The following is a 60,948-nucleotide window of genomic DNA, read 5'->3' on the forward strand; positions in this document are numbered from 1 at the left end:
TCCCCCCTGCTGCCAACGCAATGCATGTTCCTGCAGCAGCACTGTTTGGATTAGGCCCATGCCCACCCTGCTTAGGTTTCAAATCAAGAAAAAATAGATGGAATTCAGTTCCCAGCTGCCACTTTTCAGAAATATTAGCCTTCTGCATAGAGAAGGGTTGTTTTTTTTTAAATAGTGTTCACATGAGAGTAGCAATTTGTATTGAGAGTGTGTTCATAAATGGGGTACCAGATATTAATAAATGATGAGTGTTTAGTCTGTGGGCATATTACAGATGTATAAAATGTGCTATAGGTGGTTAGAAACAGAGCTCCACACAACAGCACAGATTACCCTGACTGCCTTTTTCCTGCTTTTAACTCCTAACATGCAGCAGGGTTCAGTCCAGGACCGGGGCTCTGAAGTACTTCCACACTTTAAATAACAAATATTAATCTACTTGAAGACATAAATAGTGAGTCTGAAGCACAGAGATGAAGTGGGCTTGCACAGAGAAGCCATGCCTTGGAGTTGGCCTGTACACCTGTGTGTATGTGCACAGCCCCAGGTACCCCCTTAAGGATGGGGTGGGATGTGGCTGCATCCCTCTAAGGGCTGAGCTGCAGAGCAGGAGGCTGAAGCACTGGGTAGGAGCCATCCAGCAGAATGTCTGTAATATTGCAGGGTCTAACCCCAGCACCAGGGGCACAGCCACCTCCTCAGGCTGTGTACACTGTGGGGAGGAACCCAGGTGTGGGGATTTCTGGGCTTACCCTGGGGAATGTGGCTGGATGCTCACTCTTCATATTAATTTCTTTTGTCCTCCAGCTACTTAGAGCATTTAGGATTCTGATTTGTGGATATTTCAAAGCCTTTGTTTCTTTATCCTTCATGCTGAACCATGACATTGAACGTGCTTCAAATGAATGAAAAGCCTCCTTTAAAGCTACTCACAGTTCAAAGACTCACAGTGTCTTTCTCTGGGACCACACTTGGGCTTTTTAACAGATTAATGGCCAGAAGGTCACAACAGAGAGCAATGCATATGACTGAATTTTAACTTTTAATAGAGTGTATTGAGCTCAGGAGCTGATTAGAGCTTTCATGAAGCAAGAGCAACTCTAATCCTGGAAGGACTCCTAAAATCTTTTGTAAGCTGCATTTAATTAAAAGAAAATGAAATACGCAAGAGTTGATGCACGAGTTGTACATTTGTGCATCCCACTCAATGAATGAATCATTTCCCTGTCTTCTTTTCTGACACAGAAATACCTTGCAATTCATTAAAAATACTAAAATATTTTTAATTTCCAATGGACCACATGTCACCACAAGCCACCCAGGACACTACCACTGCAGACCAGAGATACTTTGGCATAACTATAGTGTTTCTGCAATGGTGTGAGCAGATGATGACAACCAGACCACAGGCTGCCTACAAGAGGACATAATTGCTTGTGTCACTGATCAGGCAAACATCACCCAAAATACTGCTAAATTCAAAAACTATCCATGGGGCAAATCTCAGCTGACACAACTCTACCAATGGTACCACTTCATCCTGGGAACAGCATGTACCCTCCTCACTCAGGCCCGGGACCAGTTGGTACCAATTTCCCCAGTCCTGTTACTGGTAGAGAACCACAGGAACCCAAGAAGCTCTGACTGGAATGATGAACAAGGTGGATGAGTGTGAACTGATTGAATGCCAACCAGATCTGGTGTCAGGGCAGGATGGGGTATGGGACCAACCAGCCCCCTGCCCCAGCCCCTTCCCAGGGCAGGATCCTGCTGCAGACCCACAAAGCAGAGCAGCCTGAAGGCACAGGCACGTCGTGCTCCAGTGTGCTGGGGACCTGTCAGCCTCACTCATGTCCCTTCCAAGAGCTGGGGACCGTGGTTAGATCAGCAGTCTTCGTGCTGGATTAACACAGAGCTTTGCAGCTCCACCAGCACCGTGCCCCTGCCTGTCAGGATCCATCAGACAGCCAAGCCTCAGCAGCTAATAGAATAATGGCATGAAAAGAATAAAATTGCCCCTTTCTGAAAGAGCCAGAAACATGCTTAGCTAACCCAGAACATGGCTGGTGCTTTGTAAGGAAAGAGGCTACTTGAATTTTGGGCACTGAATGCTAGAAGTGCCCAGGCTGCTGTAGTGGATGCTGCAGCTGGGTGGGCAGAGCTGTTCCCATCCTGGCCGCCAAGCATCAAATGGGGGCTGGGGACACCAAAATAACTGGGATGGACTGGGGTGCCAAAGGGTGGAAAGAGGGCTGTGCAGAAAGTGAGAGTGCTGGGGCTGTTGTCTTCTCTGCTGCAAAACGTCATTGTCAGCTGAAGGGCTTATGAATCAGCCAGCAAAGAAATTACTCAGGTTTTGTGCCCTCAGGGAATTTTTCTTTGAATATATATTTTTAACGTGTGCTGAGCCAGGATCAAGGTAGCTCAGGATGAATGATTTCCATCACCTTCACATGAGGACCAGCACATTGGACTCAGACAGACCCTGCAAGTTGGTTGGATCCTAAACTTATCCTCTCATCTGTGTCTTTACATGGCATGAGCAGCCCCTCTGGTGACTGTGTGTCCACCCACACCCATAACATGTGTGCAGCAACGTGACCCCCTCCAAGCATCACAAGTCACCTGGGTCCATCACCTGTTGGATGGGACAGTCAATACCTGCCAGACCACAGGCACATCGGGCAGCATCTTCCTGGCTCTGCTTGTCCTCATTGGTTCTGGGCCACCACGTCCATGTCCTCCTTATAAATCATGCAGAATGAAAAGGCAAATTCATAGTATGTAAATCAAGCTTAAAAAAGATGCAGGTCTGTTCCCTCTTGAACACAGGCAGGTGATGAAAAAACAAATAAAACCCATAGAGCCAAAAGCTGGTGTTTAACAATTTATTCCATGGTCAATGAATGGGAAGGGGGGTGATGCCTAGTCTCAGCAGGCCATAGCTGGTAGGATGAAAGCTCAGTTAGAAGTAGTTGATGACTCTTCTGATGGACTGGACACTGGCACTGCGTGCCTGCCAGGCACTGAAGCTGCTGAACTCCCCCCTCTCCACCAGGTACATGCGGCCTCGGTAGTTGGGCTCCTCATACAGCACCCACCTGAGCAGAAAGGGTCCAAACACTGTGGTCAGGTGAGGTCACCTCATGCCCATCTTGAGTGGCTGCATTTAGGGACTTCAGTACTAATGGGGCTGCAGACTAACGGGGCTTGGTGGTCCTTCCTCAGCCCCAATCCTACTCTGCAGACAGAAATGTGGAGGCCACTGCTAGTGCTTCCCCCGGTTTCCAGCCTGACTGGACATGGACTTCAGAAGTTCTTTTGGGTTACACCAGCCATGAAACGTGGGACCAGAGGGTCCCTCTTTCACATTGCTGTAGAAATGGATCTCTCTGAGCTTCACCACATGCAACAGAAACAGTTTAACATCATTTAACAGTGTTAAAGAAGGAGGTGAGGTCCCTCAGCCCCTGGATAAACCTATTTTGCATACTCAGGAGAAATGTGAAGTGCTTGAAGGATGTTTTACCTTTTTCAGCTGACTCATTAGCTATGATGAGAACCATATTCAATGATTTCTCTCTTTGCTAGTAATTCCCAATGGCCTCTGATGCTTTCCTGAGAGCAGGAGTTGGCTTGGTTATCTTCACTTTATCACTACATCCAGAGTTAACTACAGCTTTCCTTTGGAATACACTCAAATAGCAACACCCAACGATGCTGGTGGCTTCAGCATCCCTGACTTTTTCACCTAGCTCAGCTGCATTTATTTATCATGTCTTCCTACATTTGAAGATCTTCAAGTCTGGAGCAATTCTGATGATACGGAGGGACAAACTTTGCTGCTCTTCATCACTTCAATACACACTGTTCTAAACTTATGGTGGCCACAAGTGTCACATCTTGGGTCTATTTAAAGCTCCCATGACTTTAAACCAAGGTTTGCCATTGCTTTGATAGTTTTACAGTCAGATTTCTACCCCATTGGTGCTGAATGTCTCATCTCTGCCTCATTCTTCTCTTCCCAGCTTTTTAAATGAATATTATAAGGATCTCTGCTGCTTATCCCACCTCTTGGCTTAGCAGTGACAACACAGCAAAAATGCAATATTCCAGATACTCCACAGTTTCTGTGATCTGTCTCTTGTCAGGAATTCAGCTCTGGATTAGGACCTACTGTATGTGAGATGTCCAGGGAATCCAGTACTCCTTTGAGTACTGGATAGGTCAAAGCCCTCCAGGCCTAGAGATTGGTGAACTCAGATCAGTCTGACCCAGAGCAAAAAGATGGAGTCCCAGGAAAAAAAGTGGTTTATGAAACCACTTTATCAACAGGCATTATTTTTTTTTTAAATAGTTAAAGTTTAGGGTGTTTAGTTGGCCCATCTTACAGATTCCTTGACAGAACTGGATTTATTTTGTATTTCTGAGAAGACATAAGGTGGGACTGTTGTGGGTTCTCTTTCCCATCTACCACTGATATGACTGACACATCAACCACAAACCTGCCCCACCATGCTTGCACAACCTTTGCTGCAAGGTGCTCAGCCAAGACATTTGGATCCTGAGCCTTTCCTGCAAACAAACAAGTTCATTCTTTGGCACTTTTTGCAGCCAGTTTATAACTGAACCAGAATTACCTGAGCATATTTTCTTCACCTTTCAATCATTCCCTTCTGCTGAGAACACCTCACATTACTGAAAATACTGTATGGTAGTGGGACAGGAATGTTCACAGGACACACCAGGACATGGTGGTTCTTCCAGCTCTTGTCTGTTCTAGGGCATCCTTCATCAACTAGTGAACCCCAGGGAACAGGGCAGGAGTAGAGCTGTCCCTCATAGTCACTGCCTTTCCCAGGACCCCTCTGTTTCTTTTCCAAGACGCAGCTGAGATCTGTGCAGAGCTGCATGGAGGGAATGGGACAGGCTTTGCTTGGGGTAGAGGGAAGCAGAACCTACTGGCTTGTCCATCTGCTTAGTGAAAGACTAGAAAAAAGAAGAATAAAAGGAATAGCAGAAAGATGGGAGTGAAGTGTATTGGTAGAGCAAGGTGATGTGTGAAGACATGTATGGCTTATTTAGCTATTCCTTTATTGCCTAAAACTTACATTCTCTGAGTCCATCAGCAAGAGAGGAGATCAAGTCAGTCAGGAGCCCAGAAAAAAAAAAAAAGTGTAAAAATGATCCTGTCCTCAAACCCAGCATGGGAGAGCTGATCCAGGCACATAGCACAGAGCCCTCAGACATCTCAGTGCTGTGTTTCTTAGCACATGAACCCAGAGGACATGGAAATAAACCAGGCATGGAACCAGAACAAGCCCAGAGAGCCAACACAGGCAGCATGCACTGAAAAAACAATGGGGGAACAAGAAGCTTCAGCCTGTACCAAGCAGGATGCCCTCAGCAGGACTCAGTTCCACATGGGGCTCAAGCAGTGGCATGGGCAGCTATTGCCTCTGCCAGAGGGACTTTACATAAGTGTCCAGAGATAGGACAATGGGAAATGGTTTTAAACTGACAGAGAATAGGTTTAGAATGGATACTGGGGAAAAGTTCTTTAGTACAGGGATGGTGAGACTCTGGAACGGGTTGCCCAGAGAGGTTGTGGATGTTCCCTCCCTGGAGGTGTTCAAGAGCAGGTTGGATAAAGCCTTGAGCAACCTTGTCTAGATGAGAGGTGTCCCTGCCCATGGCAGGGAGCTTGGAGTAGATGATCTCCAAGGTCCCTTCCAACCTAAGCCATTCTATGATTTATTGGGCAGTGATGTTTGGGAACCTCTTCTGGGTGGTATTTCACAGTCTGGCTGCAGAACATCTACCAAGTGCTCATAAATGCTTCAGCAGAACAAATGGTTGGCTTGGTTCCTTCAAGTTATATCACTATAGCTTAGAAAAGCCCTTTTTGGGGTATTCTCTCCTGGACTGTAAAAAAAAAAAAAAATCAGCTTTTTAAAGTTGTTATTTCTAAGCTTTCTAAGGGTAGGAAACACACATCTTTTTCTAAACCCAGATGACACAATATGTGATACCAGAACTGACTCGGCCCATGGGACAGGCAAAGCCACTCATCATGTGAACCACAACAGCTTCAGAGGAGACAGCAGCTCCTCAAAACTTCACCAAAATAGCAAGCTCATGTCCAGCATACCTCTACAAGCTTTATCATCAGCCTTTCTGGCTCTGTGGGGTAGCAGTTGCCAAAAAGAGCACTGGGGAAGGTGCCTGACACCTTCAGCCCCAAGGAGAAATGAGATGGATACTGCATTGGGAGAACTGTGAGGATAAATGGCAGGGGGAGACTTCTGGGAGCAGGCAGGGAACACAGTGGGACCCTGCTTTACCTCTGCTTTCTGCAGGCACAGGGTAAACCAGATCCAGTTGCAGCCTGAGGATGTGCTGGAGAGAGCCTGTGGCTGAAACTCCCCTCATCTCCAGGGACCCCATCTCCTCTGCTTCTCAGATGGTTGAGGACAGGCCCTTGGAGGACTTTGCCAGGTTTAGTCCAACACCAGCTATAGATGGGGTTACCTGGGGTCACCTGGGCTTGTAGGGTCAATCCCATAGAGAAAAGCAGTGCCACAGGGTCCCTTTCCCCTCCCTGGTTTCATGTTTCCCCCTGCAGCTCGTGGCCACCAGGATGCTCTGCACATTCCTGCCTTTCCATGGCCTTTACAGACCCTTCCCCATCCTTTCAGTGACCATTTTTGCTGGGTTTGGATAGAACCCTACAAAACTTCAGTGTGTTTCCCTCACCACTGTCCTCACAGTATTGTTATTCCCCTATTTTTTTATTGTTACTCAAAGCCTTTAAGAAGTCATTTAATGTTAATACAGGCAGTTTAGGCTCCCAAGCTTTCTGTCCCTTCCATGTTTTGCAGGGGAGGGGTAAAATCAATCTGAAAAATTTAAGTGCTTGAGAGTTTCTGGGCAGCTTCCCAATTTCTCAAGCTCCAGGCTTCCACACAGGAACATGTGTGGTAAATAATTGTCCCTAAAGCTCTTGCCAGAGAACTTGCAGGCTCTCTCTTGGCTTTATAATGTTGGTACTCAAATGCCTTTAGCTTCAAATGCTCAATGTTACCAGAGTCTTCAGTGGGCTCCAAACATTTCTTCCCATCACTAGTTCTGGTAAGTTCTGCTCCTTAGTTTTATTGAACTACCACTACCTGATCTTAAATCTGGGTTTTCTGGGAGAGGAGAAGTCTGTTGAATCAGAAAAGTTCCAACAGGACACTCACTGTCAGGATGTTACAAGCTTGGGTGGCAACAACCTTTTCACTTCTCTAGGAACAAAATGGCTGTGGACAAAAGATGTCCAACATCCCATGCTGGAAACAGGTGAGATGCACAATATCTAGTCCAGGACACATAGAGAAAATCCATTTTGTGCTCCCTCTTCTGAAGGGGATTCCCTCTGCACCATGTCTCACTCCAGCCACACTTTCCATGGCTCCAGGAGGATTTTATGGCATTTCCTCACTCCCAGCACACTTGCAGAGAAAATGCAATTGTTGGACAGAGAAAAAGGGAGACAAAGAGCAATCCACCTCCCAACTAGGGAAAAAATAAACAAAATACAAACCAAAAACGAAGACCCACCCCTGTTTTTCAGAGACATGACTTAATTTTAAGCTCAGACACTGCTGCCTCAGTTTTGCTGTCCAAGGAGGAGGTTTCTGCTGTTGCAGCAAGCCTTGGTGAAGCCACTTGCAAAGCAAAAACCCTGACCTGCATCACCTGGAGTTACCAATCCATCCCCTCCCAAAGCCTTTGTGTGGATTTTAAAGAGGTGTTTAGAAATATGCAGAAAAATTGTAAAGAGAGAAGGAAGAAAGGAAAGGAAAAAGGAAGGGGGAAAGGGGAAAAAGGAAAAGGGGGGAAAGGGGGGAAAAAGGAAAAGGGGGAAAGGGGGAGAAGGGGAGAAGGGGGAGAAGGGGAGAAGGGGGAGAAGGGGGAGAAGGGGGAGAAGGGGGAGAAGGGGGAGAAGGGGGAGAAGGGGGAGAAGGGGGAGAAGAGGGAAAAGGGGGAGAAGAGGGAAAAGGGGGAGAAGGGGGAGAAGGGGGAGAAGGGGGAGAAGGGGGAGAAGGGGGAGAAGGGGAGAAGGGGGAGAAGGGGGAGAAGGGGGAGAAGGGGGAGAAGGGGGAAAAGGGGGAAAAGGGGGAAAAGGGGGAAAAGGGGGAAAAGGGGGAAAAGGGGTCTTGTAGGTTGTGCTTAGCTGCTGCCCCCCAAAAATCCTGCCCCTGTCTAGTGGCTTACACTGGGCAGGCACCAAAATTCAACCATAGGCTGAACTGACATTTTTAGGCTTTTTCCAAGCTCCCTTGGCATCGACAGACTTTTCCATGCTGGGGGGGAGTCTCTGCAGCTACCTCGCCCTATGCGTTGCCAGGTTCAAACAGCACCAAGCAGGGAGCCCAGCAGAACCAGTGTTGTTACTTACGCGCCGTCACCGTACACTTTGAGGGCATTGATGGAGGTCTTGTCCCAGCCTTGTCCCTGCAGGAAGGAGCAATCTTCTGTCAGCTCCAGGCTGGGGCCACTAAACTGGCTTCCCTCAAATATTTCAATCCTGTAATGCTCGCCATGCTGGGGAAAAAGGGATTTGAGTCAACAAAATCAAACAAACCAACCAAACAAAAGAGCAGCAAATTATGTTCCCTGACTTTTATAAGACAAAGAGGAAGGTGGGATGGTGCTTTGGAAAGGGAATGTGGAAAGCTGTCCAACACCACCAGCATGCACAGAGCACACACAGACTCCCATTACACTGCACCAGCCAGAAAAGCAGCCAGAACATCCTCATCCTTGCACCTGGCTGCATCTTCCTACAGCTGCCATCCATGGGCAGATACATTGCTCCTGGGCTGTGTTGTGCCCAGGCACACATAACCCCTTGCACAGCTGCAGATCCCCCCCACAGACCCCCAAACACAGCAGCCTGTGCACTCACACAGCCACACCAGGTACACAGAATCACAGAATCATCCGGGTTGGAAAGGACCTCTGGGATCAGCAAGTCCAACCCTTGATCCACAACTACCGTGGTTACCAGTCCCTGGCACTGAGTCTCCTCTTAAAAGACTCCAGGGATGAAGAATCCACCCCCTCCCTGGGCAGCCCATTCCAATGCCTGATCACCCTCTCTGTGAAGGGTTTTTTCCTAATATCCAACCTAAAACACCCCTGGAAGAGTTTAAGACCATGGCCTCTTGTCTGACTGAGAGCTGCCTGGGAGAAGAGACGGACCCCCAGCTGGCAGGGTGCTCAGAGATGTCAGACTATTCTCCTAAACTAAGTTTGACATTGCCTTGAGAGATGTTGTGCCTTTCCTTGAGCAGAATAAAAATTAAAAAAAAAAAAAAAAAAAAAAACAAAAAAAAAAACAGGATGAAAAGCAAGCTAAGGAAACTTTCCCAGCATCGTCATTGCTGCCGGAGCCTTCGAGGGTGACATGACATCGATTCCCCTGGGAAGATTTCTGCAGCCTGTGGCCCACATATGTGGGACAGAACGAGCTGAAAGGACACGTTTAATCCAAATTCAAAGGATACCTAAACGCGTTTTTCGAACCAAGAACGTCAGCGCAGGAGCCGGCCGGGGCTGCCCTGCCAAACCCCCAGCAGGCGGCTGCCGGCAGCAGCCCAGCGGATACCGGGGCTGAGGAAACAAAACATTCCTCCGGGAATCTGCTGCGAAAATGCCTCGAAGCACTTGCTGGCGACTCCACAGGGAAAAAAAATCATGGGCCAGGGAAGGAGGAGGAAGGAGGAGCACGTCCTTACATTCCAGAGCGTGGGGCAGAGAATCCTTCCATGTAGGGACTGCAGAGGTGCTTTGGGAAGGACAGCACCGACCTGAACAAACCCAGTGCCGTGGCTAAAAAGGGGATTTCGGGGCCAGAGAGAAACCTCAGCAGCTCCAAGTGAGTTCATCATTGCCCCAGGCAGTCAGGAGAGTTGAATGGAAAGTCCTAACACAGATTAGTTTTTCTTTGGTACTTTTTAATCTTCCTGACTAAACCTTCCTTCCGGATGGTGCTTTGAAAAGCCTCGTAAGGGGAGGGCTGTCTAATGTGGGGGAAAATATAGTTTTATTTTAGGATTACTGGGGTGGGAGTTGAACATGATGACTGAAAGGTTTTTGCAACAGCAGAGGGTTCAGATAGAATTTGCTAGGAGCCACCCAGCTGACCTGTGGTTCGGTTCGGGAAGCTCTCAGACCTCTCTCTCCCCCTCTGGGTGCATAGGGGGCTCTGGGCTACATGCTGCAGCTCAGACTTGCCTTGGGCACCAACCCCTCTCCTTACTTCTGAGAGTATTTCATAGCAACTCACATTAAAAAGGAAAAGCACATGATGCCAGCAGGACTGTGCCACCTCATGTGAAAAACCGTGGGAAAATCCCATCCCAGTCAATCTGCTGTGGGAGGATGGGGGTGGTGTCTTCCCCCAGCTGGAGAAGCCCAGGACACCAGGACACAGGCTGGTCCAAGAAGGGACAAACCTTCCCCGGGAGATTGCTTCCTTCCCAATGGGATGCATTATTTCTGAAGAGTGTAGATTTTGGTTACACTTATTCACAGGGCTCCCACTACCAGGAGAAATAAATCCCAATGGCAGCTCCAACCCACTGATGCTCCACTTGGGAGAGCAGCACCCACTCACCATCCCCACGGGCCGGCAGGAGCCCAGGTGGTCGCTGCGGCTGTTCCAGCGATAGAAATCGGGATACTCTCCATGCTCCAGGATGTACTGCTGCCCTCGGAAGTCAGGGTGATCAAAGCAGACCCAAGCCCCACTCTGGACACAGATGGAGTTGACACGGTTGAGGAAACCTCGATCCTGGAAGCTGCCACAGCTGCCACAGACCTCCAGCTTCCTGCCTGTGAAGCATTTGCCTTCATAGAGAGTGATCTGGGGGAAAGGAGAAGAATGGGCCCATGATGAGGAGGAGCAGGGACATGGCTACACCCCCATTTTGAGTAGATGGGAATGTCTTGCAGGCTTATCATATTGGGATGGTTTGGGGTTTTTTTGGCTTTTTTTTCCCCCCACTGTTTTTCTGGAAGCACAATGCATCCCATCCTGCATTTGCAACACTTCTCACCACCTGGTGCTCGCTTCCAAGTATTTCCAGCAGGAACGTTTAAACAGGAAACTCAGCTCCCCAAACGTTGCTCCTTCTGCCACACCCTCCCTCTCCCTGCTACCAAATCTGCTCCTGGTGTCATCGATAACCTCACATTCCCCCCCCAGCCCCCCAGGATGATATCACCCTAAGTTACTCCTTCAACCCAGAGGATGTTTGTGCTCTCCAGCTGGAAGGGAAGGGGCTTGGGTCATTACTTACTTTTCCTGAGTACTGAGACATTTTCTGCTGGCTGCTATCCAAGACCAAATGCAGGAGCCAAACTAAAACTGATGCACAGGAAGGTTGGACACCCCATTATATAGCAACCAAGATGAGGTGGGGGGAGCAGACAGGGCCAGTGTCACCAGGGCTTGTCACAAAGCAGGGGGATGGGGGGCTTTACACTTTCCTGCTTTGTAGGCAGAACCACTGGTGATGGGGGTGCTGAGTCCAGGGTTTTGATTTCAGGCAGATGATCTGACAAAAGATTTGCTTGGCAGGGCTTTGGCTGATTAGCAGTGCACTGCTCCTTTTTTTTAGACTGCTCCTTTTTGATGGACTTTCTTTCCCTCTTTAAAAAAAGAAAAATATTTACCCCTTTATTCCTCCCTTTTCCCTTCCCTTCTTTGGCTTTTCCTTTCTTTAACTTTTTTTTTTTAATTTGTTTTTTTTTTTTTTTTACTTTTTTCTTTTTTTGAACAGACAAGAAGTAAGGAACCAGCAGCAGCTCTAACCATGGCACATAGTTTCATGGTTTTCTCCTTTTTTACTGTTTTTTTTCCCCAGCTTCTTCTCACCTATTTCATTGTGGCTGCCAAAAGTGAGAGTCCATGGAAGGCTCCTCCCCAGTAACACATGGCACTCCATTTCCCAAAACAATGGTTTCTTGTTCAACCCTTTAACCTCTTTAAATGGCATGTCTGAAGGCCAAGGACCCCTCCAAAGCACAAAGGTTGGACTTGCAGACCCACTGACATTATTCATAAGCATAATTTTTACCAATGTTTAAAATTTTCATCTCTGAAGCACTGAGACACAAATAAAAATCAGGATTAGAGTGATTTTTACGCCATACCCTTGATAATAAATTGATACTACCCCTGTAGCTGTAATTTGGCTTTGGAATTTATCATCTCAGATGCCAGGACAAGGAAAAGCTGCTTTACACTCCACTCTTCCGTGTTGTAAGAGAACCCAGAGGCTTTGACTGCCTTACTCTCAGGATAAATCATAGAATCATAGAGTCATAGAATCATAGACTTGGCTGGATTGGAAGGGACCTCAGAGATCATCAAGTCCAACCCTTGCAACCCTAGCAAGGTAAGGTCCAGCTCCTAAGCCCTGTCAGTTTATATTAATGAGCCAGGCTAGGAAGAGGTGAAGGCGAATTCAGGGTGGTAGCCCATGGACCAGCACACTGAGATGTACCAGGGCACCATTGTAGTGAGACAGGACCAGGTGCCCTGAGTTATTGATGAGTGGGTGTGGGTTCACCTGTGTCTGGCCTCCCTCCTGAGCATGTGCAGGAGCAGGGGGCCAATAAGAGAGCAGCTGACACCCACAGAGAGAGCTCTCACTCTTCAGTGACGATGGAGAAGCCCACAGCTCGAGGAGCCCCAGGAGCAGGCAAGAAGGGGTAGATCCCGAGGCCACAGGAACAGCCCTAGGACATCGTCCAGGAATGGGCTAAACCCCGAGGCCTCAGGATCAGCCCTAGGAGCAAGAATGGCTCCTCCCGCTTCATCTGGTGGAGAATGCGGGCAGCCTGCAGAAAACCTAGCTGGCACAGAAACTGCAAGAACGTTCTCCCTGTAAGGTATGATCAACAAGCTCTCTGGACAGGAAACCCCAGAGCAGAGGGGAAAATCCCATGAGGAAGGGTTAAATCCCGAGGCCCATGAGGAAAGAAACCCTGGAACAGAGGGAAACCAAGCCAGAAGAGCAGATACAGGAGGGAGAATAATAACTAGAAGAACAACTTGCAGAGACTTTGTGAAATATGCCTAGGCTAAGCCCTTGAGCAGAGGGAAATCCCATGAGGAAGGGTTAAATCCCGAGGCCCATGAGGAAAGAAACCCCGGAATAGAGGGCAAGTGCCTGGGACAATTTGCAGAGACTTTGTGAAGAGTGCTCAGACAGCTTGCAGAGACTTTGCCAGAAAGGGGCTGACATCGAGCGAATATGTGGGTATGCTTAATTCCCCTTAAAGAAAGAAGGTTGAAAGAAAGAAGGTTGAGAATTCTCCCCAAAATATGTGTAAGGGTTGAGAATTCTCCCTAAAAATATATGTAAATTGTGTGATGTTTAATTCCCCTTAAAGATGTATATGTAAAAAGATGTAAATATGTAAATGTCTATGTAAATGTCTGTGAAAAAAAGAAAAAAAAAAAAAAAAAAAAGGGGGGGAAATGTAGTGAGACAGGACCAGGTGCCCTGAGTTATTGATGAGTGGGTGTGGGTTCACCTGTGTCTGGCCTCCCTCCTGAGCATGTGCAGGAGCAGGGGGCCAATAAGAGAGCAGCTGACACCCACAGAGAGAGCTCTCACTCTTCAGTGACGATGGAGAAGCCCACAGCTCGAGGAACTCCAGGAGCAGGCAAGAAGGGGTAGATCCCGAGGCCACAGGAACAGCCCTAGGACATCGTCCAGGAATGGGCTAAATCCCGAGGCCTCAGGATCAGCCCTAGGAGCAAGAATGGCTCCTCCCGCTTCACACCATGACAGGAAGAGATTTGTGTTCTCTACTATTTATTATCTGTGGAAGAAACCTCCCACCAGCTCCTATTCATCCAGTCATCCTCTTATCACCCATGGGGCATTCATTGTCCCCCCTCTGCCACTGGGGTTCTGTTCCCTGGACCACCAGGGTACCCACTTCTTCATCTGCACCCTAAAAGCTCATTTCTGGGCAGGTTGTTCCCATCCACACAAGCGCCAGCAGCCTCGCATAGCAACCCCACTCTGCTGCCTTTGCTCACTGCTTCACTTCCAGATTAAAGACTGTAAGGGAAGCAAGGATGTCATTATTACAGCTTAAACGTGCACCACCCTTTCAATTAAGATATAAAAGTTAATGAGTGCATGGGTGCACACACGTAGGCTGAGCTGGAAGGTGTTGCATTGGCTGGAGGAGGAAAGAGGGAGGTGGCACATTGTGTTTGGGGAAGAACCACATCCTTTAGCTGACACAGGTAAACCTGCCCTGGCATCACAGAAACACTGGTTACATTTACATGCTCTGATGGGAGGCAGGAAATGATGAAGAAAAGTCTCATTTAATTAAAAAAAAAACAAACCACAACAAACCAACAACTACACAAACCCTCATTGAAATGCTGGTGTTATTTTCTAGGAGCCAAATTAGTCACCAGATGGTGTGAGAAAGGTAACACTGCATGGGAAGTCCTGCTTGGAGGAGTGGCAGCCAGGGTGGGAGGCATTAGGAGCATCACCCAAACCAGCCCTTCCCCATCCCCATCCCCTTGCCTTGCATTTGGCACCCTGGGAGGGAAGGAGGAGAGGTGTCCCTCCTCTGCGTCCTGGCTGGGAGCACCAAGGTGACAAGGTGGCCCTGTTGGTGGCATTGGGACCCAGCACTCTGAACCATGGGGGGTGTAATGGTTCCACAGTTTTTGGGTTGGTGCCTGGGACACACAACAGACTGACCCCAAAGTACCTGGTAAGGCAAACATTACTGCTGGAGGTGGGGATTATGGAACCACAAAAGCTGGGTTTACTCTGGCTGTCTGATGATGAGATTTTCCTGTTCCTCCTAAGGTGTGAGCTTTAAATTAAATCTGCAGGAACTTGAAGTATCTGAGACTCGTGCCCAGTTGTTGGATTTGTTAGAAGTTGTCCAGCAGGTTCAAAAGCTACCTTAGGAGAGATGGAAAGAGAGCATGGCAACTTTATCCTCATTTCTTTGAGAAACCATGTTAAAGATATGAAATGACTAAGGACTCATCTCTAGGGGAAAAAAAAAAGGGGGGGGGGGAAATTATGGAGGAAAGTAATACTGAAGAACAGCAAATCATAATTCCTTGACAAACCCCCTTAATTCCTTGCCAAGGATGGAAAGACAGCAAATGGAGATAAAAAAGCACCTTGAGAAGACTGTGGCCACCATCAAACTTTTGGGCTTGCCTCCTGCTTGTGTCCAGGGGCAGGATCACACCAGCCCATGGAGCCCACACTGACAGGATCTGGGCAGCCCCCCTCTGCTGCAGCTGATTAAAGGCTGAAGCACTAGGGAATAGACTTACATGTTTGTGCTTTAGGATTTAATGGGCAAAACCCACAACTCTGAGATATTTTGCATGTCTTGGTTAAGAGGGAGTGAGAAATCAGGCTTCACCTCCACAGAGGTGGCTCCAGGCTATGCTGTCCCTGCCTGAGGACAGGAGGCAAGTGGTTGGAGCCATTTTGCTCCAAATCCAGACCAGAACAAGAGGTCAGAAACCCAAACATCTCAACACCACAAGCTGGCCAAGGTTGGTTTCAGGTCCATTGCAACCCTGTGGTGACATCCCCAACAAAACTGAGGTGGGAAGGACTCAGGGCCACAGGACACTTGGTGCCAACACCAGCCACAGAGATAGTCCCAGCCACGCTAGAAACCAGAACATAACCACTCAGGACCAAAACACTCTGCCTGGAAAAATGTGGCAGCTTCAGCCACTGCTCTGCTCTCCACATCTCACCTGCACACAGAATCTGGGAACTGATCTTGCCCTCTCACAAAGTGGTTTCCATCACAAGCAAGGTTTTGTTGGCATGAGTGGTCTTCAAACAGGTGGTGAGATGGCATCACCCCTTGCCAGAGGGTTTTATGTAGAATTTATGGGTGTGATTTTTCAGCACAGCTCAGCAGACACCTGCCTGACACCAATCTGCAGTGCTGGGTGGTGCTGGCAGAATGATGCTGCTGAGATACCTGAGTTATGGTAGGGAGATGTCAAACTCCCTCCTTCTCTGCTGCAGAGTTCCTTAAATGAGAGGGGTGTAACTCCTGGAGGTGAACCTTTGGGAGTGACCTCACTCATCCTAACAGGAATATTTTTTAGCAGAGGCTGAGGTGGATTCACACTCTGCTCAGGTACCTACTAGGACCAGTACAACCCTATGCAAATAGTAATTAAGTGAGCAACAGCCAAGAAATTGCACCCTGTCCTCTGAAAGGGGTATATTCCAGCTTCTGAAGGAACTTCCAGTGTTTGCAAAGCAGTGTTAACTTGGCATAGAAAAAAAAATAAATCTATTTCAGAGCTTTCAAAAGGCCATTTTGCTTCAAACAAATCTGATTTATTCACACACATTAGTATGAGATACTTGTAGATCATTTGACATGGAATAACCTTTGGGTCTATCTAGCTCCATCCCATGGTGAATTTTTTTGGCTGGCTGCTGAAAAAGATGATCACACCTAGTGGACCACTTCAGAGCAACAACAGACCTCAGAGAGAGAAACCATCCTGATGACTGGAGGGAGAGTTTCTCTTAAATCTATGTTGTTCCCTTTGTTGTTCCCAGCCCACCTCACACCAGATGCCCAAGCACTGGTTTCCACTGGTGATTATTTACCCAGTGCCTGGCTGTGCCACATGCTGCCTCCCAGAGCTGCTGGGGAGGCTGTGGGACCCCTCTGCAAACCATCCAAGCAGGAAAATGACTTTCCAGGATGCATCACCTGCAGCTGGAGATGGGAATCAGCTGCCAGGCAATGGTTTTGGAGCTCAACAGGTTGTCCTCATGGTGGATTCACCAAAGCATAAGAGTCTCTGCAGTACCTCTGCCGAAGGTGGCATCTCTTATGCCCTCACTCAACATCCCATGCCATGCAACACCTTGTGTTACCTCATGTGGAGTAGACTCCAAAAAAACTCCTCATGCTTGAGCAAACCTTGTCACAGAATGATGGTTCAGACCTGGCCAGGTTCCTGCTAAGAAAAATAGCTCCTCACCTTGGAGTTGGGACCTGCTGGTCAGGTTTAGTCAAATATTTATTAACATTACAGAGATGCATACTGAAAAAGCCCTGCAAACACTTGTTTTCAGTAACATTCTGCCTAGGGATCAGTAGTAGTGCAGTTCATCACATAGCAAGCAGCTGACTGAGATGGGCTTGGATTTCATTTTGGGGAATATCAGAAACCCAGGGAATCCTTTCCTTTCAATTTGCAATTTCAAAAAAGGAAAGGTTCCAGTAGGGAAACTTAAGAATACCCACAAAAAATCTGGATGCTGAGGACACCCATCACCCAGACCTAGTTTAGCCACCATTCCACAATGCCCATAACAAATTGGAGGCATCTGTGCAAGGGTTCTCCCTCCCCAGCTGTCAAAGGGGAGTAATTTTCATCCCATTAGATCAAATTGTGAAGATTAACCAGTATTAGCCAACTGCTCTGCAGACAAACAGGACTGATTACCTAAGGCCTAATTAGAACGTGGTGATTTCACCTTCTCCAGCAATGCTCATTAGCAGGATTGAGCCCAGCTAGCCCTGGGCACCTCATCACCACCTGCACAGCAACCCCTGACACCTGCATGGAACAGCAGCACAAATTTGTTAGCAGCAAAGGTAGAAGAGGGCACATTTCTTTAAAGTAAGGTGGAAAACCCAAAGGTGCACAGAAGACACGTAGGCCACCTGTCTCACTCTGGGCTGCAGCCCATCCTGCACTTCTAAGGAAACTGCTGCAAGCTGGGACAGACCCTGCTGGGTGTTCTGTGCTCACTCATGCCAGAACCAAAAGTAACTGCAAAAGTTGTCCCTGTTCACTTCCAGGGTGCAATTTCAGGCATAGAAACTTCTCTGTTGAAAGGCACTAGAAAATGGAGAGCCTGAGGTCTTCACCATTGCCTTCAGTGATAGCAGAGCTTCCTCAGCAAAGTCCAGTTTCAGCCCATTCAGCTCTGCCCTTGGTTGAGGAACAAGATAAGGCTGCCTGGCCCAGGTACAACAGATACAAGGGAGCAGTGGAAACAATTCTCCAGCTTTTTTCTTCTCCAATGTGCATTCAGCAACACTTTAAAAGAATTTGGGAAGAAACATGAGGTGGAAGACTTCACAGACCCAAAGGAGATTGCCTCCAGAGTCTTCCCCACTGCAGGGTTGATCAGGCAGGGATAAACTCTGATGTGCATAGGAACAAGAACAATAGGAAGAAGAAAGATTACCTCTACTTCCTACCTGCAATCCTCCACTTGCTGAGCTGCACCTGCCCCATCACCTTCCTCATCCTTGGCATCTCCATGCATGGCAGACTGGGAGCCAGGCAGCTCCAACCCTTGGGCTCAGGATATCAAGAGGTTTCTCAGTATTTATGCAGCAAAATGCAAGAATTGGATGGGAGAACAACCAAGGCAGGAAACATTTGCAGAAAAGCACCTTTCAAACCCACACAAGTCAATGGGAATTTAACTTCAGTTATAGTAGTTAAATATTGGTTATTTCCTCAAAGGAAAGGGATCTTCACACTTTCATTCCTACAGAAGAAAGCTGGGCACAATTAAGCCTAGATCAAACATTTTTTTTTTAGCTTTGGACAGGGAACCTGCTTCATTCATTACTTACCTTTTAATCCACTCACCATTTATCACAATCCTCCAGACAACTCTAAAGATCAGGGGAGCTGCCAGACAAGGTCATCAATTCAAGGCAAGCAGCAGTTTGCTAGATACCCATTTCTTCCTTCTTTACATAGCACAGGGCTCCCAAGATTGCCCACCACCCCATTTTAGGGCTTTTACAGTGAAGAACTAAATCTGTAGCAGCCTCAAATCAGCATCATGAAGGAGACTGCCCCAACCTTGATCAGATTACAGCTGCTAGAAGGTGCCACCTCGAGAAGCCAACTGCAATCTCTGTGCAGCAAAGGACAACTACTTCACTGCCCATCTTACTACAGATTTCATTACAACAGCAAGACCATTGCACATGGCTGGTCTTTCATCTTATTAGCAGAGAAAAGGTTGGATAAGTGAAATCATTATTTCTTACTGATGAGCCAGAAATAGGACACATGAAGCCACACACATTGGTGAGCCCAGTTCTTCAGCTATCAGAGAAAATGCAAGAGCAATACATGTTTCTCAGGGCTGAGCACAGAAGTGTTGAAGGTCCCATTACAAATCATCCAGATGACCTGCACTGGCCCTCAAGCCCTTCTGAAAAGCCTCACCCTTGGAAGGCAGGGACTCGATTATCCCAGGACTATCAAATTGCACATTTCCTCATCCATCCCCTTGCAGGCATCAGCAGCTGGTACAGGGCAAGCACCAACTCTTTACACTGATCACCAGTACACATGCAGCTCTTGCTTCAAAGAAGAACACAGTAAATGTGGTGTTTGAGGTTTCTGATATTCTGTAACTTCTGCCTTTTGATGCAGGCCACATGACATTGTGTCTGTGATGCAACACCACAGGCTGGTCATGCAACAAACCACCTCGTGAGCAGGCAAGGAAGGTTACTATCAAACAGATGGGTATTGTTTCTGTGTTCCACAGATGATTTTCTGGATCCTCAGCAACTTCATCATCAGCCCAACTATCCTTGTTCCAGAACTGCAGGAAGGAACTTTCTTGGGAAGGAAACCTACTGCACAGCCCAGGTGAGTCTGGTTCTGAAATCAAGCAGGTAGTGCCTTCCCTCAGTGGGCTCTGACTCTGCTCACCACAGCCACATCCAGCACCTGTGACCATCATCCAGCTCCACAAGCTGTGTTTAGCACAAGGTATCAAACTGCAGGTAACAAAGAACCTTTCAAAAACTCTGGAAAATATCCTAAAGAGAGAGAAGTATGGGGTTTTTTTTGGCCAGGAAGCCAGTGAACCTCAGTGACCCAAGCTTTTTAAAATAAACTCTTAATTCAGGGTTTAGATAATTTTCTATATGAGGGAACCACTCTATAAGAAAGGATGAGATGCTGAATTTCCATCTTTTTAGCACAAACCAAAATGCAAAAGCTAAAGAAACAAACAAACAAATGCAAAAACATTGCAAAATCCCATTTTCCTCTTGCTGGAAATAAAATCTTCAAATGGACACAAAAACACAAGAAACACTTCATTTAATTAACTGTACTCCAAACCAGTATCTGTCGTTTCTGTTGTTGGTTTGGGTTTTGTTTAAAATACAAGAGTAGGTCAACTACATATCTAAAAAATACATACTTGAAGCAGTTTGTTTCTAGACTTAAGAGATTAAAGCTTGTTAGGCCTCTAGTCCAAAATACAAGCAAAAATTTGCAGCTTGCTAAGGGAAGCTGCCCAGAGACCCCTCACCTCTACCAGTGCTCTCCAGATGCCAAAGTAGAGAAATGCATGATAAGCAACCCATGTGAACTTGTTCAGGCCATGTAACTTATTTTAATGACATTTCTGTTTTCTTAGCAAGCCTATGCTTGTGAACTGGATAAACCCACTCCTGACTCCTAGCTTCAAGAACAGTGTGTGTTGCAGGTATCTGCTGGCTCTCTACTTGGAGACACATGAGCACCCTTTACTCCAGGACTCTTAGCAGTTAAAGAGCAAAAGCTCTGACTGAAAGCCCAAGCCTTCCCTTCCAAACCTGAGGTGTCACTTGTGTCCCCTTCCCAGGAATTAGAATGGTTGGGACCACCTGCAAACAACTTCCCAAGAAACAGTCAATCCACTGGCTCCAAGGATCTTGGTACCTCCTCTTCAGGTCAGCAGATGAGTTTTTCACAAAAACAAGTTGACATGAAGTTATTAACAAAAAAAAAATTTATAACCAAGGCATTAAGGTTTGCAGCTATTTTATTTACAAGTATACATTTAACACAAAGAAACACTGATATCCAAGCCTAGTTAATAGTAGTGTAACAATATGCATCATTTTGATGATTATTCTAACCAACAAACTACACTGAAAAATTAATGCCAGTAAAATTCTTGGTCATAATATTAAGAAATACAATATATAAATTGAAAATATGATTGCTTAAAATTTGAAAATGGAAGTGAAGCCATTTGCACAGGAGTCAGAGTTTAACATAATCTGAAGGGAAAGGCTCCAAACCAACTGTTTATCTTTCAGGTTAACAGAAGAAAAAAATAAAAATAAAAGAAGCATAGTTTATCCTTAAAGATAATGGGCAGTTTTGCTTCTTCAGGTAGAATGTATTCCCAGTGTTTTCAGGTTTTGCAGTGGAAATTACATTACTGAGCATGAAGACTTCCCTTGTGAAGCTGCCCCATCGATTTTTTCTGCCTCCAAAATTATCCTCTTAAAAACATCAACGGCAGTCTGCAAAGAGTGATCACAAGATTAGTAGGTAAGAAGAAACTGCTCACCCACTGAAAAAGTGTTAGAAGCTTTACTGTCTACACCAACAGATAAATGCACATCCAACACTTACTCCAAAAATCAGAGGGAAAATATGATGATTCCAGTTTTGAAAACAACCATTTGGAAGTATAAACCTCTTCTCCACAGCAGTCCTCAACTATTTTTTCTATCATTACGTGGTGGGCAGGTATAAACTGAGCCATCCAACAGAGCTAATAACTGCAGTCAGCTTTATTTTAAATAGTAAGCTTGCACTGAGTGACTATCAGCATTAAAAGATTTTGCTGGGCATAAACCAATTCATTCCTTCTAATCATCTTTAAGATTCCAATTACAAAAATAATTACAGTAGATTTTTCAGCTCTACACACTGACTTTGCACTGCCCAGTATGAGGGTAACATTAATATTCTTTGTCATCATGCCTGTGTAAGGACAGGATTGCACACAGTGCAAGAACAAGAAGGAGAACATGAGCCAAACCAGCCACTCTCTAATATTAAACAATATCCTTCAGCAACTCCTTCTGGGAGAAAGGGGTTCATAATTTAAACAGCCTGAACCACAGGACAGACATCATTCTCACACACATCCCAGCTTCATGTATGGAACCTACAGGATTGTAACAGAGTCCAGTGCAAAACTGTGTGCCACATATGTACCAGGGAGCCCCTCACTCCTTCAGAGGGAAGGCAGAGTAACCTCACAGCAGGAATCACTTGTTCTGCTATCAGCTCTGCTTGGTGTATGTCAAGATTCCACACTGAGCATAAAAAAGTCTGGTGAGAAAGCCTCTCCCCCACTGAAGGGCCAGGAGATGGAGCAGAGCACATGGGGATCTCAGACAAGTGATCCAGAAGAGCCCAGACACACACTAGTGAGGACAAGTTAAAGATCTTGGGATGAAAACACACAATTTCCCATGAAAAAAAGTTCAATTGAAGCAGAGACATTGAGAAAGGATGTTGGACCACTCAAGTGATTCAGGAAATTTTATGGCAGAATATAATTAAGTGCAGTTGCCTAGAAGAATAAAATTATACTAAAATCAATGACAATTTTAAAGCACTTTTCTTATCTACAGTACTTTCAAGATTCACCATATGATCAGTACAGTAGCATGTGAATCAACCTGGAAATTGTCTCCTGCTCATCTCAGACATGCCATTTTAAGTTTATCTAACCTCTAGCCATCTGTTCCATGAATTCCAAGCATACACTCCTTAAGAAGGAAAGTATATTCATTACATAAAAGAAGTCACATTATGAAAGAAGGGGGGGTTGTTGGTTTTAATCAGCAGGCTAAAGAGCAGCCTGTGATTTATGACTATATGTTCTGACCTGACAGATGTTTTTCTGCCTCTATAACGTGTTATTCTTAATTGAATCACTTCCAAATGAATCCCATTAATAATAATTAATCCCCACAACAATCTTAAAGCAATCTTAACGAGATTGGACTGAATAATAAAGTTGCCCATATTTGTGCTGTTTGCACACAGTACCCTCTGGAGCTTTTTAAAATATTTCACCACGGGAAAACAGAATATTCCTCCTTAAAATGGAGGTTCCCTGCAACCCCAACAGAGTATGACAGAAGTGGCTCATTAATCCAGTAATGATACAACATATTTCCTGAGCAAATTAAACTCAAGAACCACAATCAGGACTGCAGTTGCTATCAAACTGGTTCTGTTCCACTGATGAAGTTTCCCTTAATCAAAGCTTGGTGATACAAATCTACTGCACCAATGTTTCCTTACTTAGAACTGAAATTTTCAATGGTTTCATTTTAATGCACAAGTCCCCTTTTATCCTTGCTTCAAAGCACCCACTGAAAAAACCTCCACAACTTACTCTGTCAACCAAGAGGCTGTACATTCTCTGTCAAAGACGTGCTGTTTGAAACATTAAAATGTAGGAGTTTGGGGCTTGTTAATTCATTTTGGAGAAAATATGTAGTCACTGAGAAGATTTAATCACTGTCCTACAGTTAACATTTAGGAATCTGTAATTCAGCCCAAATTTGCTGAAGGATTTTAGAATGAGCTTTTAAGCAACACAGGAAGCTGCATTTTGTGACAAGAAATACAGAATGCAGCCAGACTTTATAAGCATCTGTCTCCATATGGTCCAGTTACAGAATGTGGGTCACACCTAGCCTACAGAAAGCCATCTGGCTTTCTTCTACCTTTTCCCCCTGAGGAAACAAAATACATGTCAGCCTGGGCAACACAGGCTGTTTAGCAAGCTTAGCACCATGCAAGAGACACCAGAGGCTCAGCTGCTTCTGTAGAAGTATCCCTGCATGTGAGGACAGACAGCTTGGGAGGTGCAAACACCCAAACCCTGCCCCAACCTCCAGGGACAACCAGTCCTTGGGTACGTTGTCTTTTTATAACTATTCAGCTGTTTTATTATATCTAGGGGGAAATTTTCAACTGCTCATACTAGTAGTTTATATTGGCACAGAACTGGACAAATGAAATGGAACAATAGTCAGGTAAAGGAAGAGAGCTTTTCTCCCTCTATCTTTTGCCAGTCCCAACACACTCTTCCAGGTAACATGTCAGACCCCTGGAGAGGGGCTGGGATCCCAAACCACTCTGAAGCATTTACTGAGTACTGCAAGTACTGCATCATCTGAGCTTAAAGATGAAGTTATTCTTGAAAAAGAAGCAATGTCTCAGGCAACTGCTTTTTAAAAGAATTCAATTTTGGCAAGAAGTGAATTTTTTGCCCCTTCCTTGCCTCTTCTAAAACAATATTACCTAATGAATTTTGCATATCTAAATGAACACAATTTGGCTGCTTGTTACTCCCCAAATTCTTCCAGTAAAAGTTGGCTCCCAGCTTCAAAGTGGGTTTAAGACCAATGTGGATTCTGGTTGTTACTGTATATTGTGCTGAGATTCAGAAGCACTGAACTACAGCTTAGGTGAAACAAAGTGAACTCCATAGTGCAGGCTCAAAGCTCCTGCAATCAGCCAAAGCAGTTGAACATATCTGGTAATAATAAAGCAGCTTGAGAAGGTATGATAGTAACAGCCCAGAACAACCTAATGAGGTCTGTTCCATTAAGTCTCTGAATTGCCTTCTCAAAGCCCAGGGATTTCTCCAGATGAGAGAAGTGCTGCTGGTATGCTGGCTTCTCTGAAAAGTCCTACCATATCACCCCTGTCTGCAGGAGCTCTTACACAGCCTCAAATATATTTAATATTGTGAACCTTTGGCAGCCACTACCATTTATCATCACCTCAGCTTTCATCTTTGAATAGATGGAAAGTGAGAAATGCAAAGTCACACCACTTATAGAACATGGTATCTAGATAATTTGTGGCAGAATAAGTCTAGTTTGTTGAAATTAATTTCTAGAACTACTTTAATTGCCCAGTATAGTATAGCTATGCTTCCAGGACTCTCATAGATGCTCCAAAAAGGGTTGTTTTTTTGGGTGAAAGCAGGAAGGGAGTCAATGCTTTCCCACCCTCTTGTAGGAAAGGAGCCTTTGCACCTGTTAGCACCTGTTAAGGGGGAGCACCTTCTCTGGTTTCAGCAGTTCCTTGCAAAGAGAGCTGTTTAAAGGGCAGACCACATGGCTGACTGAGTTTTAACTCTTTGCTTCTATAAACATCATGCACCAAACCAATTTCACACCAGAGTACTAGAAATGGTCACACTTTTGCTCCACATCCACCAAATACAGATGGCAAAGTTTCAGAGAGAAAGGATTAACAGAGTTCCTGCCATTCAGGAAGGTCTCAGCTCTCTGCTAAAGTTCTTAAGCTCTAAATTCCCAATCTAGCCCAGCTCATCCCTTCAAGCATCACATTAGCTTTCTGTAAAGCAAACAGAACCTGAAGCTATTTTGGAAGGAGTTTAGACTTAATCTTGATAGGCAAGTTACATTTGCTGTACCAAGCCAATACAGGTGATGATTTGGATAAGCCTTCAAGCAAAAAGTGCTGACAGACTTCTGTTTCCATTAATGTTGATTTACATAAGCTTAACATTTAGTACCAAGAGAATGACAACACTCCTTGTTACCACATTCAAAAATAAACCCCTTCCCTGCCCTCCAAACCAGAGAGACAGTTTCGTAGTAAGAGAACATACCCTGTCTTAGAGGTCTTTGTATCAGCTGTTTTGATCCCATCAAACTAGGATTTGGAGGGAAAAACTCGTGTGATTTAGAAGTGTTCCTGGTCTAACTCATAGGAAGGGATGCTACAATTCTTCCTGAAGTCTCACAGCTCTGGGACTCCACACTTTGTTCTCAAAGATCAATCTCCCACCTCTTCAGAGGCCAGCATTTCTCTACAACCATATGCAACAAGACTAAGTCCCCAGTTCTGAGCTCCCTGATGTTTTCTTCCATACATCCCAAGCCTCCAAAGGCAGCATGCCAGCCAGCCTGAAAGATTGTCACATGCTGTGGGCACTCATCTCAGAAGTGACATATGACCTCCTAAACTTCTGAGGCCAGACAACTTTCAGGTGTGTTATGTATCTAAGGCAGGAAGGAGGAATTGTGTTTGAGCACCTGTTTCTAACAAGCTGTGTCTAAATCCAGAGGGAAAGCAACCTGCAAGTGCTATTCTGAAGGATCCTGCTGAAAGGAAGACCTGAGCAGAACACCTTTGACAGCAAAAATTAACACAACTTGTTTGCATAATTTGGAAGCATTGAGTTGATTTAAAATAAAGGGAGGGCAGGGGGGGAACCAGATTTTTTAAATTGATTTATTGAATTCAGTTTTCTTAGGTCTGCATTTGAAGCTCTTGAGCAGTACAAAGATACTGAGAAATTTAATGTTTTCACAATACCCAATTTAAAAAGGTGAAAGAAAGTCTTAGCCGGAAACAGAAGTACTGATACACTAACTCCAAGTGTTTCATATCTGGAAGGGGGGAAAATAATCCAAGTTCTTCCAGGGAAAATTCAACTTTACTCAAATAACTTGTAGAATTTTTGATAACAGATATCAGACAAAACCCTTGATTTTGAGCATGGAGGACAGGGAAAGAAAGGGAACTCAACCAAGTCCTGTCCTAGCTATAAGACTCACCTTTTGATTGTGCTGATGTTATCAAGGAGGACAAGGATGTGATTTGCTAGGCTAAATACGAGACAGTGTAAGTGTTTCTTCTGTATAAGAGCTTGTTTGTTTAGAACTAGGCTGACAATGTCCTTTTGACCTTATCATATGCCCATATTTTCAAAAATGCTTGAGACATGTAGGGAAAAAAAATAAGTAAAAAAGAAACAAAGAGAGGAAAAATGGACACTTCCCCTCACAGCAGTAATTACCATTACTTCAAACCCAAACTAGGTGTGCTCTTGTAGTTTAAATACCTAAAGTGGCAAATCAATTACAAAGTATTACTAACAGCCCAAGGAACAAATTGAAATACCAGAATTTATTTAGGAGGCATTTGAAGAAAGATAAGGCAACCAATAAGATGATATTTAACTTGTAATTAAACACTTCCTGTGATAGGAAACCAGCAAACTATAGGAAACAATCTGGGCCATCCTGGGTTGGATTGTGCAGCTTCACTACAGCTGTATCTTGGTAGTCTCTGACAGAGACTACTCTGCAGCACTAACATTTTTTTTTGTTTGCTCCCCCCACACACCCATGGACCCACAAAGCAATTATTGCCCACATTGCAGAGATGGAGCCTTGCCAAGCACCTTTTAACAAGAGGTTCAGCTCCTTACACCAGCTCACTACTTCTGCAACTGCAGTGACCTCCTATTTAAGGTAACTGCAGCAGATCACAGACCCTGTTCCACCCACCACGTGGATCTGAGTTTGTGACAAAGTGTTCTGGTATGTTCAGTGAAGCTTAACTTTCAGTTCTTTGCTTCCTCCTTCCATGAGCAGTTGCATGGAAAAACTTGCACACATAAACCTGAATGCAGGAAGCCATTTTGTTTCCAACCATTTACACAAACTATCTGTAGAGTACATGCAAATATTTTACCTTCCTTTAAGTGAAACCGAGTCATTCCACTACATCGCTATTCTAATGAAGTGAATCTTAAATCCATTACCTGATTTTCTTTAGCAGAAGATTCCAAGAAAGCTGCATTCCAGGATTCTGCTAAAGCTTTCCCTTCTTCATAGCTGATCACCCTGACCAAAGGAAAAAAAGTATTTCTTTATAACTTGCAAAAAATTTGGAATTTGAGACATCAGGAAAGACCTTGGAGTACTGAAGCACATAATGCATGTAGAAGGAATGTTCTGTGAAGTCTGATCTGGAGCATTTGCTTTTGGGCTGCTGTCAAATACTCCACTGGGCCAGGCAAAACTTTTATGTGACCCAGAAAAGCAGCTGTCCCAAAGTATTGCTTTGTTTGAACAATCTGTAACATCATCTGGTATTTTACAGTTGTGAAAAATCCACTTCTGTTTCTTGTTTTGAAAAAATCCCAAAGCATTAAACAACCATCACTGGAACCTCATAGCAAAAGTCAACATTACAACAGAAGTTCATGGCTCCTAGTTCACATCCTGGACACAATTTATTTGCCAGTATCTTATTTTAACCTACAATCTGATTTTTGTAATGGAAAGCCAAGAACAAAACTAGCAGACTGGAGCCACAGGAATGTCTGCTGCTGTCTTGCATTTCACACATACTGGAGGTCACATACCGTTCCATATGCAGGTCTTTTTTATTTCCAACCAGCATAATGGGTATTCTGTGAAAAAAAGTTCAGAACTTCAGAACAGTTATAGTATACTGAACAAAGTACTAGTAACATGCCTACAATGAAATGAGATGAAAGTGTCACTACTTACTGGACTTTTCCCACCATATCCAATAACTTGCCATGGATAACTTTTATCACTTCAAAACTGCAAAATAAAGGGATGAAGTCACACATGCACTCCAATGTTTATCCTTAATACCCAATACACAAGCAATTAAATGCATATGTAGGCTGCTGTTTAAAACTTACTCTGTGTATAGTGGCAGAACTACAAAGAAGCTCAAAGTCTTACCAATTTGTGTACAACAAACAAAATGGCCCCAGAAGCAGCAAAGATTAGCATTATGCCTATCATTACAGCCTCCCCAGTTATGATATTTGCAGAAATAAACAACATTACCCAGGATTGATGCATCTAAAAGAATCACTAAAGCCCCTCCCAGCTCTCATCTTTTTTTTTTATCTGCAGTTACAAGTTTAACTGGTAGAGTCCAATAATCCTGGATGAGCATGTCAAATTAAAGCAGTTTCAAAGAAAAAGTATTTAGTTAAGCATGCTTCATCTTGAGAATAGGTTATTCTTAAGAAACACTTAGATCATACAGAAGTTCAAGATGGTATCAAAACATTGGTAATTCAAATACTTGTCTGTTCACCTACCATGTACATGCAAGTTTGGATGACAACAGATAACCAGTTCCATGAAATACCAAGAAGTCAAAAACCTCACTAACAAAACCTACTGCATCTGACATTTAGCAATTTGACAACAAGCTACAAATGGGGCTGAAGATCAAATGTTGTGTTCCTTTAATTAATTACAGTATGGAAAAAATGCTGGTACATGAAGTGCACACTCCAGATTTGTATTGAGAGAGAGGAACAAGCTCATGCATGAGACACACAGCTAGACAACAAAAAATTGACCAAAACTTCCAAATTCCAAGGTTGTTAGCAACAGAGAGTGACTTGACTTGCATTGCATTTAAATTAGAACTGAAACTCTTAAAAATAGAGCAGCACTCAGACACACTTCCAACTCAGAGCTCTCAGAGAACTGGTGCCTAAACCCACTATTCAAGCTATTTGAATCATTAAAACTTCTCACTTCTGGAACTATAAATGCTACCATACTTAAGAAGGATTTTCTATCAAGTAGGTCAACTTGTCTGACTTCAGCAATAATTTTTTACTCTGAGTAGGACACAATACTTCTCCATGTTCAGCTAATAGTTTTGCTACAGCCTATCAAGAAAACAAGTTCTTCAGAAACAACAGCTTGACTTAGTCTGGCACAGCTTCCTGTTAGCATAATGCTACTATTACCTAAAATAGTGGAATCAATCAAAGGACATTAGGGTTACAAAGAGCTTATGCTGAAATGATTAGTGAAATTCTGGTCTCTGGAACTTGTCTTAGACTTTCATTTTTATAATTATTTCAAAAATAAAGAGTTAAATGGAGCTTGGCTGTCAAGAAGAGGTCAGAAGCATTGGGAGACAAAGAACTATGTGACCCTGCAAACTGAAAGAGGAATAAAAATGCTAAAAAAAAATTCTACTGCAGACCACAAAACTGTTTCTCAGTCTAAGTAACAGGAAAGATGTAGCCTGCAAGCCACAGGACAACTGAATCACTAACACATCACTGCTTCCTTTCCACTATTAGATGTACTGTTTCCAGCACAGCCAGAGAATACCACAGCCCAGTACCCTGTAGAGTCCTCACCTGAGGTTCAAGTGCACAGTGCTGCAAAGTGCTCCTGTTCAACCTGAGCTTTTAATTTCTCAATCCTGGGTACCTGTCTGCTTGCCTAGGACAGTTCACAAGCTCCATTTTTACTAAATACTACACATAAAGAGCCAATCTTTGTTGACAGACCGAGGTGAAAACAAAAAGGAAAGTGCTATTTAAACTCAAACACAACTCTGACACAGAAACAAATTGCTAGAGAACTGCCAGGACTGAAATTAGCTTGACCAGGTCAACTTAATGTTCCAGAAAGCTTTTCAAATTAATAAGGCTAGAAGGAGCAAGGACACATTTTGAAGACAGCTATTGACCAATCCACATCAAGTCGTGAAACAGCAAGAGATTTAGGTTACAGCAAACAGCTCAATGTGAAAATACAACCAAAAATATTACTAACTGTCAGATAAAGGTGTTACACAAAATCATGGAACCTAGTAGCAAGACACATAATTGGAATTTAATTAAGATGAACTAGAGCAAAAGCCTCTCAGTAACCTTGCTGCTGAGAGCTTGGGAATATGGAAAAATGTAGGGCATCAGCTATTACTCAAGTCCCACTTAAACTACCCACAGGAGGCTAGCAGTGAATATGATAATTTTAAAAGAGCATTTCTATTAAAGTTTGTTGTCAAAACTCTCACTGCTGCTGGATCAATACTCAGATCAATATACACAATTTGACAGAAGTCAAGAGATGTAATTTGATTGCCTGGACAAGTAATCTGAGCTACCAGAGTACTGTGGAAGATCATTCCTATTGCCTAAACACCATCTTGGTAAAGAACATAAGGAGTTGAACTAGATAGGATCATTGATACTTTGAAATCTAAAGCAAGAAGCAAAAAGAAAACAAAAATAAAAAAAACCTAAACAAAAACTTGGAAAAAATTGATCAAGACTAAAACACTAACAAAACAATTATTCACCAGTCTTAACATATATTTTTTTGTATTTTCACCATAATTTGGTTTCTGTTTTAACTGACTGAATGCTACCACAGAAAAGACTTTTCATTCCATCTGGGCTGTTAAGCTCAAGACAACATGAGGCAACAACTGAAGTAGCTGAAAAAAAGTCCTTTAGCTTCCAATCAGGCAGCAGCACAAGGTGCAGAAGCCTCCAAGCAATCTTGGTTGATTTTAGTCAGACGTTTTTATCCTCACAGTACCACTTATCAATGAACATTTTTCTGTTCACTTTAGGAGTGGAGGATTTTCTACTTAAGCTTGTAAATACTCTTATTTCATACAAGCTAGTCAGAACCAACACTGAAGTTATGATTACAAAAAAAATAAAAAAAGGTAAGTAGCTTTTATCTCTAGACACACATGAAAGCCTAACATCTGTTACATTTCCTCCAGATCACACATGCTTGCCCTTCACTACTTCAGAACTAAAGATAAAAATGAAGAATGAAGGACTGTGACAATCTGTTCAACATTAAAGACCTTGCAAGCAATGGAAGTTTATGACCAGACCATAATCTTTCTTTGAGAAGCACAGAAAAGCCAACAGGCAAGTTGAAGAAAGAGGACTATGGAGAAAGAGCACTTGAGATGATCAGTTTTGTCTGATTCAGGGGAAAAGACAGTGTTTCACCACTCATAAAAAGCTGGTCAGTTTCCTTGGGAGTAGAAGGGAGGCATTAACTTCTTACACTTGATGAGAGTGAAAGATCTAAGGTCTTCTGCATTTTACTCAAAAATTTAAGAGAACAGGATTATTTTAGTTGTCCTGACAAAGCTGTTGTACAATGTTAGAAAGCAGAGATCTATTCAAGAATTATCAGTATTCAAGTAAAGTCAGATGACCAGAGGAAGGGAAAAAAATGACAAACATCAAACAAAGCCTTGGGAAGGATGAAATGTCTCATATGTGTCAGAATGGACAGCTAACAGCAAGCATTAAATGGACACTCAGGAAAATTTTCAATTAACATTATTTGCTGCAAGACATCAAAAGTGAGTCAACAGCTCATAAGTTACACATTTCCATTTACATAAATTTTCTGATGGTTAAGCAGAAGAATCCACAATAAATCAAAGAAATCTCTACAAGCTACAAGACTGAGGTACTGATCTAGGAACTAATGGAGTACTTCACATAAACATAGAGGGCTCTTAAGGTTTGTATTTGAGTCTGCCTTTATGTCTGATGAACTCTTACTTATTCCTGAGTTAATTCTATGTATTTTTACTTACACCTAAAAACAACACAGGTCAGCTCTGTCTCATTTCATATACAGCACCTTGTGTACTAGTCTGCAAAGGGTCCGTAACATTTAGATCTGAGAAGAAATTTCTGTAAAACACCAATTTTTTTTTCCAATTCTAAGGGAAAGAGATTAAAAGAATTAAACACCAAGAAAATATAGCAGAGCCAGAAGCTCTGAATATAGCAGAGCCAGAACCCAGAATAAATCTGGTTAATATATGAACCAGAAGAACACAACAGATTTTATTACCTTTTTATTGACGTTACTGAATAAACAAGAATGTAGCCATTGATGTCTATGGAGTAGGTCTGAGGAAATATGGAGTATTCATCCTGTGGAAGGAATATTGCATTTAAAATTACTTATTGCCACAGTTCAGAATCTGATGCTAGGAGATCACCAGCAGATCAGCTGGTCTGTTGTAAGACATGAAGTGCAGACCATTTTGTACAGATAATACTTTTAGAATTGGGTTTTTTCATTACAAGGCTAGATGTGAAATCTTTACCAAATTAAGAGAAAGCTGACTCATTCTGTAAACTGACAAACTGATAAAGAAAAAACCTGTAGATTAAATGTTAATTCTTAATTCTTAACATTTGATCTACAGCTTTTTTTGTTTATTCCCTCTAAGACTATGGATCAGCTAAAGCTATCCCCAATCCTCTTACCCTGCTTAATTATCAGTTTATATTAGAACAAATCATCCACTCTGTCCTGGCACTAATTAGCAATTATACCTCTTATCTTGCTAGTGATACATTTCAAATTCCTAATTTCAACAGATGACAACAGAATATTACAATTCATAATTTCAAGTGGCACTGATCACATCTAAATTACCCAAGGGGTCTGTAATAAAGTGAATAAATGTATCTCACCAACTGACTAAAGCTTTTTTAACTGTATATGCTAGAAATATAGTCAACCAGCTACTTCATGACAACAAGTTTAGGTTATATGGCAAGCGTTTAATTAAAAAAAAACAAATCAGAAGTATAATCACAGAATTTATTGCTTCTGCAGAAAAGGAAGAGATCAAATAGGTAAATGAAACATACTGACATATTACAGGAAATGCAACACAATGATATGAAACCTACACTAAAACTGTAAGCTGTTCTAATAGATATTCCCAGGAAACATTCATTTTGACAGCCATACTTCTTCATGTACGAGTTCTCAAATTTTTAAACCTGTGCTCCCTAAGATGTTAATTTTAGCTTGAGATCACACAACCTCTCTGTTATTGTCATGACTGAACAGATGGAGCAATGCCATCACATAGCTTAAATCCAGACAGCCAGAAGGAATCAAAACTTTCTTAACCAACAAATGAGGATGAACTCTTTATAAAAATCAACTTTGGTTTTGGTGGTGGAGCCAAAAGTCTGGAAGAGTAACACTTGACAAAAGATGCCCCTATTTCCCTTTATTGCCACATGCTGTGCACAGCCCTCACTGAAATGCCAACCTGCCACTTCAGGTGATCCCAAAGTCACTACAGAAGGGATCTGAGCATGTCTGCACAGTCTGCATGTGAAACAGGTGAAAGTGCAAATCTACTTGGTTTGACTTTACCCAGAATTTCTCAGCATTGCCCCCACTGGAATTTGAGATGAGGCAAGATTTTCTCTTGCACTCCTGTTTAACTGAACTACACACATTTGGATAACCATGAAAGGTAAAGCAGCACAGGGCAGAAGAGGAGCACCAAGAAAAATAATTACTAAAACTCAACTGTTTCTAATTCATTACCTGATCTTAAGCTTGTTATGAGAACAAAGGAATTGCTATGCTTCCTGGAACCTGTAGGTCAAATTAAGAACTTTCCCAAATGATAAAACAATGTAGCTACAACTTTTCAAGTAATAACTATGTTTTTGAGCACATTACAAATCTACAATATAATCCTTTCCATGCTGTATAAACATGAGGATTCCCTATGGATCATTAAGCAAGACAGACTTGAGAAATGAAACTGTTCAAGACACACTTTCCATAACCCAACATCATCTTTCCCCCCTCACCCTGTAAGCCAGAACTCAAAGTCCTAGTCATTCATAGAACTGTCAAATCTGAAAATAACTACAGGCTGGGAAAGAAGTTATTTTGGTATTACAATATTGTACAATATTAAATCAACGCTGAAAATAGATCTCAGCACCTCACAGAGGTATTTTACTGGTGAGGTTACACTGCCTTACCAGAAGGTCATCTCTTCCTCAAAGAGAATCTTTTATCACTGCTACAATGAGATGTAAGGCAAGCACACTTTCACTGGCAAAAGTGAAACCTATGGAGTTTGCTCTGCTGCTCACACTTCAGAGGATGCCTATCTCAGCCCTGCTCTCCTCTGCAGAATATTCCCCAATCTTGCCTGTGTCACCAATATTATGTTTTTAAGCATGTCACACACCTCTGACAGATTGTAAGTGGATATTGTGTTGTTGATAGCATCACAAGCTGACACCATGTAAGTAACAGTATGGTTATTCTTAGGTCATGTAGTTCTCTTCAAAAAGTGACCCAACATACCTGGAAGGTTACAACCCTTCTGAACAGTGGCTCAGCTATGAGCAACTGTCAATACAGATTTAAAGTCTTAAGTACTGACAGCATATTTTACACTAAGACTGTTTAAAACTCACTATGGAAAAAACCTGAAGGCATATCAGAACTCACAGAAGGTAAAACAGTTAAGCAATGAAAAGCTTAGCATTTCTGTCTACTTCCCACAACAATTTCATGGATCCAAATCATAGTGGTGTAGCTAGAGCACACTAATAGGAAAAAGATGTGAAAAATACTGTCCATGGTTTATTGAAGTGACATTTTCCATCTAAAAGCAGGATTGCTGGTTTAGTCCTTAAATATTAAGCAAGCTACTCACATACTTTTGGTAATACAGAGTTAAGGCAGTTTCTTCTGCACTTGTTTAGGCACATGTTCAATAGTCACAAAAAAACCCAAACAAAACCCACAACCCCCAAAAATAAAAATGCAACAAAGCCATTTAAATAAACACTACAGAAAAATTGCTCTTCGGTGATTTAATGATAAACTCTGAAGAAAGATTTAAAGAAAGAGCACTTACTTGGCCAGCAGTGTCAACCAGCTGCAGATGATATTCTTGTCCATTTACTGTGATCAGCTTTGTAAAAGCTGGAACAAATCAGAAACAGGTACACATTTCAGAACTACAAAGAAAGGATCAGAATTCACTCATCTATGCCATTGCACCCAATGCACTAGGAATATTAACTGCATTTATAGGCTTTAAACAACCAAAGACTAGATCAGGTGGCTGTACTTTTCACTAGCATATTACAGACAACAAAACTCAGGAATTTACTTCAAAATGTCAAGTTTCAGAAGACTCTCACATTGGATGCAGCAGTTTATCCTTTACTTACTTAGAAATGCAAGTAAAAAGCCTTTTTTACTTTTTCCTCCTAAGAGACTTCAAGACAACTGTAATTTGTGGTAACACAAGCCACTTAAATACATTTAGCATCAAAGCTAACTTTGTATTGTAGTATATTTTCCTCTGTCTTCAAGCAGTTTAGCAAAATCAATTTCCTAAATGTAAATACCATGAGGTAAATGATTTGGACTTAAAATTCTTTGAGGGCTAAACCACATACAGCCTAACTTATGCATACACTAAACCTACATAATGAAAATCTAATTAGAATCACAGAATAATTGGGGTTGGAAGGGCCCTTATAAGATCATTTAGTTCCACACCCCTTGCCCCTGCAGGGACATAACCCACTAGACTATGCTGCTCAGAGCCCCATGCAGTCAGGCCCTGAACACTTCCAGAAGCTCACCACGCTGCTACCAGCCTAATCTTCAGTCAGGGCTCACATCCAGTCCCTGAAAGCTTCTCTTCTTAAGATTCAGGGAATGTCAACGTGCTGTCAGCTGAGGAATCTTACTCAGTGTTTGCATTATGCAACTGCAAAAGCAGTGTCACAGCTCTTGGAGGAATAAAGCACCACCGAGCACTACATGTACCAACCAGAGTACAACACAAACCTGACTCCAGAGGTTCACTTTGGCTTTTGTATTCTGTTCAAGCCACAATTACTGGACACTACTGATATATTGAACAAAGTCTGTGTTGTCCTCTGGCTGAGTTGGTTTTCCCAAATACTAACAGGCCCACCTTTCACTGCAGTGATGAGCAGGGCAACAGCTAACACTGCTGAGACCTGTTCATCCCACTCTAAATTGCCCAGCAGTTTCCTGAAGCTGCAAATGGGAATGTTCTCAATCCCACTGTGCACTCTTCTGCCTACGCTTTCAGGGCCTTGCACAGGGTCTCCTAGAAGCTGAAGTTTGCCAACTTTCCTCCTCCCCACCAATGCTCATTGTTCTGTCAAGTTTCCACAATGTGAGTATTATTTATCTCGAGTAAGTGGGCTGAAATATTTGAAACTGGAGGTTTCAGCCCACCTAACAAATCAAAGAACATTAAAAAACAAAGTAATTCAAACAGTAAATCCAAACTAGCAGAGTGTCTAAATAAAAAAATAAAGCATTCCTGCATTACAATTCTGACAAGTGCAATTTGAAACTGAACCTTAAAGAGAAAGCTCTGCCTTACCCCTGCCTATCCCCTAAAAAAGCTGCTTTAAGACATGTACATGTGTGCTGCTATCAAGTCATTGTCTGGGTGCTGTTGTCACCACTGCACAAAACTTTAGGGTTATGAAGCAAGAATCCACAGCAGCTTTTTTGCCTTGGATGAATACAATGGTGGGGACAGAAGCAACTGTTTGAACAGATGTTAACACCTAGCGTTGGTATATACAGTATCACCACTCCACATCAGATGCAAAGGGACTCATCTGGAGGGGCACAGCATTAACAGGTACATTAAAAGTAACAGTCTCCAGTCTCTTGACACCTTACATACACATCAAAGCACTCTGCAATCAAAGCAGCTTCAAGAGCTTCATGAAGTTAATATTTAAAAAAGGGACAGAGACAGATGGCAGCTTTTTCAGACTCTTCTAGAAGCCGAGAATAGTCCCAGCAAAGACATAATCATCATTATTGGTACTAGAAGCAGTGTGACAGAGCCAGGAAAAGGGAAACAGTGGAGGAGTCACCACAGACTGGGTGAGGAAACTGTCAGTTCAGTGCAGAGGCTTGTAGCACCAGGAACAGCCCACTGTGTGAACACAGATCTGCTTTGACGCCGTCATAATTAATGACTTCCATTTCCTTGTTGAAGCTTAAAAAAAATATTCCTGATAATTTCATCTTAGGAAAAACCTGCAGCTACATTTAATGTGAGCAGCAATCCACAGATCCCCTTGATCCAGAGGAAGTGTTCACTTCCAATGTCATCACCTGCCATTCTGGGATACGCTGCCTTCTGCTGTGCCCACAAGCAAGATCACAGCACAGTATGGCTTTTCCTGGCATGCCAAGGACAGATTTCAGCAGATTTGAACAATTTCTGCAGTCCTAATCAAAACCTGAGCGTCTGTGAAATGCTGACCATTAGCTGAAGCATGGATAAAGCCTGCTGTAGCTCCATGAAGCACACAGAGCTTGGAACAGGACATGCTTACAGCATGTAACTTGAGTGTAGCTGTAATCTCCACCTTCACATACAAATTTGTAGTTCTGATGCACTGCTGAAACTTGGAGAATTTGGTGCTGCAGCACCAAACAGATCTATGTGTACAGTGCAGGGTGCAGCAGTCAACAGCTGCACTGTACAGAACTACAGCCATTTTGCTGCGAGAGAAAACCCTGGTAAAATTACATGCAGAGGCCAGCCCTGAATGCTGCTACAGTTCAGCAGAAGGGCATCTTACACAACAACTCCATCAGATGCTGATCATCATTACCCTAAAATCAAGTATATTCCAAATAGACTAACATGAATGAAATTATTTCCATATGTAACTCAAAGGAGAGCTGCTGTGAAAACAAGGCATGATAAGAAATCAGTACCAGGCATACAATGAATGCAGACTTTCAGATCCATAGTGTCACTGAGTAATGGTGTGAGGTACTGTCACAGAGCTACTGATTGGCAACTGAATACAACCACCCCATAAAGGCTCCTGGGTTATTACCCTTTGGATCCCTTTCTACTTGTCTTTATTCTGAAGCCAATGTCTATCACTAATCTGCCAAGACATCTTTTACAACACTGAGAAATGGAAATCCATAGAGGTAGTTTAAATTTTTCTCAGAAGCCTCATTTCCAACCCTTGAGAAGGCTGCTTATCAGCAACTTTTCCTACAGGAATCACCTTCGTAACTACTAGGGTGCCTCTAGCCCCCTCCCCTTTCTAATACACTTCTACTCACTATGGTATTAAAAAACATGGGATGGAGGTAGGAAGCCCTTGGGGGAAGACCTCTTTCCATTAGGGAGCTACTGAACCCATTCAGGCAAGAAAGGAAGACAGAATGGTGCAGTGCTAGAAGCCTCTCCAAAACTGCAGAGAAAAGCAGAGAGCAGCCAGAAAGGCCTCAGAGGAGCCAGAAGAAACATTTTTGAGACTTGGGCAGTCACACCAGGTTTCCTGCTACATGAAGTCACTGAATTAATGATAACTGAAAGCATCCCTGTGAAGATGGGGGTGAGGAGAGTTATGTCTACATCTTCATTGCCTATTCCTTCCGACCCATTTGCTTTGGGTTCCAAATTAAGATTCCAGTAACATTTATGTGGTTAAAATTGTCCAAGTGCTGCAGGGATAATCCTTCTCTTTCTAACACTCCTGCAAGGAATCATTCCACTGGTTTATCACCCTGGCTGTCTCAAGAAGACACCAATCACAGTGCAACTGCTGCTGGGACATTCAGAAAGGGAAATCCCATTTTGCTAAGCAATAAACTCTCATCACTGCTGCCAACACAAAATGCTACAACTTACTCTTCCTGATACACAAGTTCAGTAGAAGCAACTAAATTCACCACACTCATTAAATAAACTAACTTTTCCAGTTGTGTTGTAATGTAAGCAAAGGAAATTGTGAAAAGCAGCACTGAAGTGGTGTTGACTTTGTCAACATACACTAACTGAAATCTGATGCAGCTCATTTTGCCCTTAACACTTCAAAAGAAGGCAGAGATTTTTTACACACTATAAAAATGATACTAGAATACCAGGTCTCATTCCTATTGTTCAAGACTTATTTGCTATGCAATCTGTTGCTGTAAGAGTCAAACTACAGCTTGCCTTCTGTACAATTTAGCTTTAGATTCAGTTTTCAGTGCAAGTGTTATTTGAAGACAAAAAAAAAAAAGATCAAGCTACCAGCAGTACCACAGCTGTCTACCCTTTCATCAGTGCTGGTAGGATACTGTAATAAATCTTCAGTAACAATTTTCTAGAGACAAACCCAGAAATTATGTAGGTCAGTCTATCCTTCAGCATGTTTTTTTTTTCATTTTGAAGCTCTGACACTAAAGCAGGCCCAGGTGCTAGATAAAAGTGAAATGCTATTAAATGTGCTATAACATACTGGAAAAATGGAACATACTCCAGCACCAGTTCTACTAGAGTAATCTGGACTTCTCAGCCCCTTTTACCAGCATGGTCAGCCAGGTTTGAAATTACAAGCTAAGAAAACAATACAAGAGCTGATCACATACTTTGTGTCCAATGAGCCAGCACAGAATCAGAACCATACGTCTGTGAGTGTCAAAAGACTGGACTGATCAAACATACTTAAGAAAAGCACTTTAAAAAGATCAGTAACTTAAGTCAAAAGAATGATTTTATACTAATCCCACCAGAACTAGTTTCACATGTTTTTCTTAATAAATCTTCAAGGTGTTTTAAATTTTAGTAGTAAATTTGGAAGTGTTCTCTTCCATTCTTCATAGAAGCATTTTTAATACATTTGCCCTATCCTGCCTTACAGTGATTAAGGATGGGACAGACTTCCTACTCAGAGCACATATTTTAGGCTTTCAATCCCCATTTCCAAGCAACTTGTTCTGATGCAAGAAGGGCCATGCAATTCTCCACCTCTCAGGAAACAAACTCCTACAGCCATGTCACAGATAAGACTTTCACAAGCAAGCAAGAAATCAAATGAAAAGTCAAGCCTTTTCAGGAAACTCTTGTCCATAAGGTTTTCATAGCCATGACATGCTCCATCTTTAGATTTTAGATCAAGCAAGTGGCACAGACTACAAGAGTCAAATAAGAGTAGAATTTATCCAGAATATATTTTCATATAGTTAAGAAACACTACCAGTTTGACACATAAGTACTAACAGCAGTTACAGACAACAGGTTTCTGTGGACAAGAGGTTGTCAAGGATGAGACAAGCCAATCAAAGTGTCAAAATACTAAACCAAGACAGACTCAGTATTTTGGAGATTCTTTGACCCCATGTCTCTGAAACTTTATACATTCACACATATGGCATAAGCCCAAAAGATTACTTTAAATATTTTGCATTTATATAGCACAGTGAAAAATGACCTGCCCAGCCAATAGTAAGTTTAAAACACAGACACTTAACCTCCAATCATTTTACCAGCTTTACCTCAAAACAAAGCTTATTTAGAATTCTAACAAAGTAAAAAGGGATGATGGAAAGTGATAATACTAATGACATCTCTGTGACAAGTAACAAATCAGGTAGAGGGCCAAATTATCCACCTGGAGGAGCTAAAGTTAATTTAGAACTTTTTCAAAAAGCAGGATTTGAATTAATAGTTCTGAGCAGCAAAATAATGAGTAAATATCTTGATAGCTACTGATCTGTAATTGTTATCATATATAAATCTAGAAGAAACTTTGTTCTGGTGATTACTTAAGTATCATATATGCTTAACATCATAAATTTGAAACAGTAAAAAAGCACATTACTGATGCATTCCAGAAGTCATTAAAATATAAGGACTCCAGGGTTATGAACATGAAATTAAAGTTTTATTTGCTACAGTTAAAATGAGCCAATATGATCAAGTTACTCAGCCTTACGACCACTTTATGACCATTGCTAGCTCAGAAAGAGGTGGCTGGATTGTAATGAATACTGTGTAACTTGCCTCTGAAGTGACTTGTTGCTCTTGGCAGCATTTTTAGTATCCTTACTTACCTGCTATGCTACCTATTCACAAAGGCACTGCTAAGAGAAAAAAAGACACTTGAGAAGTCAGTTACCCAGTATTTGAGGCAAGATGATTGTGCCAGGCTTGTTATCAAGCAGTTGGAAACAAGTAATCTAAAAGATTATCATGTTATCATAGCCACAGCATGTCTACCTTCTAAGGTAGTAATTTGCTTCTGACTGGCATTGCTGGCTTTGTGTTCATCTAGATACACTGAGCAAATGAGACATTTGAGACTTTGGAATAACTGCACAGAATGGCACATTATCATACAGGTATGACATACTGATTTTGAAGTGCACTGACTATATCAGGGGAAGCAGATGGCCAAAGTAAATACAGTATAAGAAGGAGATACATTTCAGCAAGATTGATTAGGTTTTCCTTCTTTTAGTGTAAAAAGACAGTCTGGCTGTTTGGAGAAATATTCATTTCCACACTGCAAAACTACAACTTTGGTAAGCACTGGTTTAAAAGCATACTAAAACAAAAAATTAATGAGTTTAATGTTAATACATGAGTGACCACGTAAGTGACAATGTAAAAACACAATGGCTTCTGATAGAAGTTAGTTAGGTACAGAAGAGCAGCTTGTCAGTTATTTACTTACTGTTTTCTATGGTGGGATCATATGAATCAACAAACTGTCCTTCCACAAACTGAATCGTCAGTGAAGATTTTCCTGTAGAGCAAGGAAAAGACAATTTGTACTGAATCAAGTCTTCAGGCTGTTATCACTTCAGTCTTAAAAATAGATACACTTACACTTTTGCAAGAGCCAATATAAGCTTTATATGGTTCACTTAAAATACCTGTACATGACAATTGACCTATTTTTAAATTGTCTATTCCTAGTAATTAGGTCCTCTTATTACATAAAAAAATACAGTAAAAGCCACTCAGCATGTGTTCTCCTTTTGTTTTAACTCAGCATAATTTAAGCACCTTCTCCCGTTTAAAACAGATCTAAAAGTACCTGTGTCCAATTCTCATAGACCTCAATTTGACAAAATGCTGTACTTGGAAAGCTTTTCTGTTGAGAAGCAAAGAAAACTAGTAATGATTTTAAGTCACTGCAGAGATAACTAGGAACTTGGAAAGAATTAACCAAATTGCTTTTACCATGACATGACAAAAGGGTGATCTCAAAATTACTGAGATCCATATATTCCCTCCTATTAAATCCCTTACTGCCACCCTACATAACACCAGTGGATGTTGTACTTTAAGCACAGTGATTGAGGAGGCATTGAATTTGTTCTTTGAAAAGCAATTTAGCTGCTACTGTTGCAGATAAGTGAGCATTACCCATTTCAGTCACAGTGATCTGTTGACAAACCCCAAATAAAGAGCAATGGAAAATGTTGTACTTAGTAGCAGATTGAAATGAAATCTAACTCATTCTTGAAAGGTTTTAAAAGATGGTAAAAGAATCACACTGACCATAAAATGCACCTTTAAAGCTCTGCAACTGAACACTTTAAGGTGTACTGAAGTCTCAACACAATTTCCATTACATCCTATCACCTAAATTTGGGAATCTACTAGATCCTATTACATTATGTTTACTGGAAAAATACACTCTTTAAGACTGCTGAGTGTATTAGCTGCTTTTGAGCATAAGCATAAGCAGTGTTGTGGACTAACTACTTTGTAGTAAAACCATTTTCAAGAATTTCTTTGGATAAAGACTGTCCACTTACAGTGCTTAGAGCATTCTATGTTTATACTTTGATGTAGAAAAAAGGTTCCTAGGCATTCCTTCAGGAGACATTAAAGTAAGTTTTCCGCTTCCAACCTCCCCTCCCCATTCTTGCTTCATCATACAAGGTTCTTGGCTTGTTCAGATTTATTTTTTTATTATTATCAGCATACTTACCAAGTAATTTTTAAAAGACATTCTAAAAATCTGCAAGTCAGACAAAGCAAAAGGACAAAAGCAAGGCAAGGGAAGTTTGGCTTCATATTTATATGATACATGCAGTCAATTCCTTCATTAACTGCAATACTTCCAGGATTTTTTTCTCCAAGAAGGAAGAAAATGTTACAAAATCATCATCATTTAGGCATTTTCCAGCCATCACCCTCATCAACTCAGTGCTTAACATTTATTTTTTCATTGCCCAGTTCTGCCATGCTTCTCCCTTCGCTGCCTCTGCCTTCAAGATAATAAGAATGAGGTACAGAATAAAGAATAAAGCACAGATCACTGAATATTTTGCTTCCTAAGAAGGATCTTTACCTAACTAACCAAGACTTGAGTATTACCATCTGCCTGTGCTGTCTGTAAACTGAATACCAAAAAAGTTGGAGCCAACAGAAAATGCTGCATCCAGCTGTATTAATTACTGCTTTCCTTCTAACTGTGAAAAAGAAAGAAAACCTCTCCTCCTGAACTCCTCCAAGCTCTGTAACAAGCCTCCTACTAAGGAGTGTTTGGGATCTGGATGTTCTGCTTTTCCAGAGGAGCTGCAGGAAAGCTCTCCAGTCTTGAATTCAGCCACATACTCCCTCAGGGTAAGGGCATGCAACAGTACCCACCAAACCAAGGCTTCCAAAGGGGACACAAGAAACTTAAAACCTCAGTTATTAACGCCCCACTGCCTTGCCTCAGCCCATGCCCAAGAAGCATGCAGGGCCATGTAAACAACAGCTTGGCTTGAACTTTGTCCCACAGGTTTTATTCCAGGCCTTTGACCTATGCTCATGGACAGAGGGGAAAATCAAAGTGACAATTTAGCTCTTATCTCCTCTCTCCAAAAAGATCAGGCAACATTTTCAGAGAAAATTACAACATAAACACAACATCTGAGGCAGGGGCCAAGAAACTGCACATAACTGTGTTTACTGATCTGCTAATTCCATCTCAGAGCATGGCAGGGAGAAGGACATGGGAAGACACTGCAATCTCATTTTGCATATGCCATGACCACACTTCAGCCTAAAAGGACAAATCTGACACTGCCAGTAAAGACCTGATTAATGGATTACTCAAGAGTGCACACCTCAAAGGCTAAGATTCAGTATGGTCACATTTGGAACAAATCCAATTGCCTTTTACTTTGCTAGGATTACTTTGTAGCATCCTCCAGACTTGTACTTTTAGTGTATACACTGTCCTCAAGTTTTAGGAAATCAAAAATCTGGTGAGACTAAGAGGAAACGTGTCATGAGCAGAAGCAGCAGGGCAAAGGCTGCTGGAAGAAGCCCACTAAATTGACAGACCTGCGATTTTGAGAGGAAAAAGCATTTGCAAAACCTTAGTAAAGAAGATTATGGCTTAACCTTTTGACTCAGTTTAGAATCACAGAGCTTAAAATGACCAGGATGAAATAAATGAATGAACTAAGGGCAACACCAGAGCAGGGCAACAGGGTGACTCCTCCAGCTGTACTTGCTATGGTAACTCAAAGTACCAGATACTCTGTGGAAGAGGAGTTGTAAGTAAAACCCTTCAAGTTTACTGACTCTTCCTCTCCCTCTGTCTACCAAGACAGAAGATAAGAAAGAGGAATGGATTTTACAAGTGTTTAGAATACAAGACCCAGATGGCTCAAAGTTCAGTTAAAGTTGTCCAGAACTAACCAAATGCTATCTGCATATACATAATTTGTGATATTATAGGTGATTGGTATGGAGAAGAGTTTTCCACTGTCATAACAAAAAAGGAATAGGGTTTCAGACAGAAAGCCATTAAAAAAACAAAACAAAGTTGTGGTATTTCTGTTCATACAATAGGCCAGTTGCCACATAAAGTGGAATTTCCCGTAAATACTCTAACTAGTGTAGTCACTGCAGATCAGTTTCAAATGGCACTGCAATTGTCAAGGCAAAATAATTGCCGAATTGACTTTTTACTTATCCTTTTACTTCTTGGACAAAAGCTGTGGTATTTAATCTAGCCTTAAAATTCAAGCTTTACAACACTAGGCAGTTTACCAAAAAGATGAGTAACTGAACATGGGTGGGCTCATGAGCAGATGGCCTCCCCAAAGAGGCCAGGCCCTCTCTTTGGTGCACCACCACCTGCCTGCTGTCCCCTCCCTACATCCTTGTTCTTCTTGCAACAAGCAGACAGATTCTCATCAGCAGCCAACTTCCCCCCAAAATCCGGAGATAGAAATGATGCAACTGGCCTGTGAGCAAGTCAAACAATAGCTTCACAAGAGAGGCATTGTGCAAGCTTGATTGTGCAGCTGCCCTCTAACGTGGCATCTCCACGATGACAGCCACTGGCAGCACAGTGCAGTTTATCTCAACAGGAAGAAATTTCTCAATACTTGAAATCATCTGTACAAGCGACAAGTAAACAGTTTGATGGGGTCAAGAACAACAACTGATGCAGAGCTGCAATTGTCTGTTAGAATTTTAGATGTATAGTTTAAGTTTTTCCCATAAAACCTTCTGCTTATGTATTTTTGCCTAATTATTAAACATTTGACAGCTGCTACCATCTAATCCAGTCCTACCACAAGCCTAGAACCTTACCTAAGTTAGTCTCCATATAGATCTATTCAGTCTTACCTACAACACAGACTAGTTGAAGATTTGCCACAAAAGGGTTCAAGAAATTTCATTATGAAATATTGCCAGTCATATCAAATTAGGCAAGTCTTAGTGCATCCCCAGCTTTCAGTACCTCACACACAGCTATGCTCCACTTGCTATGCTTCACAGAGATGAAGTTTTCATACTGGAAGTTGAACTTGATTTAACTTGAACACTGGAATCTTTAACTCAGAATACCAAACTGCAGGAAACGGAGACACCAGCACTTCCCCAGTACAGATTCTCTATTTGTGCTCAGAGCACAGAAAGCAACAGAACCTGGAACAGGAGGTTTAACTGGGTAGCAGAGGTATCACTCAACAGAAATCTTTTCATAAGATCGGTGATCTGAGAACCAATCACTAGCTCACTCATCTCAGGCTTCATCATTATCGATTTTCTATGGTTATTTATGATTTTTTCCCCTTATGTACCAATTATGGCTATCTAGTTACTATTTTGCTGATCACTGCTATGTAGTTTGGTGAATCACTGCAGTGACTATAAACACAGGTCAATAAACAATTCTGCTTCTAAACCTCTGGAGACAGTAATATGATGAGTAGATTGTGTTTTACTCAGACACAACTTAATCCTACTATTAGACTTTTAATCATGAGGAATTATCACTTATAAAAATTTACTTGGAGCCATAGTTTTAAACTGTTTGTAGCAACCTCTTGCAATGGCAACATTATGATACCAGGATTAAAAAAATGTATTTTATGATGCTTACAGAGAAAGCTTTCAAACACAAAAAGCTCAACTGGTACACTTGTTCATACAATACTCACGCTCAATTTGCAGACAGTGGTGGTACTTCTCTTCAAATGCAGTCTGAGCTCTCAGAAGGACAGATTAAAAGATCTCCCCCTATAATCCTCTAAGAGCAAAAGTCTGAGGGCCTCAATGGGACATCTTTTGGTAAAGCAATTAAGAGATCTTCATGACAAAACAAACAGTGCAGGACCACACAAAGTCTTTATCAGCTTCTAAAGCACTTTATCCCTTTGCTATAACTGTTCCCTGCCTTTTCCTGATCTATTTTCCTATTAGGAAAATTGACAGCCTAAGGCAAGGTACTGCAGCAAGAATCACTCCTGCTGTAGAAGAGGTTCACATGACAGTCTAACACCAAGAACAAAAGCCTGCAGGGAGAAAAGGACAAATACTTGTTTCTCTTTCTTCTGCATTGCAAAGTCTTCTTGAGGTTTATCAAAGGTATTCCTCTGTGAGCAAGAACTCTGCAAGGCAGTCACTAAGAAAGGAAGTTAAGATTACTTCCTTTATTTTCTTCAGATTTCAGAGCAATCTCACAAGCACATTTGCTGGCCCTTGCAAGGCTGACAGCAAACCATGAGTCCTAATAATACTATCTAGGATCATATTTACTGTAAGGAAAACAAGCATGTGCTTTACTCTGATACATAACAGAAAGCTTCCTCCATCTCCCAGCAGTGCTCATGTGTCAATGTTCACTTAGTCCTAAATGCACCAGATGCCCAGACAAGTATGGAGAGAAAAATTCCATTTTCCATTGTTTTCCTTCAACAGCTTAGTTGCAGCTTCCAGTTATCCTTTTTGCCTGCACTGAAGTCAGTAACCTCAAAGAACTTTCAGAATAATCATTTCAGTGAACAGTCCAGTTACCTCTGCTTGTTACCCTTGCTGGCAGAAAAAGAGCATACCATGATTTGTGTGTTATTTCCCTTTTAATAAGGTAAACCAATTTCAATTCCACATGTTTACTATCAGTTGCCAAAGATGGAAAAGCTGCTACAAGGCTCAGAAAAATCTGGAAAGTTGTGGCATACATCTCACCTGGTCACAGTACCCATGCACAGGTGGGTGTGTCCAAGATGCTTTAAACAGGCCAGAGGACCTGCATCCTGGGCTCTCCTGGAATTCACACATTAACATCCAAGACAGTCAGCCAATATTTGCTCAGATAAATTCCATCCACTGTATTCTCTTTAGACTTCTTGTAGAAACTATGCATCCCTGCAGCACTTTGCCACCTTTCTCCCCGCTGCAGAAATCCAGAGACAATCTGACTTACCAGGCATGTGCTGCTAACCTAACAAGGAAATTTATTCCCAAACTGAAAGTTAGTTAGTAGAATTTCAGACACACTGCACTTCTGAAGGGAAGCCTATTAAGCTTAAAGATCTGACCCCAATGTTTCAGTTCATGACAAATGGAAAGAGCCTGAACTTTGTACTGATTCCCATCCCCCCCAGAGCAGCAAAGTTCAAGTCATACTTCTGGGTTAAGGCCAAGTACTCTCTCCCTGTGCACACACTTCAAGCAGCTAATTACGTATTTGAATAAACTTGACCTTTCCTTGGATCACTGGGTATGTACAACACAATGTCTTTGAAAGATACTTTTAGTAACTGTCACCGTTTCCTCATTAAATCAGTTTGAAAATGCTACATCATCGAAAAGAAAAAATGTTTCTCTTGCTTTAATACATTCCATGCCCTCCCCTTTTCCATCTTCAAGGTTTTAGTTTCAACAGAAGGCAATGAACTCCCAACTTCCAATCAGCTCTTTCTTGATGCAAAGCTCACTGGGGTATACAACTTAAATTACCTTTAGAAAGCCAGACACATCAGGACTAGCAGGTTTTAGCACTTAAGTGGATCATTCCAGTTGTAGTCACCAGCATAAGCTCAGCTCTCTGATGTGTAGACACTGCCTTAACTTTATCTGCAGCACTACTGAATTTAGTGGCACTCCACTTTACACACACCACACAGGATAAAACAGCTGTTCAGGTTTATTTGGGATTGCAGCCATCATTTCTTTTTTTTTTCATTTCTATACAACTGGCTGAAATTAAGACAAACCACATTTAAGTTACATGCTGCTAGTGACCACCTGGTGAAGCAGTGTGCCATCAAACAAGCCAGAGAGCACTGGTACAAAACAGGATTTTAAATAATATTTCTATCAGAAAACAGGATAAACACTTCCCTTCATTGCAAATCTTGCATGTCTTTGACTACCCAGTCTACACCAGTAACAGAGAAAGATTTAATAACACAAGAGCGTGTACCCAAGATGAAACACCTCAGTCTTTCAACAGCTTGGTAGTTTCACTGAAATGCACTAAAATTCCCTAAGAATCTTCCTAAGAATCTTCATGAGGACTGGAGCCACTGCATTCACTGTTGTCAGTGTGTCCACCATACCTCATCACTGCTTACAACCACCACCAACCAGATGTCTAAGTCTGAGAACACTGATATTTTTGTGGGGTCATTTTGAAAAGTCTAGGACCTTGACCCCAAGTATATCATAATGCCAAGTCATCCGTCAGAAACACAGCTGGAATGGTGAGGAATGAACCTCATTGGCAATACTACTGAAATGCTTATCATAGAGGGCCTCAAGGATCATCATCTTCCTTTCCTCACATTGTAGGATGACAGAAGGCAACTACCTGATAAAATCCTGACAAGACAGTAATGGTAATATCCCCTCTCTTGGTAACATTACCCAGGTAAGTAATGTGATATGTATCAGCCTTACTCTAAGGGGAGGTGCACAGAACTCTGTACCAACCTGTAGCAAAACCTGAAGATACTGATCTGTTGACGAAGGCAGAGACAGAAGTATTGACCTGTTATGACCTACAGCAGTGGAAGCCCCCCAAGCTGCATGAAGCATCAGGAACTGCAGTACTAATCCTGACAAGACTAACATTTTGTAGGACAAACAGAGAAGGTGGTCTTTATGGATACATGCAAAGATTAGTGTTGACTCTCTTCCACCAGTGGAGTAGCATATGGTCAACTCCAACACACCTCTGTCAACAGACATGAGGTAGACACTGACAGTCTTGCTGAATGATCACCGTTGAGTCTTGACCACTTTAATTCCCTCATGCCAGCACAAAGCTGCTGTGACCCATACATAACCATGCCAACACTACAAACAATATACCTGAACTACATATTCCTCCCTCATAATGTCTCCCTCATCAGATTCAGATCGACTTTTTATGCGTTACTGTTGCCTCTGATTAAATTCTAGATCTTCTTTGAATTCACTTACAGGCATATTTCATGCTCCTTCTCTTTAAGATGTGAAGTCGCTCCTCTCTATTAATCAGGGTTGAAGAAAGCCACAATCTGCTAAATGTCATTTTCGTGCCACTGCACTTTAAATCCAGCTGGAATTACTAACCCCTCCCCACTAACTCTGATTGCAAGCCTTCTTCATTTACACACTTAACCCAATCAACCTAACACAGTAGCCTCTGACTATAAAGGACAATTTATTATCAGTAAGGAAGGTTCAAATAATAGCATGACAGACATGGATAAAACACCCAGAAAAATTCCATGTTAAGGGTAAAACCATGCACATTATTAGAAAACTCATTAGAGCCCCTGATCTCAGAAAAGTTTAATAGAATTTAAGATAAAGATTTGTCATGTATGACATTACATAGTTCATTTTGCCATGGGACAGAGAAAAGAGAATAGGTAACCCTTGTTTGTAATGGCACACTATAAATTTCTTGCCTGTCATGACAACTAGCTAGCTTTCTTACCTTCAAGTGTGCATCAATACATTGGCTCAAAGTATTTCAAATCGTTTCCAGCTAGGAATTGTATTTGTCTATTCTATTTTTATACTATACAAAAATGTCAGAATGCAGAACTTCGACCTTTCCACGAAAGAACACCACTATCACCAAATAAATCGGAAAAAACCCCAAAACCAAAACACAACACAAACCTACCCTCCTCCCACCCTCTCCCAGCCACTTGAAAACAGCCCAGGGCAATAACTAAGGATGATACTTGCAACATGACATTTACTTTTCCATTTAGACTGTTTTTCACAAGTGAAGTGTCTCCCAGACAGTCCAGCTCCAGCACTTGCCAACAGAAACTCTGCTAGCACAGCAACACAGCTTGGACAAGGAGCTGAGTATCAAGACACAGTTTAAGTAACTTAACTTTAGTCTGGCCTTCAAAAGAGAGCAGTGTATTGTAGCTGACTGCTATACTAGTCTTAGGGAATTTTATTTGTATTGCTATGCAAAGTACAATAGTCATTATTATCCAGTTAAATCATAGTTAACCCAGCTATTCCTAAATTCAAGTCTGTTTTAAACAGGGTCCAAGAAATCTACATGGATAAAATATTAGCTATTACAGGCAAATCAGTCAAGGACCAAGATTTACCATGGATAAAGCAAAGACTTTCAAAAGTTGCTTATTTCCTTCACCTGGCTATTTGGGAAATAACCCATTTTGTCAATTTTTGGACTGGAGAGGCATAGCCCAAATGTCCTGACAGTAAGCTGCCCTTAAAGCTTGGGTGTATACACCCCTTTCTCACACTGTCCCTTTTTCTTCGTAACAACATCCAACTTCAAACCCTTCCAAGCTTTGGGATGCACAGCCAATGCCCACATGTGTGCAGCCAACCACATATGCAGCTGGATGCCAAAATAATGGGATGTTCATATGACCATCTTTAGAAAAAAGGGAACATACATACTATCCTGAAGTCTCATCACTACCTATAAATTGTACATGAGATAATGGTTGTTTAAGATCCCAGTCTTATTGCCTGGCAATGCAAAGAGAAAAGCACCATTCTTTCCTGTACTACCATTACCTTACAGTGGTTGGTTGTGACAAAGCCACAGCAGGGCTCAGAACAACATCCAGGACACACACAAGAAATTTCAACAAGGTAGTCTTTGAAACAGTTAAGTTTCACTTTAACTCTTCCTCTGTCCTACTATCACACTTGGGGATAAAAGGTATTTTACAGCTGATGAATGAGAAGCAGAAAAAGGGGTTTTAGACATTATAACACTTTGATATTTTCTGTATAAACATTATGATTTTGAAAAATTCAGAATTTTTTTCTGAATAGCTAGGAATTCCCTTATATAATTTTTTTTAGAGTTTAACAAAGTTTATCATGAAATTTTGACAATCTTTTTCTCCAAACATTAAAGAAATAAGAACCTTTCTTCAGAACATATTCAGCAGTGTCAAACCATACAGATGAAGTAGAACATCTATTAGAAATGGGTATTTCCAAGAAAGCAATACAGAAGATACTGCAGCAAACTAAGAAGCACAGTGCTTGTTTATATGCATGTTTCCAAAAAGAAACTTTCAGTTCTATTTAAAAATGCTAATTTTGGAACATATTTAAGAACATTTTAAAAATTAATAGAGAACCAATCCATAAAGCAAAACACACTTCACTGCATTTACTGTCAAGTCCTGATTGTTTTGACATCTTCTAGGAAAGATTTAATCAAGTTTTCCTACATATTATGCATACCAACTCCTTTTTATAAAAAGTACCTTTAGAGAAGGTCATATACATTGAATGAAGTTTTGGCAATACAATCTGACAAGCTGTTGAAGCTAAACAGATGTATGCCACTAACTCAGAAGACAATGTTGTCAAGAGGCACTTTCATATCATAATTTCATATTAAGCTTGCACATGTTCACACCCACACATTGAAGACCACTTAAGTATTCCCTAACTGAAATTAACTCAATATTCTACAAGAAACAAAAACTAGTTAAGACTGTCATGCATGCTGTTCTGGTTCCTGTAATCTAAAATACCATTCCAGAAGTATTAACATATCATTCTTGAAGATTTTAGAGTTATATTAAAAAAATAAAGCTGAAAGGAAACTTCACTGTTTAAAGCATAATCTATCAGAGAATTGATTTCTTCATTTCATATCTATTTAATACAGAAGCACCACAACTTTCCTGAGCAAGTCTTCTGTGTGCTACACATCAGGTTGCTCCTTAAAAGGCCTTCAAACAATCTCTTGTAATCTAAAGCATCTTTGGACCATATTCACAAACTCTAAAGGATATAATCCAAATCAAACTGCCATAAATTTCCTCCTCTTATTCTAGTTTTAAGTTCTCTAATTCACATTAAGACGACCCCTAAGAAATTTCAAGTAGGCTTCCCTTTTGCAGGACCCCCAAGGCTCAAACTCTTCGTTCCTTGTCCAATCTTTATCTTGACTGGCACATCAAGTTTGATAATCCAAAAACATGCACTTGAGAAACTTGTACCACTTGTTTACATCACTACCTTTCTGTTGCCTCGTCCTGTATCCTTCTTACAACTATACTTCAAATTTGAATGTACAGTGAACAAAGTGAATATGGCAAACTGAGGCAGAACCAGTGCACCTAAACAGATCAAGTAGTTGTGAATCAACTCTGTGCTGTAACAGTGTCAACAAATACTTAAAACTAAAGCCAGGGTGAACCAGGTTAAGAAGTCAAACAGTATTTGCAGGAAGCAGATACTTTGTAGAGTATCTTAGCAAGCACTTAAAGATTACTCTGAAAAGCAAAACAGCCTTTAGAGTTGTTTCCACTGATTTTCCAAGCAGGCAGTGATTCTGAGTGTCCTGCATATCATTGTACATTTGCACAGGTTGCAGTAAGGTGTGTTCCAGTCTTTTCCCAAGTAACAAGTGACAGAACAAGAGGAAACTGCCTCAAGTAGCGCCAGGGGAAGTTTAACTTGGATATTAGGAAAAAATTATTCACTGAAAGGGTTATAAAGCATTGGAACTGGCTTGCCAGGAAGGTGGTTGAGTCACCATCCCTGGATGTATTTAAAAAACATGTAGATGCAGCACTTAGGGACATGGTTTACTGGTAGACTTGGCAAGACTTGATCCAACCTAAGTGATTCTGTGATCCTATGACTGTAGTCTGAAGTTTTGGCTTTGACCCACTGCAGCACCTTTTTTACCACATATTTCCAGAAAATTCCAGATCATATCACTTGATGCATGAAGACCGCAGAACAAGGTTTAGATTTACACCACGTCAAACATCTTACTTCTTTTTGATTCTGCATGAAATTATTAGATTTGACTACAGAAGGTTATTTAAACAAGATTGAAAACCTTGATTTCTTCATTGTTCCCTAATGCACAGTTCACCTTTTTTCCATTAAAAGAACTACTCAGGTTCAAAAGGCCCGATTGTTGAAGTTTATGAAACAGCATTCATGCTTATCTGGAGTGGCAGAAGAAAACTTACAGATGTGGTTTCATTACAAGTCTGAAGTAAAGTTTACATGGCCACAAAAAGCCTATTCCACTCTCTTCCAACCAGCTCACAGTGCTGACCCCATTCCCTCTGTCAGGGTTTTACCTTCAGAGACAACCAGCCAAACAATATGAAAACAGCCTTCTGGCTGCTTCACTTTTGAAAAAAAAATTAAATCTTTGAGCTGGTGAGCAGGTTTCAAGAGTCAGTGCCAGCTCCCAGGTGGAGGCAGGAAGGTGTTATTTCCAGCCAAGGTACAGGATTAGCACAACTTGTGCCAAGGGAAGCCCCACCCTAACAGTTCATCTGCACCTGCCTTCATTACCTGACAATTAAAAAAACCCAAACAAACAAAAAACAAAAAAACCCTAAATCAAAACAAAAAAACACCAAAAACCCCATGGACACCTCCTGAGAAATGCTGCACCTAGAAGCCTATTTCAGCACTTCATTCAAAAAACTCCCTCAGTTTACTTCCTTGTTACAAGTCCTATACAAGCATTTTTCTCAACCAAATAATTCACCATCCACTGTACTTCATATTTCTCAAGGAAACAGAATTTTTAGTGGTCTGCAGCATATGCTTTTGGTAAATTTAACAATCCTAAATCTTTAAGATATCTGCTGGGCCACATATAACATGGATTTTCTCCATATTCTTCCCCTTTTCTTCATCCCAAATACCTGTATTTTCAGGATAGCTGCCATTCAGTGTGTAAGAAGCATATTGAAAAGCAAATGCCCTGATTGGAAGAGAGAAATTTCAGCAACACCCACCTGCCAAACTCAGGAAAAACACTTCATTTTCTCAGTGTCAAATTCAAAACAAATTTGCTGTTCATGTCTAATATAGGTCTTGAGAAACAAAAGAAAGCCTCTCAAGTCCTTAAGAAGATAGGTCCAGGACTAACAAGGGCAGCTTCATATTCTTACATACAATGCTTCACATCTGCAGCTTCCAATTTAGGATCATTTGGGCTGACACCAAGCAATTTTGATTCATTGCAGAGCTTTAGTGCATTACAATCCCACAGAGAAGCCGTTATGATTTGGGACTGAATACACAATTAAATCAAGCAGTTTTTAAAATGTGCCCTTTCCATAGCACCTTCAGGAGAGCTACAGGAAGTTAATCATGAGTAGTTTATCACATTTTAGCCTGCCCTTCTCATCCCAAACACGTGGTCACGCCAAGTTTCCGCAGCAGCACACACCACAGGGATGGTTAGTTTACCCAGAACCTACACTTAGACAGTGCAGTGATATAAATGAAATGCTTCAGCTTTATATAGCTTGTAAATTACAGGATCTACATTTCATTTGGGTTCTCCAGTCCACATTAACTCTGAATTGAGTAATCAAATACCAAAACACTGAAATACATGAGCAAAACTTGCAAGTGTTACCTTAGAAAGAGATCAGAGTAGGCAATTTAAGAGTTAATCCTGGAATGATGTCCTCAAATAACCCTACGGTGGCTTGATATTACAGCTGAACATGCTGCCTCTAGTGCTTCCAGCTAATGCTATCAAATGCTGTCGCAACTTTCACTGTTGAACAGCACAGTCACTCACACTGAAATGCAATTAGAGCTGGCGTTTACAGCCTCATTTCAGTCCCCTGGTAGTTGCAACCTTTCCTTTTAGCAGCGTTGCTACACCCTGACAGAGCAAATCCAGTCATAACCAGAGAAGTGTTATGAAAATAAATCTTGTGGCTTACAGGGGACTCAGCAAAATTTTCACCTTAGGTATCAGCTGGATCCTGACCTGCTTAATTTTCCTGTTAAATCTTAGGATTTCCAATATTGTAGGCATAACCAGTTCTGTAAACTAAATGACAGCAGTGATTTCTCCAGCTCTTCTCTCTTGACGTTTACACGGGCAATTTATTGCCTACTAAAATTACCGCTTCCTCCATCCAACACCAAGGGGATACCCCCTCGGGGTGGCACGCTGCTGTGCCAACAGATGCCACCTTTCAGAGGCAAAAAGCAAAGCCTGAACTCCATTTTACATTACCAACCCCCAAATAATCAAGTAACTCAAGTTTTCAAACCCACTGTCTTATCCTAATAATTCTCCTTGCTATTCACAGGTACACAGAGGTACTGCTTTTTCTGCCTTTCTTGCTTTCCCATAAGCTGGAGGAGGGAGAATCAGTTTTTCAGCTTCATACAGCCACCTGGAAGCCTTTCCATATAAATAAAACCTATATATCTAAGCTTGGCAGATAATCTTTTGCTACCCACATGCTGCAGTCGCAGACCATGACTACTTCTGCCTGCAGCATGGACTGCTCTGCACCTACACAAAACACTTGGTGTATCAACCTCAAAGACACTAAGTACTATTTAGGTGGGGAAAAAAATGGGTATGTCAGATTAATCCAATTGTATTCCCCCCCCTCAGAGATATCAATTATCAGGCAAGTGTTTCCAGATCACCAGTCGAAACGTGTAAAATTCAGAAACCAAACTCAAGTTTCTGCAAGTTTATCTGGAATACCAGCAGAAGCAGCTACATGAACAGCAAAAAAAAAAAAAAAAAAAAATCAGGCAGAGATAGTGACCTACAACTGAAGCAGCTGATCCAAACACCACCTCCACAATCCTAAGTCCATCAGTTCAATACAATACAAACAGTCCCAATAACAAGGTACTTTACAAGGTGACCTAAGAAATACTTTATTTCATACAGGCATTTGTGGTCTAAATTTTCATATTTTTTTCTGAAAAAAAAACAAAACACAAAAACAACCAAAATGAGCACTAAGCCATTTGGGCAACTATATATTGCTTTTCAGAGTGGCTGTTACTCTGAAGAGATTCAGGAAATCATAGTCTTACTTGATTTATTTCTGCTGAAATCATTAATTCCACTTATATTTGGGAAATGTTAAATTATAGCCAAAATATAAGTACAAGCATTTATCTTCATGAAGGTAGCAATGTGTTAAAATGTTATGCTTCATCCTAAGACAGATTTTATTTTTTTTTAGAATCAAACCTCAAGCAGCTGGTCCACTGTGGTCACTTACCAAGCAGTAATCAAAGTTAAGTCCCTCCCATTGTGAAAGTATTAGATTTAGGGATGAAATTCATCCTATTTCTACTCAAAGCCTCACTCAGACAAGCACCCTTAGTTAATGGAATTTAACTTCCTTAAGCTGACTTAAGTCTAAGCAAGATGCAAATGAGAAACTCTTGTGTGATTTTTGCCTAGTGTCATGCCACAACCTGTATGCTATATCCATGCATCCTTGGCCTTCCTCACCAAAAAACAAGTCCCAAAGTTCCTGGCAAATACTTGGCCTGCATCTCAGAAAGTATGTGTCTGCCTGGGAATTCATGAGGCTTCCACTGGGATCTCTCCCATCAGTAATGAAAGAGTTGATGGTGTTGAAAGATAGAGGGAGTGTACTCAAACAAGCAGATTCCTGAATTTTATATTCCAAGTACTGTATCAGAATACTGCTCCCAACCTCTAGTTTATCTGAGAGCAGCACTGGCACAAGAATAAAATCTAACACAGGTGAAAGAAACAAGGGCTTAGCATGAAGGCAGTACAAGATTTACACTTTGTTTCACAATTCCTCATGGAGGATGTGCCTGTCCATTGCTGGACACATCCATTACCCAAAAGATCTGCAGAATCGTTGAATCATGAACTGCAGGGAACAGCTCACTGCTTAAAACATGTAATGAAAACCTGGTTGTTTCAACATATTACTGAGAGTCACAGGAAGAGAGCTCACCAATTTCTGATTAGCTTTGTCTCAAACACCACACAAATTACAAGGAGAGCAGGCAACTGCCAACTTCACAGAGCAGGTCACCTAAGCAATTGTGCTAACCTGTGTAAATATTGTACAAGTTAACAAAGTTAGCCTCCCTCATTCCAGGGTCAAGATTAATGTTAATGACAAAGCAATGTAGCTCCATAACTATATCAGGAAATTTAGAAAACATTTCCTTTCAGTCCTTCACATTTTTTAATTATTTCCCACTTTAATGAAGGTTACCTCTATTCAAATGTTGCAGCATTTTCCCCTGGAAGAAATGCTCTTCATTTCCTACCACCTAAAAGTCTGTCCTAGGAATAGATCAGATCCTTTCTTACTCAGGGTTCAAGTAATATTCTTGCCACCAAGATACAAAGCTAGGATTACTACAAACTGTCTCCGAAACCAAACCAAGTCATTATTCTCCCAGACTTCAGGAGGCAAACTTAGATAAGAACAGGACCCAACCTAGATCTCACAGAAGCAAGACCCCAATGATCCGTTTCCACTGCCTCAACTTTTACATAAGTATTTGCCTAGAATTTTAAAGTTCCTGTATTTAAGGATAATAACTTTGCAGTTTAACATGCAAGATTTTTATCTAAAATGTAAAACAGAATTGTCAAGAACAATGAAAGCAAAACTGCAGTAAACCAGTATTTTAGTCCTTAATTCTGTGTTCATACAACTTGTAGCTTTCCTAATAAAACTGATCTCACTCATCAAGCCTAATATCACCCTAGTCTCAGAAAATTTGTAGCTGAAGCAGTTCAGCAGTAGGTCTTAATAGACATGAGGTAACTTCTTGCCCATCCTTTCTGAATGAATACTGTTGCTCAAAACATTATTGACCAGATTAAAAATACCACTTTTCCTTAACTGAGTATATACCCCCAGTATCATCGGGTTATTTGACTGCTTCCTGTCACTGTCAACAGATGAAAGACCACAGCTCAACTGTACAACACCCAGAACATCACTTCTAAAGAACAGAATTTCAAGCATTCTTCCTTCCCACTTACACTGCCCATTGCTTGATTTCCCCAGCACTAAAGCAAAAGAGACAACAAAATAACATACACACAAGTCTATCAAACAGACTGCAACATGTCAAATATACTATGCAAACTGATTAATCTACTACTTGCTGCTCCTTTTAAGGACTATAAAAATTCAGCATCTCAAAAGACAGACTGCATTTGCATACTGAAGTTTAAGAAACACCTACACTTATCTTTTTTTTTTTTTAAATCTTGAAAAAGGCTTTTTTTTTAAGGGTTCTTTCTGCTGAATGTATAACACAAGACAGATTACTGATTTAGCCACCCCTTTAGTGTAAAACCCCTTCTATAAGCAGCGTAGTATCTCTCTGTAGCATCTTTTTTCCAGCTGCACATTATCTTCAACACTAATCTTTGCTTTTAATTTTTGATTTTCGATTAGAACGGCAGTATTATTCTGCTTTAAGACCCCGAATACTGAAACATCCCAAACTGTTTTCCACCAAAGATGGAGAACGCAGGAGAAAAAAGGATTACAGGTGTAGGCAGTTACGGGACAAAATCCCTATCAGCTACTATACACCCATGCTGGACGTTTCCAGGAAGTTCCTCGGCGTAGATTAGAGCCTGTGCTGGATGGTACCAGCAGAGCAGCTCGGTCCCTGCTGGGGACACCACGGACTCAACGCAACCCTGACCGAGCACAACTTCTCTCCGCCGCTCAGGCAGCTCCGCGGCACCTCTACGGAGCGCAAAAAACCCACTCCCCAACAACAGAAGCTACAAATGGACAAGAGATCAACCCCCACAGCACTTCAAAACCGGGCCGTAAACCTTACTTCACAGGACCTTTCGGAGAGAGTTAACCACAGCTTCCTGAGCCAGAGTGCTCCCGGCCCGCACTGCATCCCTCCCGGCTCCCAGGGCTTGGCAACCACCGGCGCCGACAGCGCCCGCCGTGACCCCCCCCATCCCAGGCGGCGGGATCGCACCTCGGAGGGGGGAAACTGCCAGCACACCGACAGCCCCCGACGAGGCACGGCACGGCCCTCCCCACCACCCCTCACCGCGGGGGCCGTTCAGTAGGGCCCGGCTGCCGGAGGTGAAACTTCCTATTAAGGGCACAGCGGCCCCGCAGCCCCGAGCCCGCAGCGCTCTGCGGCGCCGCCATGGCGAGGCCCGCCCGCCCGCCGCGGCTGCGCGCTCCCGGCGGCGGGAAGCGGGGCGGCCCTCCCTCCCTCCCCTTCCCTGCCGCCGCCGCTGCACCTGCTGCCGCGGGGGAAGGCAATGCGGCGGGGGCCGCTCTCACCCGCGGGCAGGAGGGCGCTAAGGAGCCCGGGCCGGCACGCCCGCCCCGGGGGAAGGCCCCGCACCTCCGCGCCAACGGCCCCTAATCCCTCCACCCCACCTCACGGCGGCGCCCCGCACTCACCCACACTCCGGTAGCCCAGGATCGCGATCTTGCGGGACTTGGACGGCGGCATTTTCTCCCCGCCCGGCCCCGAACCACATCAAGGGCGGCGGCTAAGGTCGCGGCGGTGGTGGCGGTGGTAGTGGCGACGACGGTCGGCGGTCGGCTGAGGGGGAGCGGGGCGCGCCGCCAGCGACATGCGGCGTGGGGAGGAGGAAGCAGGGAGGAGGGGAAGCGGGGGAAAGGGGGGGGGGGAAGCGGCCGCACAACCGCACGGGACCCGCGGCTCCTGGCACCAGCAGCAACGGCAGCGGCGGCGCCCGCCCCACGTGACCGCCGGGCTCCCCAGCCCCTCACGTACCTGTGCGTCACGCGTCACAGGCCCGAGCCCCGACCTCACCCCCGCCAGGCGCCGCCAGAGGAAAAACTCGCTGCGTCATGCACCCCCCCGCCCCCTCCCTCCCCTACTTAACAGCCTCCGCCCCGCCCCACCCCTCACCCGCCTCCCGCTGATTGGACAGCGCCGAAGCCACGCGGGCGGTGATTGGCTGGGAGCGGTAACTGCCGGCGTTCAAAGAAAAGGGGCGGGGCTTGCCGAGCAAGGGACGCGGATCGGGTTGGGGCGGTGCTGCGCGTGCGCCCAACGGCTGCCGCGAGCTCTCAACGGTCGCCGCGGTCCTGAGGTGAGGGGGGGGAGCGGCCGCCTCCGCATTGCACCCCTCGCCGGACCCGAGAGCTCCTTCCCGGGAAGGCAGCAGCATAACGAGCCGGGAAACGGATGCTCCGCTGCACTTTGGGGGGAGGTGTCGGTTCGTGACCTGAAGCGCTGCAGGCGGTTGGCGGCGGCCGGTTTTGCTGTCAGGG

General features: G+C 42.5%; 2 protein-coding genes across 3 annotated transcripts; both read right to left on the reverse strand.

Moving 5' to 3' along the window:
- Positions 1 to 2,880: 2,880 nt before the first annotated feature.
- CRYGN (crystallin gamma N) lies at positions 2,881 to 11,372 on the reverse strand. Its single transcript, XM_008500743.2, has 4 exons — positions 11,352 to 11,372; positions 10,667 to 10,915; positions 8,444 to 8,589; positions 2,881 to 3,101 (listed from the first exon to the last, which is right to left on the reverse strand). The coding sequence occupies exons 1-4, from the start codon at positions 11,370 to 11,372 to the stop codon at positions 2,966 to 2,968; spliced, it is 552 nt and encodes a 183-aa protein (XP_008498965.1). The 3' UTR covers positions 2,881 to 2,965.
- Positions 11,373 to 20,897: 9,525 nt separating this feature from the next.
- On the reverse strand, positions 20,898 to 60,527 carry RHEB (Ras homolog, mTORC1 binding). 2 transcript variants are annotated; one of them, XM_030444089.1, is made up of 8 exons: positions 60,106 to 60,527; positions 41,862 to 41,933; positions 35,237 to 35,304; positions 32,389 to 32,471; positions 28,261 to 28,317; positions 28,113 to 28,160; positions 27,507 to 27,588; positions 20,898 to 21,405 (listed from the first exon to the last, which is right to left on the reverse strand). In XM_030444089.1, the coding sequence occupies exons 1-8, from the start codon at positions 60,155 to 60,157 to the stop codon at positions 21,313 to 21,315; spliced, it is 555 nt and encodes a 184-aa protein (XP_030299949.1). In that variant the 5' UTR covers positions 60,158 to 60,527; the 3' UTR covers positions 20,898 to 21,312. The 2 variants fall into 2 exon arrangements, with proteins under 2 accessions (XP_030299949.1, XP_030299950.1); XM_030444090.1 differs by lacking the exon at positions 28,261 to 28,317 and having other exon boundaries at positions 60,106 to 60,429.
- Positions 60,528 to 60,948: the final 421 nt, after the last annotated feature.

Source organism: Calypte anna, chromosome 2 (assembly GCF_003957555.1).
Source record: "Calypte anna isolate BGI_N300 chromosome 2, bCalAnn1_v1.p, whole genome shotgun sequence".
Taxonomy (NCBI): domain Eukaryota; kingdom Metazoa; phylum Chordata; class Aves; order Apodiformes; family Trochilidae; genus Calypte; species Calypte anna.

Bases quoted from the DNA above. Each gene is read 5' to 3' on its own strand.
- RHEB (XM_030444089.1), bottom strand. From the start codon at position 60,157: ATGCCGCCGTCCAAGTCCCGCAAGATCGCGATCCTGGGCTACCGGAGT. The intron at 28,318-32,388 runs GTAATAAAATCT...TTTATTTTGCAG, and splicing joins TCAGTAACGTCAATAAAAAG to TTTTGAAGTGATAAAAGTTA. The intron at 27,589-28,112 runs GTATGTGACCTC...TCCTTTGGTCAG, and splicing joins AAAGACCTGCATATGGAACG to GGTGATCAGCTATGAAGAAG.
- CRYGN (XM_008500743.2), bottom strand. From the start codon at position 11,372: ATGTCTCAGTACTCAGGAAAA. The intron at 10,916-11,351 runs GTAAGTAATGAC...CCTTTCCCCCAG, and splicing joins TGTCTCAGTACTCAGGAAAA to ATCACTCTCTATGAAGGCAA. The intron at 8,590-10,666 runs GTGAGTGGGTGC...CTTTTTCCCCAG, and splicing joins CCTGCCGGCCCGTGGGGATG to CATGGCGAGCATTACAGGAT.